The following is a 72,089-nucleotide window of genomic DNA, read 5'->3' as shown; positions in this document are numbered from 1 at the left end:
ATTATATACAGTCTCTTGACAATCTGATGAAATTATTCATGGAAGCCAAGTAACAGACTGAGTCTGCATTTAGTGTTGAATGCAGAAATGGCCTCTTATTTTACATAGGTAAGCTTCAAACACAAGTTTAGGATTTGTTTCAGATTTCAGAAAATCAAATCTCTGTTGCCAAAATCATAAAAATGTTGTAATTTAATGCTGTAAAATTTAACTCTCAAAACATTGTCATCAACACTTCTTTTTCAACAATGTAGAATTTCAAAACAAAGGCCTTTATTAAAAGAAAATGAATGGTACAGGTGATTTCATTTGACACTCTAATAGACTAGAGAAAAAAGGGCTTGGAGCCCTGAGGGGAACACCCTTCCTAACCTGTCCCCATGACAGTTTTCCAAAGTTCTACAGTCTGACTTAGCCCAGTTCTGTCACAGTAAGCCAGTCACCTGTAGTATAAAAGTTTGTTCTGGAGTTAATAGGTTTGTGGTGGCAGCTTAAAACAACCAGTCCTGTAGATTAATTTTGCACTAAATATTGTAGCCCTTTAAATTTACACCTTATAGTTACAAAGTTGAATGATTTTGTGAAAACCTTCCATGGTAATATAACAGATCATAATGCACATCCAGAGTTAGCCCAGTTCTGTCAAGAAGCCAGTCACCTGTAGTATAAATTTAAAGTTTGTTCTAGAGTTAATAGGTTTGTGGTGGCAGCTTAAAACAACCTGCATATTAATTTTGCACTAAATATTGTAGCCCTTTACAGCTTATAGTTACAAAGTTGATATTGTGTGAAAACCTTCCATATGGTAATATAACAGTTTGTTCTGACTTAATACGTTTGTGGTAGTAGCTTAAAACACCCTGCAAATTAATGTTGGACTAAATATTGCACTTTGGACAAATGTTTGTAGCCCTTTACAGCTAATTTGTATAAAGTTGATATTGTGTGAAAACCTTCCATGACACCTAACAGATCATAATGCACATCCTGAGTTAGCCCAGTTCTGTCACAGTAAGCCAGCCAGCTGTAGTATAAAAGTTTGTTCTGGAGTTAATAGGTTTGTGGTGGCAGCTTAAGTGGTTTCAGGTCGTGGGTTGTCCTGTTATCCAGGTGAAACATAAGATGTCTTAAGGTTACCAAGGAGTCAGGGTTGCTGGTTAAGGAATTTGGAAGAAGAAACAAAGTGCTTAAGGGTGGTGAATTGCCAATAAAAAGGGAACAGGTGGCAAAATTGCTACCTATAGTCATACAAATTGAATGTTGAATCTGATCATATGTATCTCATCTCACCTATCCCTCAGTCTAATTATCTGACTGTTGGGACACCACAGATGACCTGACAACTGCCCTTCTCAGTTTTCTGTTCTTCTTAACATTTCACTTAGTGTCGTGCCTGTCCATATACATGTACCTATCTTTTCCATTGCCCCTGAAGTGTACTTGGTAGTAAGTTCTAGTAAATGACAAATTTTTAGACATCTCAATACTGGATTAAAAACTGCTAACTTGTTCTTTTCTGAGATACTGTACGTAGTAGTTGGTACATCCACCAATTTATATATTAATGACTGAGTGTGTATTTTGTACATCATGCATCAGGTCTGATTAATCAAATGGAGGCACAAAGAAACTGACAAATAAACAACCAAAACGAAATACTGATTTAGATCTTCTTTATCCCTGATTTATAGGTGCGATTTCTGGACGGTTTGTCGCGGTTCGTTGCCATGGGAACCCTGATCCTGTCGAACAACGACCTGACCTGGGAGGAGCTCGGCAAGATCCGCCAGCTCCACATCCTGGAACTCTATCTCCATGGCAACCAACAGATGGAGAAGGACACCTACTGTAAGTATGACCTCTCAAGGTCATCTGGAAACTATCTGAGTTATAAATTGTATATTAGTTTGATCAATAATATCTTGTACACACGGCCAGTGTTGTACATCCTGGAACTCTATCTCCATGGCAACCAACAGCTGGAGAAGGACACATACTGTAAGTATGATTTCTCAAGGTCGTTTGGGAACTTTATCAATACATGTATCAGTTCTAAATTGATTATTATTTTGATTGATTGATTATAGCAACTTGTACACACTATCAGTTTTGTACATCCTGGAACTCTATCTCTATGGCAACCAACAGCTGGAGAAGGACACCTACTGTAAGTATGATTGCTCAAGGTCATCTGTGAATGAAAATTGATTATTAGTTTCATTGATCAGTAAGTTGTTATCAGTGCTGTACATCATGGAACTCTATCTCCATGGCAACAACCAGCTGGAGAAGGACACATACTGTAAGTATGACCTCTCAAGGTCATCTGTGAACTGAAATTGATTGTTAGTTTCATTGATCAGTTCTGTTATAATACTAGTAGTAACTTGTTATCAGTTTTGTACATCCTGGAACTCTATCTCCATGGCAACAACCAGCTGGAGAAGGACACCTACTGCAAGTATACAACCTTTCAAGGTCATTTTGGCATAGCAAAAATGTTGTGTTTACTGTTCCAGTCCTGAAAAAATTAGGGTCGGTAGGTAGGGATTATCATTCTGTTTTCTTTCTTTTTTCTTTTCAATTAGATTATGATCTCTAGTGATCCAAGTCTTATACAATACAATTTGTTTGAGGACTTGCATGAGGACACTTATATTTTCAATGTCAATGTTGGAAAACCGATTGTACAATGTTTCATCACTCAGGTGTCAGATCAAGGACAAGATAGAGAATGTCCCTTGCAGGGGTCCACCTCAAAATAAAGGCTAGGGTTGGCAGTTTTTTCTAGGATCGGTCGCAAAATAGGAAACACAATTTTCCTAGACCTTGGAAACTACTGTTATCTGTTCTTGATCATTATTGTTTTGATTGATCAATAGTAGCTTGTTTGTCGCCATCAATCCCCAATTGTAGTTTGCTGAAATTTCCAAATTACATGAAAAATTGAACCACTTAACCACTTAAATTTTCAGTCAAAATCAAGAAAGTCAGCTGAACTTTTCGAATTGACTATGACATTCTGATTGAAATATTTTAGCCACCAGTCTTGTTCTAGTGGGCAACTTCTATGTACACAATTATTTCTGTGGAAGCCACTGAGACAGAACAAGTGCTGTCAAGTACAGGGTAGTTATGTACACACTGTGAAGTTTAGTGCTTTTAGTCAAACACTTAACCTGCAATCTAAGATAACAGCTGAGCTAGAAATAGACCCAAAGTTTCTACTGTTGTCTTAGCTGATTTACACACTACACTTGTCTGATAAAACAGTTGTGAACAAGGACTGACAGTACAGATAATATCCTAAAAGGTTGAAGTGAAATGCTCACAATTTTTCAATTCTTTGTATAGAAAAATGGCAGTCAAACCTGTCTATAGTGACTGTTGGCTCATTTTTCGTGAAATATAGTATGTAGTGGGAAAGTGAAGAAAGCAATGATGAGGTTCGATTTGTCTCATATCAAGTCGTGAAGAGGCTGCAACAGCATTTTTCACATTTAAATGAGATCGGGCCTGTCCCAATTTCTAGTTAAGTCTTAACAGTTATTAAGATTGATGAGAAGGCTCCTATACTTGGTAAAACCAGACATGACTGGGTCAGGGTAAATACTGCTGTATTTGTTCACCTGACAAAGATACATTGACTTCCTAGTAGCTCAATGGGCTCAGCCCAGTAACTGTGAAAAATCTTTACTTCTAAGGGAGATTGTGATTTGTTTGCACCAATGTTGATCTCTAAAATTTTGCTAATTGTAATAATTCTTACCTTCATGTTTGTGGTTAGGTTTGTGTATGGGCAAGGGTATCTGTGGTTGATCAGCATAACAGATAAAAAGAATACTAAATTAAATATGTTTTGATGACTGCTTTGTTGGTAGTTATTCATGTGGTCAATTGGTACATGACTATTGACAAACCTGACCACCTGGCCAAAATTGTGGCCACTGTTTTGGTGATAATTTTCCCATTGACATACAGTCAACAATTCTACCTATAGTGACCACCTGTCCACATAGTCCAGATTTTATCAGTCCCTTGAGTGGTCCTCAGTTTTGACTATTATCTGTTCTGATATCTTTTGTGCAATGCCGATGTGTGTTTATGGGTGTTATTGTATGTTTGTTGGTTAGTTTGCCCAGGAGATAACTGGACCCAGCCTGGGCAGAACGATATTTGCCCACCTGACAAAGGCCCATCGATTAGCCTGGCTGGGTTGTTGGTTCTGTGATTTGTAACTGTGTCTGTCGCTGACTCGTGCGCGGCTGTTAAGCTGTGGTGTTGTCCCAGCCCCACTCTGTACATAGTAACCTGCGGTAATTGTTGTGTAATTTGTACTCGTAAAGAAAGGAGCATTCAACACGGAGGCCTATTTTGGGGAGGGACGTTGTGGGTAGTGCTTGAAGAGCTTTGTTCTTCTCCCTAATAGTTTTATGTCTTTTTGCTTGCAAAATACAAGAATTGTGAAGTACATGTAACATAGTAACATACAAGTCACATGATGTTATATTGTAAACCTTTTTGGTATATTCTTGAAATGTATTATTAAATTCTCCTTTTCAGGATGGAAAAAAAACACAAAGTTTAACATGTTTAAACCTGTGATTTAGTATCAATGATTGAAAAGCTGCTATATTGTACCTTTAAGTTAGTTTCTTGATACAAGGAAATTAAATCAATTATTTGAAATATGGTACCATTAGCTGGTGTGTTATGCTTCACTAGTTTTATAAACTGTTTTTCCCTTTGTTCCCAGACCGTATCCATGTAATCGACTGCCTGCCTCATGTGTGGATGCTAGATGGGAGACTCGTCACATGTAAGTCAAACTTGCTTAATGCACCTTCATGTACCAGAAAACTTAATGTAGTGTTTGGTATAATGATGAGAATAATTTGAAATAAATTGAACTCAAAATATTTATCTGTATGAAAAAAAGCTCCCAAGAATGCCTATGGTTGTCAACGTTTTGCATGATTCAGACATGAAATAAACTCATTGTTCCTCCTAATTCATATATATGTACATAATAAGGGCATTGGCATATGATCCATGTTCTGAGAAAGAGCAACTGTACACAGCAATTTCAGGGAAAAGAACAACAGTTACTGTATGTTATATATCTGCGGCACCTGTCCTTGGTGCTGATTGTGTATGCTTCCTTGTTCTGGTGATGCTTCACTACATTTACATGCATGAAGTGATTTCAGGAGATAAGTACATTCAGTGTTGTGTATATCTTTTGTTGCAACAAGGATGGCAACTGGTAGCACTTATCTTATATGAAACATGTGTGGCTTGTGTCATAATTTGGTCTTACCCTGATACTCATATCATAAGATGTAAGTTGATATCTGATCAGTGAAACCTAAGTGTAATACGACCCTCCTTGATCTGGTTTCCCCCAGCTGCTGAGAGACTGCAGGTGACTCAGTTCTTCCAGGACTCTGCCCTGACAGATCATCCTGTGGTGAGGAACACTTTCTCTTCTTTAAATTTCTTCTATTAATGTGTCATTTGAACTTCATCCAAAAGGTTCATTGTATACACACAGTATATGAGTGTGTATATGTGTGTGTTTGTGTGTGTGTGTGTGTGTGTGTGTGTGTGTGTGTGTGTGTGTGTGTGTGTGTGTGTGTGTGTGTGTGTGTGTGTGTGTGTGTGTGTGTGTGTGTGTGTGTGTCTGTGCTTTTAATAGTGGCCTCAGTGTCTAAACAATATAATGCTGAATGAGACTAAGATAAGCCTATCTTAAAATATCTTTGTATTGTATGTTGTTTGTTGCAGAGACATAAGCTGTCCACAGGCTTTACCCCCACTGTTTTTAAGTCACTGGAGCTGTATGGGATATTTGGGGAAAAGGTATTAATGTTTTACCTATTCTTTTCAAGTTTGAACTTGTGTGTATTTTCAGTTATGCAATTTATATTGATTTCGTTGAAAGCACAGCTCAATTGACGGTCATGATTTAAGAATTTGCTTGTTTTCTCTTCACCAGACGACACATCTAAGGTCCAGATTTCCACTCACAGACACTATGAACATAGGTAAGGCTACAGTAGCTACTGTACTATGATTCAGATTGTTTGCACTCCAAAATATGAAATTATCTAAATCTAAAAGTTGTTCTTCTTAAAAAGTGATGCATCTTTTCCACTCAGAATCTACCTATGATTTAGGCATTGTCAGTGAATTGTAAATAGTGTGTATTAATTCCTTGAATCTTTTTTTAACTACCCTATGATAAATGTGATCATTGTACATGTCTGTTTCTGTACCTGTATATAGTTGGTGTAGGAGCCCTGGAAGGGAGCTGAAGGGCATCCCAATACATGTAAACTGAAATGGAACATATATAACAGTTCTGAACACATTGTAACAGGGCTAGCCCTTTATAATAGCCTCCGGGTAGTTGGACAGTCCAGGCTGTGTATCTGTTTAATATACAGTTTCACTGTTTGATAAATCAAATCAAACTATACAGGGTGTCAAAATACATGTTGGTAACTGTGAGTTTACATCACTATTCCCCAGATTTAGACAAGCGCAGACTGAAGTACCTGGCCTTCAATGTACAGGAGGATCTGCTGTTAGAGAGAGAATACTCCAGAAGGTAGGCTTAGAAAATCAATGTTCTCCTTCCTTTAGTATTCATTTGTTGCCAAAATAACACTCAGCAATAATTAAGTTTGTGTATACAAAATGTACATGTATATCCTCAAATGAATGGTACACTAAAACTGTGTACTATTGATATTACATGGAAGTAAGCTATGATCCACTATTTGTAGTTTTACTCAGTGTAAATTCTTTAAAAAAAGAGTGTGGCGTATTTCCCATATGTTAACATTGAACCTGTATGTTTATTATAATATAAATGTTGAGCCTGTATAAGACTTCAACTGACTCTTTACAAAATTTATCCAGTTGACTGTTCATTATTTTTTGATTACCTTATATTCTACCTGTATCTCTAACCTTCATCAAATTGAATGTAGTGGAAGAATAGCTTTCTTTTACCTTAAACAGAACTAACTTAAAGACACATTTTCACCTTTTTACAGAACTTTGGACGTCCCGATTTGTCCGACGTTCCTGGAGGATTTGATTGACATGCGTCAACATGACAGGGAGAGATGCAACATGCTGCTCTTATTGTTTGTGGTAAGTTTTGTGCTTTAGTAAATTTTTTTTTTTAACGGTGTCGCTCAATGCAAGGCCATTTTTGGCCACTTCTAGGCATAGAGCTACAGGTACAGAACTGTAACAGCAACTCTTCTCCCCGATTTAGAAACATCATGATTGAGACCAGCCCAATTTCTCACAAGTAGTGAGGACTAACTGACCCAATAGGAGAAGCAGGGGTTATGAGGCTGGTCGGGAAAATTCCCTACCCCTTTTAGACCTTAATGGTTTGTTCCACTTCCGCTCACGTGGGTTCTTTAACGTGCTTGAGGTGTGTCTCTCCTCAAATACGGGACCTTCATTTTAACGTCCCATCCGATAAGACGCCCCTAACCGAAGCTAGGTAGTAGTACTCATTTTCACCTGAGTGAACTGAGGAAAGTCATGTAAAGTACCTTGGTTACTAAAAGTTTAAAATGTAGAAAGTGATCTGTTTGTAGTGGTTATCTGTGTAAAATGTGCCAGGTGAGTTATTCCCTGCTTATATAATGAGGCCGTGTTTATAGAAGTTATTTGAAACATGTTGACAAGAGCCATGAGGGTAAGTTTTTTACAACCACATAGTACATACAAGATACAAAGTCAGACATGTAGGGTCTACAGCAGTAAAAAAACATCTACAGCAGTAAAAAAACAGAGTTGCTATATACAACTGTCCTTTGGAGTAACACACCAGCTAGTGTACAAGTCATTGATGTAGTGTGATTTTGTGATTATCTGACAGTGTGTAAAATGCACCACGCATTACTTTAGGCAGTATTTATGAAAGTTATGAAACACATTGACAGACTAGTAGCCATGAACTTCAAGGTAAAATCTTCTTATGGCCACATACATACAAGCTTAAGGTACAAAACAATAGTGAGTCATACAGAGCTAGTAAGGAAACAACTTGTCCCTGTACATGGGATGTTCTGCATTGTTACATGTATCTGTACTTCCTGACACAGTGGTCTTCAGGATCAACTACAAACACATGTCCATCCTCTGTCACAGCCACCCCGTGGGGCCAGTTCAGTTTGTCCCCATCACTGCTAATGGTGGACACCCAGGTGCCGTCTGGCCGGAACACCTGAAGCTTCCTGCCATGTTCTACACCACTTACACCAGAGACATCTCCAAAGTTTGCCAGAACTATGTTCCCCCTGCTGTCAGCTGACACCCCTGCAGGACCAAACATGTCCTGTGGCAGTCTGCCCCACTGACCAAACTTGTGTTTGTAGTTCAGATTCCTGTCAAACACCTGAACACGGTGGTTGTTTTTATCTGCCACAATGACGTTGTCTTCTTTATCCACACAGACAAAGTATGGCTGATCAAACTGCCCCTCCCCCTTCCCCTGCCCTCCCACCTGTTTCACCAGTGTCCCATCTGCCTCAAACAGGAAGATGCTGTGTTTGCCCTTATCAGCTACAACAACCCTCCCATCCCTCTGTACTGCCAGCCCATAGGGGCCTGTGCAATATTCACCCAGAGGGAATTTGTGCAGCAGTTTTCCTGATGTGGAAAATATCTTCACTTCCTTCCCAGATCTCATCGCTATGGTGCCATCAGTTTGAACAGCTAGTGATCCAGGGCCAGGATTTACTGCAAATGAGTGACAAAACTTTCCACTCAGATCAAACACCTGAACACGCTGGTTATAAGTATCAGCCACATACAGCCTGTCCCCACTGACTGCTACATCTATAGGAGTGTCAAACTGCCCCTGCTGGCTGCCTTTCTGCCCCAACCTCAGGACATGATTGTTACTTCCCACATCTACATTGAGAGAGCAAAGATCCTTCATACCCCCTATACAGACCCCCAGTGTGTGTTTGCCTGACTGCTGAGGTCTCCACTCTGCACCCCAGACCCTGCTAACTCTGCTGGTTTGTCCCTTCCCTGCAGCTAGTGGGGGACTAGTGTGTGCCCTTGTTTGTATGAGGGTGGTTTTACCCTGGGGGGAGGTCACTTCTATCTGTGGTGCAACTTTCCCACCTGTTAGATCTGCATTGTTGGTTGTGACAGTGACAGGGCAGGACAGACTCTCTACTGCTGGCTCCTGTACATCAATAGTGAACCCAGCAAACACTGACAAGGAACCTCCAGAAACCTGGGATAGACTACGGGGATGGAAAGACACTTTTGTATGACCTACCAAACTGTTCTTACCTGTTTCCTCCAAGGCCAGCTTCTGGAACTTTTCTTCCATTTCTTTTCTCAAGATCAAGGATTGTGTGTCATCTTTACAGTCTAATATCTTCTCACATAATTTTACCCCTTCCTTGTTCTTTTCGAGTTCTGTCACCAATTTTTCTTTCTCCCGAGTCAGTTCCCCTCCCCTGTCTCGGTTGACTTTTTGTACCTTGGTGACCATCTCCTGCTCCTCCAGCTGGAGTTTGGAGATGAGCCTTTTGTAGTGCTGCTGGATTTCCTTCTCTACCTGCTCACAGTTCTCTGAAGTTGCTGTGAGTTCCCTGTCCAGGTTGTCCACTTGCTGGGTTATCGTAGAGATGACCTCTTCTAACGCAGCTTTGTACTTTTCTGCTGCTTTACTTACTTCTTCAGAGTCATGTAAGAGAAAATGTTTAAAATTATTGTCTTGAAGTTTTAAAATACATGTGACTTGTTATTAATATATAGTCACAGTTAAAAAACAAAACTGATCATGTTTATTGCAAAATTATATTTTAAAAATTTGTACAAATGTCAAGAAAGAAGAAAGTCACATGAGAAGCTCTTTTGTTGCACACTTTATGCCCTTATTGTACAGATCAATTAGTACGACTGTCACAGTTTTCATCTCACAGCAAAATCAGTTTTAACTGTTTCTCCTTATCATACATGTCCTCTATACTGAATTGTTACAAACTATTGAGACATACCTTCCCTCCTCTGCTCTTGTACAAATTGTTCAACTTCATCTGCTAGTTTTCCCTTCTTCAAACTCCTCAATATCTGCACAAGCAAGCTGAGGTTGTCTTTGCCAATCTTATTGTCAGCCTCGAGCATGTTGAAGATCTCGAGAGGTATGGCATGTTCCACTCTTGCCTGTCCAAGTATTCCAGGAGCTACCAAGGCCCGCAGACTTTTAACATCTTCCTCTGACAAGCTGTCAGCAATCCTGGCATACAGTGAAGTGAGGGCAGGGAGTTGCGCCATGGTTGCTGAAGTCCACACTAAGTCTGGTTAAACCAGGAGTCTGAGGGTACAGATTAAATTTGAAATGAATATTTTGTTACAGTAGCAAGACAATTATCATGGTATACATTTTGTTGCTACGTACAGAAAATCAGGATTGATTGTGACTGTAGAGAGTATGATTTTTGGTACGCTACAAACAATATCATGTATGATGGTTGTTATGAAATTCATAGTTGTTTGCCTTTGTTTATATAGTCTGCCTATTATATAGTAGTAGACTTAGACAACAGAGTTAACGTTCTGTGCATTCTGGAGTCAGTTATAGTGTTTGTTAGTTAGACTTACCAGGCTTTAAGTTTTTACCGACTTATAAGGTCTATGAAATGTTTTTTTTTTTATAATTTACACCCCAGGGTTGGGTGAAAGGCTCCATTGTATATTCTCCCTAGCTATCTGCAAAACTCCTCTCCCCCAGTAACTGTTGTTTCCTTGCAGATAGAATGGTTCTGCACCACAAGTCAATGATAATAGTATATTGTGAACTGTGCAAATACTGGGAGCACAGTCCCTTTGTACGGTCAGGCAACTCTGACTTGGGCAGGTCTTACTGAAGGTACAACAAAATGTAGTAGATGTTGCTGTCTATGTGACACTGGAGTATAGCCAATTGACTACCAAGACTCTGTTAGTTCAGAAGCGTATATGGAGGGACAGTAATGGTGTCACCAACTAGTGGATGAACTGAACTGTATATTGGTTATGGGGTTAGGCAGCAGGGAGAAGGTTAACAATGTCATTAATATATTTTCAGGAAACTGTACAGTGATTTTAAGTCTCATATCTTGACAGATTAAATGCTGATGGACTAATATGCCCCACCATTATGGGTTATGTAACTTAAAAGGTATTATCATAATGTACTTGACAAGAATTCAAACACACTTGAACTGAATGAACTTAAAGTTTGGCCTGTTTACAAAAGATAGCACTTGAAACAACTTTGTTACTTTAACTCAAGCTTGTCTATAGGTGTCTGTGCCTCTTTCATAGAATGTTAAGTCTCACACCTTAGTCACAACTCTCCATTGTCTGATTTATAAATTAGCCCTGTTTGTTGACATTGTGGCTCACTCAGATCTAATGGTAGTATTTGGGGCTATCACAGGATGCCCAGGCCTTTTCTTTTTGCTTCATTGATTTTTCCTGCAAAGATCCGAGAACTAAGAAATCAAATTGATGTGGCCTAAGAATGATCTTACAGTAACAAGGAAGGAAGAAATTCCACAAAGCTCACCTGTTTGTTGTAAAGTTGGGTGTGGAACTTGGATCTCCAGTGTTCTGCGCAGGTGCGTGGCCAGACCAAGCATGTCGAGAAATATGTAAATATTTACCAAAAAGCTGCATCCCTAACGTAGGTCACAGTGGGCACAGTCACATGCCAGACATTAGCAGCTATTGCTGGGGTCTAACTACTGTTGCGTAAGTTTTCCTTTATTTCAATGCTCCAGTCCTAAACTTTGTCTATCTTACAGTTATCATCATGGTACATGTACAAAATAATGTTACAGTAGTTTCCACACCCCTTTTACAAAGCTCCCCCCCACACCACCTGGTAGAATGGTTGCACCCTTGCTAATAATATATGCTGTATGTGGTTTGTTCTCAGTTTGAGTCTGTAAACATTTTGTACCCTGACTGCAAAGCACAGTGTGCAGTTTATTTTTTGAGGATTGGGCAAAAAGTTCTAAAACTTATCTCAGCCCTCTCCTCACACATAAAAGGAAACAATAAAACAAAGTAATAATAATAATAAGAAGAAGAAATGACAAAGGTACATGTGTACATAATGAGCTGGTATACAAATCAAAATCAATCAACTAAATCAAACAAATATCCTGTCTGCAAAATAAAGTTGAAAACCACGTCAAATATTTTACAGTTATTAATGGTTAAAGCAACATTCAGACAGAACTGAGTTAAACGCATTAGACAACAAAATGTACACCAGACACAAGAAAAACTGCAGTCATGTTTATTATAGAATGATGCAAAATGAACTGTGTTATATTGAACAGCAATACAGCAATAGACTCTAGTGTACCAATTTTAATTAAAAATCTTATAATATCAATGGCTTCACAGAAGACTTTCATATGCAAACTACATTGTTTACAAAACAGATCAGCTTGCAGAGAATACAAGTAGTTTTTCTCGTTTGCTTAAATAGTAGGGTGTAGGCTTCTAACAACATCCCAAGTAGTCTAGTAGTATAATATAGAGAGCAAAAAGATTTAAAAATCTTTTTATAAACACTGATGATTTTTCATCCCTATGTAGTCACCCTAAACCTGTAGCTTATAATCATCCATTGATAGTGACTGCTATATAATATTCCATCAAATATGCGACTAATTAATAAGTAGACCTAATAATTACCAGACAAGTATGTCAAGTTTTAAATGAATCATAAGAGTGTTGGAAAAGATATCACACCACTATTTTCTCTGTTAAGCATGCCAGCCTCTTACCGCAGCACATGTGTGAGCTATCCAGACAGTTCCTGGTGCACACATAATGTCTACTGCAGATACAGGCAACATTTCCAGCTTAATGTCTCAAATAGCAAATTATTGTGGTGAGCTGATTCAATAATGTGTGTCAATAAACTTTGTCGCACATTAAATAATTGTATATATAGGGTACAAGGCATTCCATCTGCTGCTATATATCAAACATACTAAGAGGCTAATCTACTTTACAAGAGAGTCTAGACTAAGTATACACCATGAAAGTTACTGTATTATGTAATTATATCATCATCATACGTGTAGTCCTTTAATCCATCATATATATTACAATACATATATCAGATACCGTAATATTAGTCAGATATGAGTGACTTCACTTCTTTCTCTGGGCATGGTCAGTTTAACTAAGTCCTTAACATTGTATAGCTTTTGTGCCTTGTTTAGTGGTGACCTACATGTATAGTAAATTATAGTTATACATAGAGGTCAATGACTGCATATCTTCATCATGTATGAGTTTGGGTTGTCAGATGTGCTGCTGTATATACATGATTGTACATTACTGTATCATGAGCAGTTTGCAGGGTTATCAAAGTTTGCAGGGTTATCAAATTCTTCCTGTCTTGCAGCTCCTATCTCAGTATAAAATTATAAGCTACTAGTAGTACAAATGTAATAAGAAACAACCTGATCTTGTAAATGAGATGTTCTGCACTGTTACATGTATCTGTACTTCCTGATACAGTGGTCACCAGTATCAGATACAAACACATGTCCATCCTCTGTCACAGCCACCCCGTGGGGAAGGTTCAGTTTGTCCCCATCACTGCTAATGGTGGACACCCAGGTGCCGTCTGGGCGGAACACCTGAAGCTTCCTGCCATGTTCTATACCACCTACATCAGAGTTGTCTCCTCTATTTGCCAGAACTATGTTCCCCCTGCTGTCAGCTGACACCCCATGAGGACCAAACATGTCCTGTGGCTGACTGCCATACTGACCAAACTTGTGTTTGTAGTTCAGATTCCTGTCAAACGCCTGAACACGGTGGTTGAGTTTATCTGCCACAATGATGTTGTCTTCTTTATGCACACAGACAAAACATGGCTCATTAAACTGCCCCTCCCCCTCCCCCTGCCCTCCCACCTGTTTCACCAGTGTCCCATCTGCCTCAAACAGGAAGATGCTGTGTTTGTCTGGATCAGCTACAACAACCCTCCCATCCCTCTGTACTGTCAGCCCATAGGGGTATGCGCAATATTCACCCAGAGGAAATTTGTGCAGCAGTTTTCCTGATGGGGAAAATTTCTTCACTTCCTTCCCAGATTTAACCACTATGGTGCCATCAGTCTGAACTGCAAGTCCTTCAGGATCGTCAGTAGGAAATGAGTGACAAAACTTACCAATCAGATCAAACACCTGAACACGCTGGTTCCAAGTATCAGCCACATACAGCCTGTCCCCCCTGACTGCTACATCTATAGGCCTGTCAAACTGCCCCTGCTGGCTACCTCTCTGCCCAAAGCTGAGTATGGGGTTGTTGCTGCAGACATCTACAGTGAGAGAACAAAGGTCCTTCTTACCCCCCATACAGACCCCCAGTGTGTGTTTGCCTGACTGCTGAGGTCTCCACTCTGCACCCCAGACCCTGCTAACTCTGCTGGTTTGTCCCTTCCCTGCAGCTAGTGGGGGACTAGTGTGTGCTGTTGTTTGTATGAGGGTGGTTTTACCCTGGGGGGAGGTCACTTCTATCTGTGGTGCAACTTTCCCACCTGTTAGATCTGCATTGTTGGTTGTGACTGTGACACTGACAGAGCAGGGCAGACTCTCTACTGCTGGCTCCTGTACATTTATCTCAATAGTGAAGCCTGTAGACACTGACAAGGAACCTCCAGAAACCTGGTACAGACTAGAGGGTTTAAAGGTCACTTCTGCATGACCTATGAAACTCCTGTTGCCTGTTTGCCTTGAAGCAAAATGCTTTAGTCTTTCTTCCATTTGTTGTCTTAAGGACAAGAGTTCTGTCTTGTTGTCACGATCTAAGATATTTTGACAGAAGGCAAGTCCTTCATTGGTGTCTTCCAGTTCCTTCTCCATTTCTTTCTTCTCATGAATCAGTTCTTCCTTCCTGTCTTTGTTAGTCTTCTGTATCTTGATGATCATCCTCTGCTCTTCTTGTTTGAGTTTGGACCTCAGCTTTTTGTAGTGCTGCTGGACCTCCTTCTCTACCTGCTCACAGTTCTCTGCTGTAGCTGTGAGTTCCTTGTCAAGGTTTGCTACTTTCTGGTTTATCTTAGAGACAACTTCTTCTGTTTTCTTCATCAAGCCTTCTACTGAAGCCCTGTACTTTGGAGCTACCTTCTCCACTTCTCTTGGATCGTGTTTTTGCCCTGGCCTGTGTTCGTCTACAGTGCAGTCTCTACAGACCAGGGTTGCACAGGGCTCGCAGTAGAAGGTTGTTCGCTGGCCTGGGTGTCTTGGGCAGTAGATCTGTCGGGCGTACTGTGACCTCATGGCGGGATTCTCAAGGTCACCCAAGGTGATGATGGCATGACCTTGGAGCGCTGGTGTGTTCCTGTGCACGCCGACACAGTTGTTACACAGCATCAGAGTACAGTCCCCACACACGGCCAAAGCCCGAGCGCCAGACTTGCACATCTGACACTGAACGTGAGACAGCTTGCTTAGCTTCAGCCTCCTGAAGTCCAGCATTTTGTTGACGTAGAAGTTGCTTGGAAGTTTGTCCACACCTCCTAACTGTACTGGGCACGGGAGCTTGACATTGGCGCGGCACAGAGGGCACTGGAAGCCTCTCCCTCCACTGATGTTGGCGAAACCTTCCACACACCTCTTACACAAAGTGTGAAAACAGGGCAGGAGTTTTGGGTCCTCGTACAAGTCCAGACAAAGTGCGCAAGTCAGAAACTCGTCGTCAAAGTCATCAGCAATGCTGCTTGCTGCTGCCATGATTAAACAACTCTTTTACTGCCCACAGCAAGAGTTACTGTAGAATTTACTAAAATCCGTCCCAAATACAGAAGGTGGCTGCAAATGTGACTAAAGTTCTCCCACAGCCCTGTGTGACTTATGAACTTTAGTCCTGGTGAGATAATTTACTCGTAGGTGATTGGGCCACATTATTAGACAGTAAACATTGTACATCATGAGTTGTGAAGTGCAAATACCAAGAAGTGTCCCATTAAACAAACATATAGGGCTGAAGCCCGTTCAGTCGTTGACCCGTTACTAGTCAATTTAAAAGCTCAGCCTTCTTAGATGAACTTTAGCTCCTGGGTAGCTACTTTACTTGCAGGTGATTGGACCATGATATTAGTTGGTAAACATTTGGTCTACCTCACTTGAGCAAATACCTGAAGACTGAACAAACACTTGACTTAAGGCTGTGGAGTTGTTGACAATAGGTAGCCATAGATTACAAAGTTTGAATTTAAGAAATTAAGTTAAGTCACATTCATGAAATCTTTCTTCAGTTTGGTAAGTCACTGTCATGTGAGTACAAAGACTTTTTTTACACGACAAAGTGGTTTATTCAGCCGATGTTTCGGTGACCGTCTGTCACCTTCCTCAGGACAATTCTGACTGGTTCACATTGCACTGCAGCACAGGCGTCAGTTAGCCTTCTGTGCAGGCCTCTAATTGCAAGCCGATGGGCATTTTGATATTGGGTTTTGTAGAACTGTTAACAGGCTCCTTTGGTAGGCCATCCTACAACCAACCAGCAATCAAAGGACAGACCTGTGAGTGGATCAAACCTCACAGGCCAGTCTTACGCAACTTGTACATGTACAAGACTGGTGTGTAATGTTTTACAGTTACATGAAGCAAGCAAACAATGAAACAATAAACATATAGGGCAATTCTGACTGGTTATACTTGGCACTGCCACTAGTGTGAAGTATGTGGTCCCAAATGTGAACTTCTATCAAACATTTTTTCGTTCCTTGCTTTCCCCCTGCAGGCTTCTTTAGAGTTCTCCATCCCAGCTTATCTGATGAAGGAGACACTAGAGGTGGCCAAACTGGACTACTTGGGGTGAGTCCTTGGAACTTTCTAGCTCTCTACAACCAACCAACAAACAACGTAGAAAGAATATCTCTCATCTTGCAAGAGAAGTAGTCTAGGATCAATATCCTTGTTTCAGGCTTATCCTTGTTAATGGCTTGTTCATTTAGGGGTTCCTGACAAGTTTGAAGGAGTCAGGAATTGTTGTGATTAAAAAATTTTGCTACGTATAACGTGAGCAAGATCGGTTGATTGATTGGTTTATCATTGATTGATTGATTGATTGGTTGATTGATTGATTGATTGACTAATAAATGGATAATGTTTCTTCTCATGTAAAATGTATAAGTTACAGTTTGAAATTGACTGAATGATTGATTGATTGATTGATTGATTGATGGATGGATTGATTGACTAATAATTGAATAATTTTCCTTCTCATGTGAGATGTATAAAGTACAGTTTGTAAATTGATTGATTGATTGATTGATTGATTGATTGATTGATTGATTGATTGATTGATTGATTGTTGATTTTTCTGTTCCCAGAGTCCTTGAGACGATGAGTATGTTCCTCCTGCCTCGAGACGTCCGATGTCGGGTGGTGTCCATCCTCCTTAGCGCAGTCAAGATGGACAGGGACAGCAAGGAGGTGGGGAATCAGTTCCTTAAAGTGTTTTCATCCTGAATCTTGAGCACATTAAAGTTAAAACTGACTCATGATATAACACAATCATAGAGAAATGCATATACACATGTAGAAATGCTGCATGCTTACTGGCTCTCACTGTCCTATACCAAAATGCTTGTAGAGAACATTGTACATGCAAAGCATGCAAAGTATGTGAAATCCATCAAAAACCTCAAGAAAACCAATTTAAAAACTTGCATCAACAAACTGAAAAAAAAAGGATATTTGCCCACTATACCTTCCAGCCAAATTTCAGTTCGTTTGGTCCAAACATAAAGAAGCTGTGTCTATTGCAGTTCTAAGTATTCCAGTGCCTGTAGATGAATGATATGTTATGTTCCTCTGGTTGAAAGATTGTCGAAAAATGGACTGTACCATTATGTCTCCACAGGAAGGTGGTTTATATGACAAGCTATACCTGTGCCTGTACTACACTGTGTCTGAGCTGATCTATGTTCTCTATGTGCCTACAGGAGGGTGGTTTGTATGACAAGCTGTACCTGTGCCTGTACTACAGTACCCTGTGTCAGAGCTATGTTCTCTATGTCCCTACAGGAGGGTGGTTTGTATGATAAGCTGTACCTATGCCTGTACTATACTGTGTCTGAGCTGATCAGAAGAGGACAGCTGGATGGGGTAAGACAGCGCGGAGGGTCAGCGCTGACCAATGACAGCAGACACAGCCGGAGGAAAGGCACACTGTGAGTTCAGTAATCAATCATTCAATCAATCAATCAATTGTGTGACAGTCATCATATTTGCAGGTGATTGGACCATGAAATTAATCGGTAAGTCATTTGAAAAAGGAACATTTTTTTTACTTAGTGGTCGCCTAACATCCCAAGAAACATTCGTAATTCTGTTTTCTTTTTCTAGAGCACACTACTGGTAACTCAACAGCTTATTTATTATCACATGAAAAAATTGTATAACAGTACCACAATAATTTAACTACAAGTATACTGTCTTGTAACATTTCCACTCTTAGATGTTAGATACATGTAGTAGTATAATGTAAGATGCTGATGTCTTGTTCTTATCCATTCCTTTCAGGTACAAGGAGTACCGATGTCTCCTGGCTTCAGAAGTGGTCCAGCTGTTCTGTATCGTCCCTGCTTTCTACGAGTTCATAGACAAGGACCCAGGTACATGTCAATGTGTCTTATATTAGGCTTCTTGAATATTTTTAGTGAGTGTGTGTGTGTCCGTGTTTGTGTCTATGTTTCCGCTCAGCCTTTAAGTCAGGTTGTAATGGATATGGTCTGTCCCAGAGGGAGATTTGATCTGACTAGTATATCACTTGCTGTTTTCACATGTGTTACATTACATGACCTCATTGACAGTTGGTGTTTTTCCCTTGCATGATAAAGAAAGGGGATTTCTAATGGGTTCTGTTGCATCAGCTGTTGTCTACTAGAGGCAAATGGAGTCCTTTTTTTATGACAGATTTGTCAACCCCTCCTAAAAAGTCATGACTTAAAAACATCATGGTATCAGGGAGGCCTAAGGTTTCTGAATTCTTGTTCCAACATGTTCCATCCATCTGCAGGAGTGCGTACGATGCTGTGCATTGCGACTGCGGATGACGACATCTGCACCCGGATCGCGGAGATCATCGAGAAGATTCGGTCGGACCAGGTGGGTTGGCGTGAGTCCCTCCAGATACAGGTACGCGTCCGTCCTTCCGTTCATCCATCCATCCGTCCGCCCGTCTGTCTGTCACACAATGGCCTGCTGCACGCCGATGCATGATCACGAGATGATGGCAACACTCGCATGGCTGGGAATCTGGGAGTTCTTACTTAATAAACAACGGTCACTTTCAATTTTGGAATCTTGTATTTTCAGTCACTGACAAAAAATACCAGGTAGTAGATGCTACTTAAAAGATCTGTATATTTTCAGGAACATAAAAATGAAAATTAGGTTCCAAGCCTCAAAAATTCAACTTACTGGAGACATATAAACTTCACAACATAATGTTGTGATGATAGTATGTAATAGAAATATCATACCTATGGAATTTTGTCAGAGATTCAATCTTATAGTAGCTTTCCAAACTTGAAAGTGACTTTTGGTGGTGGCAACACTTGCATGGCACAGACTTCAATATAGCTACAAATAGATAATCATTGATTACAAACATGCATCTTGGTGGGGACTAAGGCATTATGTTATCACATTTTCACAAGATGGTGGTGGGGACACTTGCATGGCTTGGAATCCACATCAACCACTGATAAACAGCTGTTACTAAACATTGGTCACTTTCAATACTGGAAATGTTTTCTCATTTAAAGAGCTTTATATCTAAGCTTATGAGTTACCCTATACACTGGAAAAATGATAAAATTGGCCAAAACATGATACTGTTTCATGATTATCTTTATTTCTGTCGTAAAGTGCTGGTGAATGTTTTTTAATCCTTGAGATTCAATTTTTCTAAACTTGGAAGTGACCTATGTTAGCACAATAAATGATGACACATGGTGAAGGTTATGGTGATTAACTCTAAAGCATGCAAACCTGAAAAGTGCTGTCAGAAAGTCGGCTATCCATATCATAGCAACCAGCAATGTTCTATTGCATAGAATGGCATTAACCACTGCATTAAGCTAAATGAATGGCAACTACATTCAGAAAAAAGACTGTCTGTCTGTTGTACAGCTAAATATACTTATTATAATGCATTAATGACCTTTATTGTACGCTTATGTTCTTACAAGCTAAGTACAGGTCATGGTGATGAAGCAGTTCTTTGTACAGTTACAGTGATATAATGGTCTGCATTGTATCTTACTACATATTTATAATTACTAATACTTGTATGTACATGCTCTACCTCTTGCCTAATACTCTACACCTCTATTAACATCTATCATTTGTCTGATTTCTTTTTTTCAAAGGGAGATGTGAGGAAAATGTTTGAGGAGACGTCAGAATATATCCTGCACAGAATACAGACCAACAGTAGGAACATAGATGTCATAAATGGTAAGTTTAGTACCACATTATTCTGCTTTATTCTTTTATGCTTTGAGCTAGTTTGATCTAGTATGTTTTCTAAACACTGTATTAACCAGGTTTACATTTCTTTGCCACCTGCAGCAAAAATTCCACCCAAAAGTCAGGAACACTACATTCTAAATGTGAGTATTCCTTCTGCCGTCCTGTGCTGTCTTACATGACATTGTACATTTGTGTGTAATGCATGCAGTCATATAGGTTTTTATATGATGAAGTTTCTTGTGCCTCCTATTTTGTCCTCCAAACCCAGCTGAAAACTAAGCATTATCGAGTGTGCATTACTCATGGCAGACAATGTTGCAGTTTTAGATTTTAGACATGTGAAATACTTTGTCTGAATGTTTCTGTGTTGATTTCTTGCAGACCCAGAGAGCTTTACCGAAAAGACCACAGTCTTCACCCATCTATGCAAGTACACAACTGTTCAAGGGGTAAGCCAGGATATTCCTAATAGTATCTTTTTCTTGCTGACCAAGTCTTGATCTAAACAGACCAGCTATCTACCAATCAAGTTCACTATAGTTTGTTGTTTCAGTTCAGTTTCAGTTTATTTATTTTACCAGCAGTTACACTCAGGTACATAACAACCTGTTTTTAAGGCAATGCTGGGTAAACAAAGCATGAATAACAGACTATACAATATTACAAAATCACATACAATACAGAATGACAATTAACAACAAAAAACTCACAAAGTTTCACACAGTTTTACAGTTGTGCATTGTTAAAAAGCACATGCAAATCTCCACTACATCAAACCTGCACTGAATCTTACAGTATCTACTTGTTATAACCAATGATGAAATAGTTTTCTGTGAGGTAAACAACAAATACATTTAATACATGTTGTCTATTTGCTGTCAAACCAGGAGGAGAATAGAGACTCCCACCCGACAGAAGCCACGTGTGATGTCCAGCCGGTCTCCCCGGTCACTGTCTGGTGCTAAACCGGTCATCCACATCGGGGACCAGGTGCTGCTGGGACCACAGGTGGGCTGTTTGTTTGTTTGTTTGTTTGTTTATGAAGTGGTATTAGGTGTTGCTGCCAATAGTTGTCTTTTTGCTGTTTTTTTTGCTGGTCTTTTATGGCATAATTTTGGCCATAATAGTAGGTAAGTGAACGTTTTTTTTGTGTGAGAGAAAATTTCCAAACAGTTATTTTATTCTGCCTTTAATTAACTACTTTTTGGCTTCTGTATGCTTAAAGATCACCAGCCTATACTATAATTCCTTTTATTCCCTAACATTATGCTTTTGTCCAGTTTTGAACCTATTCCAAAAAGACCTTTGGAGTAAAGAAGCAGCACCAAGGATAGCACCCATTGACACAAAACTTGGTGAAAATATATTTGTCATGCTTCCACCAACAGCTTGTAGTAGTTTCGCCCTATATCACAGCCTGCATAATTGCTTTCCCTGAAGTCTCCAGCCATTTTGTCTGTGAATATGGAATCAGTACCAAGGACATCACCAATTATTTGTCACGGTTCCATCAGCAGCTTGCAGTGACTCCATGAATTGTTCCACGTGGCTCTAGGTCTAGATTATGAAAGTTTGCTAGAATATGGTCTGTTTGAGACAGACAGTGATTGCCTGATGTTTGATTTATTTATTTGTTTTTCACCAGAACACTGCTCGAGTGATTGCCCTGCCAGAACAGGACATTGCTCTGGTGCAGATGGACGCCATCCCTGGTAAGTTCCTTCTCTCTTCCCACAAAAAAAAAAAAACACAAAGGTCCATTCATAACTTTTTGACGTATTATTTCAATACACCAAGCACAAAAATTTTATTTGTTGCATCTCTGAGTTATCAAAAGAAGATAATTCTGGACTGGAAGATCAAGGTGAAAACAGAGTCTGTTGGAAAATTCTGTACCTTGGTTCACACTGTTACAGGGAGTGAAGATAGTCAGATCCAAGTTTTGCTCCTAGCCCCCATTTTTTCATTTTGCCCTCTTCTGCCTTGTAGATATTTTGAAGTTATCATTTATCTCAAAATGTGGAAAAATCAATTGAATGTAACATTAGCATTAAGCTTGCAAATAAACAAATTATACAGATAACAAGTCACTAACAAATTTTCTTCCATTTTGTTAGCTGCAAACGGGTCGATCGTGATCCAACTGGATGACCTTGAACAGCACTACTGTTACATCGACACTCACGACCTTGTGTGGGATCACATGACCAGTGTGTGGAAACCTGTGGGGACAAAGGGAGACAGGTGTGTTTGTGTGTTTATTTGTTTGTTGTGTTTTTAGTTGATGTCTTGTTGAGAGGATCACTTTTTGCTATAGGTACTGTTCTTCTCAACCGTAGACCTCAGATAAAAGACTGTCCTTGTACAATCATCTGTTTTGACTAAAACAAGACGTAAAAAGGGACTAAACTTCTTTGGAAAGAGAAACAGAATATAGAGAAGTTAATGCAACAATATGGAGAAGGTAATGATGAAAAACAAATCCTGGTAATCTGACAGATGCTTAGTTGATGAAGGTTAGACATTCAGGTAATGAGTAAGACATTTCTTGTTGTACCAGTCACTGACAAAATGTGGATGCTACTTGAAATGTCTGACAGGTTTCAAAACCTATCCAGTTGCTTGAGTAACAGTTTTCTTGTGTATCTAGAGTTTGAATTGTGCATAACCAACAGATACATTAACTTAGTAAAGGTAATTTTTGTTTCTCACTGGTAATTTTCTGTTGTCTCTCCAGGATAACCATCCATAATGTTGACGCTGACCCCAGCAAGACTGTGAAGGTACCCCCTCTGGGTAACACCCCCTCGCCTGTTGGAGGGGGGTCCCCCCTGCACGCCTCCCTCACTAACCTGTCCATGGGGTCTCCCGCCAGCCCGCAGGGTTCAGACAGCTCAGGCAGGGAGTCAACCACATCGCTCAAGGTAAGGGGAGGACTTTTTTTTAATCCTCATGTACAATATATCAATCTTGTACAATGTATTCATCTTTTTTGTCTTTCAAAGATACTAATTGTCTGCTAAATTTCTTTCTTTCCTATATATTTCTTATAGAGATTGCACAACAAGACTATACAATACTGGCACTAGGCAGCAACTAGCAAGCAACTAGTCTTCGATTTCTATATCAAAAGGAAAGAAAAAAAGAAAAAGACAGAAATCTTGACACAACAAAAGTTAGGCCTTATGCCTTCAACAAATCATGTCAAGAAATTAGAACAAAAACCACACACCCTATGTGCAGTGAATGACTTAGATAATACTGTATGATGATATTTTATACACTGTATGATGATTCCCTTGTGTTTTTCCATCAAGTCCATAAGACAAAGAACTAAAGGCTTAGAATCTAAGAGAAACCTTTCCTGAGACCTTTACACTGAGGTCTCTCTATGCCTGCCTGCCTACCTGCCTAAATGCTTAGGCCAGAACTGGCCCCTTGCATAAGGAGAAAATTTCAAAGCATGTCTTAACCCCACTTCCCCAGACTCCCACCATGCCCCGGGCGATGTCTTTAATCCTGAGAGAGAAACTTGACCTGAAGTTGGAGGTCAGTGAGGAGGTCTTAAAGACGACAGTGTTCATGAGGTCCCTGTCTCAAGATGACATGGCAAAGGTAAGACTCTTTTCTTAGAAATATAACCCCAATATGGGTGAGAATTTGCAGAAATGTGTCAATACAAAGTATAATCTATTATGCAGCAAGATTAAACTGTAATTTCCAACACAAGAAATTGGACTCACCCAAATTTTCGACTGTACAACTCCAGCTGTATTAAGTCAACATAGTACAGAACTAAACATTGTTCTGCTTTTGCTAAATTCATGACTTCTACCAAGTTAACACAGATGAACTTTCAAGATAAAAGTATAATCTAAGCTTCATGTAATACATAGAAACCCAGCATCATGATAGTCTGTTGATCACATGCACTTGACAACTTTAGTGTTGACATGTGGTGATAGCTAACAAATGTTATCACTGTTAAACCCTAGTTTTGGAACAAAGTGTTCTTGAAAATTTATCTGTGTTGGTACAAGTCTCATCATCACCATTGTGAAGCAAAAGCAGAACAAAGTTTCAGCTCTGTACTTAATGTTGACTCAGGTTGACTTGGCTAAGATATTACTAACACAAGTACTGCATGCTCTTCATTCCTTGATCTTGCATCATCTGTAACAGTATACAACTACATAGTTTACATATTTACTTGTGATATTCCATATCATTGATTGATTGATCAATTGATTGATTGATTGATCGATTTGCCCCCCAGAGTGACGGCAGTGACCCCGCCATTGTCCCGTCGGTGGCTGAGAGTGCAGAGAATGTGGAGGCAGTTCTGTATGACTGCATCAAGAACGCCGTGGAGACACTGCCTAGGGTCTCACGCACAGAAACTCCTGATGGGGGACAGGTGAGACAAACATGTGCACCTTCATTGTGTAAAGTAGATATGATACTGTAGTAAAGGCAATGGTTCAGAAAATAATTTCATTTTGCTGCTGTATTGCTGTAGAATGTGCAACGGCAATCAGTCTTTCTTCAATGTGTTCCACTGTGCCTTGCATCATGCAAGTTCACTTAGTAATTGTCTAGGCCACGTTCTGCCTTGATATACATGTAGATACATGCAACTTAAAGGTAGGAGGTTACCCAAAAAATATACATTGTATTAGTCATGCCTCAAGTCGCACAGTTGTCAACCAAGGATGAGGTGTTCAAAATTTTTTTTTTTCCCAGAACTGTATGGGATACTTAAGATTAGTCGGTATGCATACCATCACTGCTCTATACTGTCTACACCACGAAGACGGCCTCATTACCCAGTAAGGGTACCTAATGGCCTGGATTCAGGTGAATATATAATTACATGTACCAGTTCTAATACCACTGCACACAAGTCTTGAAATTGTGTAATTACAGTACTGCACAAGTCAACTTTATTCTGTTTCTCCTGACTTGCAGCAGGAGTCGTCTGACCAGAGAAGTGTTACCATGGTGATACCAGAAGAGCCGGAGGAGGGGGAGGAGGGAAACCAGGGGGGTGAGGATGACAAGGGGGGTCTGGAGGCAGCTAAGGAGGTACAGACATCCGAGGGGGGCCTGGAGAAACAGAGGGGGGTGCTGGAACAGCAGAGGGGGGTGACGCACAAGCAGAGGGGGTGGAGGAAGAAGCAGCTGAAGGAGATGGGAAGACACCTGAGGAGAAGGAGACGACAGGTGGAGTAGTGATTGTTTATTTGTTAAAATAAAAAAAAGTAGCTCAGCTTCGCAACCACAGATGAGTTGCACCAAACGTTACAGTTTGATGTTGTTTGATTTTTTTTAAAAACCCATTAGATTAGATATCAGCATCTAATCTATTCTTCCTGGATTCATAAAATTACAAATTCACAAAAGACATAATTACAAATTAAGAAGATAACATAAAACATTCATGAAAATTTAACGAGCATAAAACTATGGCCAGTTAACATACAACTACCATACAGAGCATAAAACAGTGTTGCCATATTTACTGGTTGACGTGATGGTTAAGACACAAAACATTTTGCATCTCAGGTGAGTCAGGTGGAGATGGAGATGAGGAGGAGCAGGAGGCAGGGGATGGAGGAGAGCAGCAGCCAATCAGAGCAGAGAATAATCATGTGGAACAGGAGGAGAAGAAACAGGAGGGAGAAGGGGTCGACACAGGAGAACATACAGGGTGAGAGTCAGTGCTGTAAGAAAAACAAGGCTTAGCCTAATCTGCTTAGCGTTGAAAATAGAGATTCTTCAGGTAAATGTAGCTGCTGAAAGTTTTACTCCATAGACAAATATTCCCGTCTATCGAATTCAAAATGGATACTGGCTAATGTTAAGTCCCAAGTTCATATCTACCTTACAGATCGACATAAGTCTCTACATCAACAATTTCACTTTGAAGTTTCATGACTTGCCACAAAGGAAGTAATCATCATGGTGGTATTTGAATGATATTTGAAATTGGAAAAGTAAATAAGGTTTTTTTATTGCTTTTACAGTGAAGAGACGCCAGCACAAGAATCAACGAGTGAGAAAGCGGCGAGCGAGAAAGCCCCATCCACAGACACCAGCACCGTGATCCAGAGCCCCCCTCCCCCTCCCACGCGGGAGAACACCAGCGACAGTCTGGAGGAGAAGCCGCCTGTTCCCCTCTCCATCAACATCACGTCTCGCTCTGAGCTGGAGAGGAAATCGCTGGATCTGCATATCGATCTGGACGCTTTGGGGCAGGGGTCGAAGCTTACAGGGCTCGAGAGACCGAAAACTGCACACGCCTTCAGACTCAAGAGTGCCAAGTAAGTCTTACCAATAAATGAACAAATGTACTCTAATGGTAGTGGTATTCATGAAACCAAAAGTACAATAACTTTTGTAAGGTCAACTGTTCAAACTACAAAGAGAAATACAAATTTAACTTAAAACCTTAAAATTCTACTTACTGAACAATAAGGAATAGTCTGTATCATCTTGTTACATTTGGATGCCTAATTGTGGGTTTCTATACATTTTCTAGTTAGCAATAAATTTAAAGTTATTGTATTTTCTGAACTAGATGTTTGCATCTCATTGACTGTCAGTCCTTACTGTACACTATGTCTTACACTGACTTATTCAACCTTATTTATAAGTGCTGTGACAGTTATATTGTGAATTCTTCCCCAGAAGCAGCGCTGTGAGAGTAGCTCGCCCAATGACGGCGTTTCCCGGCCCGATGTCCCGTTCCCTTGACGACGACCGACCGTGGAGCGCGTCCTCGTACCAGCGGCAGCGCACGGAGGCCTGGAAGAGCATGACAGATGTGGGCACTTCCACACGACCCGAGCCAATACTGGGTGGGTACTTCCTCTGTATTACAGTAGATTCTGAATATCTGTATAGCCCATTTGTCTGCGCATTTTATACAGTTACCCGGCCTATATGACATGACAAAGCATCCTAAAAGGAAGGGGCATATAGCATGTATCTTATTGTCAGTTTCTTTCATATAATTTCTCTAGTGAGGGGTACGGTAAATACCTTTGATGCAAAAAGTTGCAGGATAGTTAAGTTGGGACACCATGTGTTACGGCCAAATGAACTGTTTTTTCTCACCCTTAAATAAGCTCTTTGTTGTATTTGTGTATCTTGCCCTAAGAAGCAACTGCAACAGTTTTTGGAGAGTTAAGCATGTTTGCATCTTTTTCTGTTAGTTGTGTATTATACGACACCTGAGATAGAGCCATTACCTTTTGTTTCTGAGGTCTTTGTAACAATTTGTTCTCTATTCAACAGAGGCCCCACCCCCTCAGCGCCCCTCTTCCCCCATTGCCACCTCCAAACCCCCCCGCCACAACCCCCCCTACTACAAGACGGCTGAGAGCTGGCTGGCAGGGGGGCGGGACCTGTACCAGGAGAAGCGGAGGCCGAAGTCCTCCCACGTGCCGGGGTACCTGGAGGGGCTGTCCCCACGGCCAGCATCCGCTGCTGCTGCTCTCACTTTCAGGTGATGAGCACTGGCTTGATTTTTTTATTTATCTTTTATCTATTCTTTATTTCAGGCTCCAAAGGCCCATATCATTGCATAAATCTAAAAGCAGAAAGACATATATCATGTAAATGCATCAATACAGGTAAAAGTCAGTGAGATACAGTACAGTAGATTCATTACAGTTTGTAGACCAACACAGTGCTGCCAGTAGTTACTGCAGGTGAATTGTCATGTGAATTGCAAGCTTTGTGATACCATATGCACATAATATAGGTCACACCAGTTTATTACTGCAGAGTTCTGAAGTATGACAAACTTTATTTTTCAGACGTGGAAAGTCACCTCCCCCAAAGTCTGCTCCTCCATCCAGGGACTCTCAGAATGGTAAGACCTCTTGTTGTTTTACACCTGTACATGTACATACTGGTACTGTAGTAACTTTGACTTAACTGTGATATTCTTATTGCGAATCTCTCTCTCTATCCGGTTGAACATCTGTTGCTCCCCGTGTTCTCAAGGGTTAAAAGTGCTTGCAATGCATGCTGATGCTGAGGCAAATATTTACTAGTACTAGGTCAGTCAGCTTTCTACCTGCACAAGTAAATTAAGGCTCAAACAAACACACAAACTCTTGTTTCCTGTCCTTCAGGCCGTTTGAGTCGAGGTTCGGACATGTCAGACATCCCCACGCTGCCAGACTATCCCACCCAGGCCCGCCTGCACCACAGCAGCAACGTCCGGCAGCTGGGGACGCCGCCTTTCATCCGCAGGGGCTCATCACCCGCAGACATGACCTACAGATGACCTTTGGCTGACCTTCAAGTGACCTTCAGATGACCTACAGATGACCTTCAGCTGACCTTCAAATGACCTTCAAATGACCTACAGATGACCTTCAGCTGACATTCAAAAGACTTTTGACTATAGGTGTTGTTCAGCAGATATATAGATGACCTTAAAATGACCTTCAGCTGACCTACAAATGACATTCAAATGACCATGAGATGACCCATAGGTGACCTTGAGATGACCTATAGGTGACCTTCAGATGACCCATAGTTGACCTTCAGATGACCTACAAACAACCCTCAGATGGTAGCTAAATGTTAATCTCAAAGCAGATGTTAGGAGGAATTATTTGACTTTGAAATGTAATATGAAATGTAGTTTGTGTGACCCAAAGCTGACTGTGCTGCAAAGCATGTAGTAAAGAGATGTTAGTTTAGACCTGGGATAGAACTTTTATAACTTTGTTGTCAGAAAAGTGGTGCTGTCACTGATTTTTCACAAGTGAGAATCATTTGTCTAAAACAAACTGGCAGATTATATATCATTTCATAACATTATAAAGGTTTGAACTTATCATAAGATGATTCAGAAGCACAATTATTGAAAATGTATATTTTGAACATGTATATTTAGGTTGAAGTCCTAAAGTTACTGTTGAGGACGTAAAGAAGTGTACATTTATATATTTCCTAATGTTATTATTTGTGTGCAAAGTTTGTATGGAAGCATCCAAGATGCACTGTGTGTGTGTGTTATGTTGTGTAGTGACTTGTTTTGAAACATCAATGTACATGTGGGGTTTATATACATTATAATATACATATGCTCTTTCCAGAACTGTGCCTGTGTAAGAAACAGAGGCAAGCAGTAGAAACAGATAAAAACCCTTCTGGTCCCGGGCCGGGGTTCGAACCCACGGCCCCCGGGCAGCCAGCTTACAATCCGACGCTCCTACGTATACTGAATCAGCTAAAAGGTCTAGACCCATCGGCCGGGTCAGTTGGTAGCGCCTATAAACCCCCAACTGTTACACGTATGCTAATCTCCAAGCAGATCTTTCGGTGGCCACAAGACAGTATCCATTTGCCAGACAGTACATGTACCTTTAGTGGCAAATTGATACTGTCTGGCCAGTTTGATACAACCTTGCGGCTACTGAACGATTCGAGATTATGCCTGAGTATAGTTCTGGATAAAGCACGGTTCTGGATATGAGATTATGTAATGTTTTAGTGATGTGTCAATTTATGTTTTGTGCCAAAGAGATTAACACATGCCCAAGGCTGCTTTAGATTTTTTTTTATTTTAGAACACTGTGGACCAGCTAGTAAACTCTAGCATTATTGTATGATTTCTGAACTATGCACATGTCACATTTTGTTGGTTACACTGATTATAAAAGTGAATAACTACATGTAATGAAGTTAATAAAGTATTGTATTTTTCTGGTATATTGTGTGCTTTTCTTATGGTATGATTATTTTAAAGGAACTGAACCAACTACATAGACAAAAGAACAATCACAGAAAATCTTGCACTGACACTCTCTTTGCTAGAAAATGTTCACTGAGAATTATGCAATACTTCTTCAAGTCATACATTAGATGAAGGCAAAATCTGCTATATCTTTAATTTTTAACACATAGCAGTTTTCATAGTGTTGTTGAGCAACCTATTGCTGTTCACAATGCCAGTACCTTCAAAAACAAGTTAAAGTCAATAGATCTATTCACAAGAAAATATTTTTCATTATCTATAGTCTCAAACATTTTAAATGATAGTCATTTATACTGACAGCATTACTTTTTATTGCCTTTTCTACCATGCATAGAAAGTTACTGTCACAAGTTTCAACTCTAGACCTCAACAGGCTACTAGTACTTGCCTACAACAGCCTTAAGTACATACAACGCATTAAAACCCCGTACATACGATCGTGAATAGAAAGTCAGTGCTTATAGGATCCCCCAATCGGGGCCCCTTTTTAAGGGCCCCGCTACACAATATGTAATGTTTAACATTCAACGGTCGGGGCTTATTAAGTCCCAACTCTACTCTCCAACTGGTCGTTCTTGCCGTTATTTTCTTCGCCCTCGCCGCCAAAATCGGCAAAAACAGGCGCAGGCGACATTCATGTGGGTAGAACCGTGAGTTAGACCGTTGTTTGCGGGTGTACGGGCTGGGATCGCGGTGGATGGAAGGCTGGCTGGCGACATCGCCCTGACAGAGGCCTCGTGCCTACACTATACTGCCATCTTCTCTCCCACAATGCCGCTTGCGTCATGGACTAGTCCATTTCAAATTGGGGTGGATTTATAGTGCATATAGATATAATAGTTACAAAAATTAGTACGTTACCACAAAATTATGATATATTATATGTGATTATTAAATTTTTATCAATGTACAGGATTTATTTATATAGTTTGTCCACATTTTGGATATTAAGAGGGATTGGTAAAAACAAATACCCCTACTGGGTGGTACCATTCTGTAATCATGGCGGACGACGAAGAAATTGACATCGAAGGAGACGACGACGCGCCTTTGTAAGTGAATTTTCTGACCTTCTAGACTTTCGATCGTCGTTTGAAAGATACACAGACTTTCTGTAAATGTCTGGGAGTGCCCTGGTATCTTTGCTGGTTCGATTTGACGGTCGGTTTAAGAGAAAAACGCAAACAGATGCGCCGAGTTGAGGGACTGTTTACGGAAATTGAAGGGGGCGGGAACTTGAAAAGTCTAGTGCTCATTTCAACAACAACAACATATTTCACGGACACAAAGGGAGGCTCATTTGCAAGAGAGGTAGTTTCGGAACAATGCCGAGTCTGTTCTTGATCTGAGTCTTGTTCTAGGGTTTCATGGTTCGGCAAATTTCTGTGTTTATATGTACTAGAGAGAAACTGGCTGCTCGGGTTTTGCCTGCTTCCGGGTTTGGTAACGTACTAGCTAGATCGCTAAACTTATACGCACAGACTCGGCTATTCTTTTCCCACTAGTGGGCTCTACGTGTTGTTTGCTGGTAGACTGACGGCCCTGTGTGGCCCTGTCTTGTTTCCTACTCTCATGGAAACCTGTTGTTGCCCTCTCTCTTGTTTTATACGTCGTCTTTGGCACTTTTGAAAGGCCACAACTTAACGATTTATATAAAATACAGCTATAAAGGAGGGCCTGCAAGGGGGGATAGTGATTACGAATTACGCAAAATTTTCGCCGCCTACTACGAATTACGTTACAGTCTCAGAGCTGATTACGACTTTACGATTTGCGGGTAATGTCCAATTACGAATTACGTTGATTTTTGCGGAGGCTACCTACGAATTACGAAGTCTAAAACGGCCTGATTACGCCTTACGAAAAAGGACATGCAGGCCCTCATAAAGTTACAACATGTTTGCTACGAAACGACGCACTTTAGGCCACAACAAGTTGATTTAGTGGTTCCCGGAAATAACGCTGAACTATTACATTGACATTAAAACAGAGGCCGAGAAGCAGTTATCATATGCAATTATTAGAATTGGTTATAATGTAACAGTGAGGGGTTTATTGGTGCTAGCAACCGAACCGCCCAAGACCTTTTCGGCCGAGCGGTTAGAGAGTTGGACTGGTGCCCAGGAGGTGGTGGGTTCGAACCCTGGCCCGTGACCAGTGGGTTTTTATCTGTTTCTACTGGCTCCTCCAGCTGTTTCTTACAATAAGATACTAGCATTGCCATTACTTGCAACAACCAAGGAGGTTAAACTTACTTGCAACAACAATCACATTTGTTTTCTACTTAGTTGTTCATGTTTATTGTTTCCCCCAGGTTGTTTGACCACAAAGATGACGCCCTGGCCATACCCGACCTGCCTGGATATGAACCCAACTGGATGTTCGACCAGGGGCAGGTGAGATGTGATGTGATATGATATAGCCTCTACCAGGCTTCGGGAGGCGGCTAGAAAGAGTAGAAATTGGCCATCAACATGCCAGGGGAGTTGCTAGAGAGTACAGTTTGCCGCACCTGGCATGTTTTCTCTCTATTTGGCCAATATGTACATGTACTCCGTACTCTTTCCAGCCGCCTCCCGAAGCCTGGTCGAGGCTAATGATATCACTGAATTTTATGTGCCATTTTTTTTTTACCCCAGGCTTCTTTATCACTATGAAAATCAGTCCAGTAGAAACTAGGCTTCTCTGTCACTATGGCAGTTAGTCATTACAACCTTCAGCGTTGTTACCATCGGAACGTCAGAAGAATATACTGCGCCTGTGCAAAACCCTGATTTTTCACGGCCTTTGTTTGATGTTTGGTCAAAGTTGCATCAGAATTTTTGAAAATTTTTGAATGCTTGAAACATGCTTGACATAATGAGATAAAACCTTATCACTACTATACAGTACTAGTGGTACTGTAGTACTACAGAGTAAGAAAATGTTTTTTATGTTTCAGAGCTGGACGTTTGATGAGGACATGGATGAACAGAGTCGGTCGGCCATCGAGAAAATGCTGCAGGAGGAACAGTATCCTTCTCAGACTACTTAAGACTGTCAGTTTCACTTTCTTAGGCTACTTAAGACTTTCACTTACTTCTCAGGCTACTTAAGACATTCACTTTCTTGTCAGTAAAATTCAACTTAACATCTTTCCTAATTTTTTAAATGAATCAAATTAGATTTTCTTTAACCAAAGCGCAGACTCTACATACATGGAAGATCCCATTCTTCCTACCCGGGGGAGGCCAGCAGCAGTAAGTATATACATGTCCTCAATGTTTACAATAAAATCTGATATATTAAGTGACAGAAAAAGATATTCTTACACGTACTTATCTTTTTTTGATGATGAGTTTTGATCAGTGATACCAAGCCAGCGCCCTGTGAAACTCTAAGTTTGTGACTGGAGTTGTACACATTTACATTCAATCTAGATCCTATTCAAGATTTTAGGTGATTATTCTAAACCTTTCTTAGCCTTTCTTAGCCTTTCTTCACCATAATTTTTTTCTTGCAGGTCGAGGTAAGACACAGAAGTCCAAGACACGTGCGGCGCTCCACCTGCCGTCTCACGGTCAGCCTTGGACAGAGGAGGAGAAGAAACTGTTTGAGACAGGACTGGTGAGTACAGTAGACAGGAACACAAGTTACTTAACAAGAGTTTGAAGATCTCACATCTCCATGAAATATATCTCCATGAGCAAGAAGACCCAGGTTCAATCCCCAGGGTTGGACCCAGACATGTCCGGACATGCACCCAGACGTTGTGCCCTTGGGAAAGGCACTTAACACCTATTTCCCCCCTCAGTTAGAGGGTTCCTGGGCCCTACTAGGGTTTGGGTTGGCGTTAGGAAGAGCATCCAGCTATAAAAATCTTGCCTCAAAAAAAAAAAAAGACTTGTACCTGGTGCAAGCACGTCTAACCCCCGGTTGGGGAAAAATGACATTAAATTCGGTTTAAAAAAAAAAAGTGTCACACATGTATGTCTTTTGTAATGGAACTGGTAGTTCATAATTTATGCATACTCGCCTGAATATTCACTTGAATGCAGGTCAGTCTGTACCCTTTCCCAGGGTATTGAGACCGTCCATGTAGACAGTTCAGTATGAAAAGTTGTAGCCGTAACAGTCCGGGTGGTTTTTCCATTCTACAGCCAGTTTGGTCTTGAAGACATTGACTGAACTACAGTTTAGAGTAGACTAGGGTCACTCTTGTTGGAATGAAAGGGTACATAATGTATTGGAACTGACATGTAAAAATCAGTATGTAGACAGAGGTTGCACTTGTCTTCAGACTCGTCCTCAGTGGCTGGTGAAAGATGTGGATGCCATCTGAAACATCTGACAGTAAGAGAATCTGTCCTTATATAGACATTTCCACCTCTCTTGCAGGAGATCTATGGTCGAAGCTGGACCTCTATCTCCCAGTTTGTGCAGACCAGGACCCCGCTTCAGGTCAAGAACTACGCAAGACACTTCTTTAAGACTAAGGTAAGTCCTTCCTTAGACTTCTTAAAGATTTGTTGTCTACTTAAGTGTGGATGATTGTAATATGTGCAAGTGTGTATAACTCATGAGATACATGCTTATAAACCTGCATTTCTCCTCTGGTCTCCCAGTCACTGACGAAAGCTAGTGGATACTAGCTGAAACGTCTGACGTTTTCAAAATCATATCCAGTTGCTTTAGTAAGTTACTGATTTTTGGCGTATAAGATACATGTATGGGAAAAATAAAGTAATGTGGCTGAAGCGGTTGATTGCTTATTTCTTGATCATAACTTGAAAGTCTGACCGCTTCCAAAATCATATCATAACTAGAGGTCGGAGATCTCATGTCTTCGTCAGAGGTACATCGTTCTAGAGAAATTAACATGCGTATTCTTCACTCTTTTTAATAATAATCAATTTGGTCTAAAGAACAAAAGAATCTCTGTACTATTTTTATGGTACAGAACACCCTGAAACGGTTTGCCGCAGATTATACAGATGCGTCGTCACCCGTGTTACCGCCCCCCCTCCACGTTATTTGAGTTTGGACTGTTACTGGAAAAAAAAAACGTTCAAGAAATTCTTACTGTGTTGAAAGTGTCACGACAGCGCCGCAAAATATAATAAGAGAAGATGTTATAAAGGAAAGAATCAGAACAGGGTGACTACTGCTGTTTTGTTAATTTGTCTTTATGACAAATAGAAGACTTGTTTCTTGTGTTCTTTGTGTCCTAACATTTGTACTTCTACAGTTAGTATATTCCAAATCTAGGCATCTAGATTTATTGCGCGCTTGCCTTAAATTTAAGGTAATTAGATTTAAGGTCTCCAGTGGACGTCATCCATAGCAATTACTTGGTGTGGCCGTAGAAAATAACCTGACATATGTCCAACCTATCCTCCCCCTGCTGAAGTTATAGTACAATCCCTCAATGTAGCGTCATTTGATCCCATCCCATTATGGGGTTCCCCGGCTATATCCAGCTGTCGGCTGTCTCCAAGCAGATGTAGGTGGGGATTTCTAAACACAAAAGGTCCTATTACGGGGACATAACGACCTCCACGACTCTCATCTTTGAACTCAATCTTGGAGACCACGACAGTAATATGCCTATCAAATTTCATTAACTTCCATCCACACATACAAAAGTTATCCTGCTCACAAGAAAAATTAACAAAATGCCCCCTGTAGTCACAACGAAACCCCCCACGAAGCTCAGTAACGAACTTAACCTTGGTCCCGACAATAGTAAGCACAACACCAAGAATTATAATCAACATTTTACAAATACTTGAGTTATCTTGCTAACAAGCCACAAACACAAAAGGTGCACTAACGTGACGCACGGACCCCCCACGAAGCCGAAACTTGTACTTGACTTTGGCCTCAACAGCGGTAATATGCCTGCCAAAAATCATGGACGTCAAATCATGCCTTCCAGAGTTATATCGCAAAATCCGCAGTTCCCCACACTCCGGCGAGACAATTTCATAGTCCTTCTGACGAAGACAATAACTGTTTTTTGGTGTATCTTGATGGTGATGTTCAGTTGAAAAATGTGAATATCTGTGAGTCCCATTTTCTTTCTGTGTTAGGAACTTAGGAATTACAGCTTAAACTTTCTACAGAATAAACTCTACTAACACAGATGAACTTTCAAGTTGTGTGTAAGTCATGATTTTGTTTTGAATGGAGTAACTGTTCTTTTCTAATTTGTTTCCTTCTTCCCTGTTTTTGTATAGGAAAAAGAAGAAGAGCCTACAGTAACTGAAGATGACAGAAACAAACCTTCCTTCAGCGATGAGACAAAAATCTGTGCCTCTGCTTCCTCTGTCTCTCCGGGGACACCAAAAAGAAAAAGAGCCCAGGAGACAAAATCTGTCACACCTCAGAAATCAGAACAGACTCCCAAGAAAGCGAAAGTTGTAAGGAAGATGGAGGAAGTCTTGGGAGAAAGTGATTCAGTAGAGCAACAGGAGGAGAAAGTATTTGAGCTGAGTAAAACTACAGCCATTCCTGACAAGTATGGACACATGCAGGTGAGTAGAATGAGTGCTTTGTTAGACACAATGGCTTCAAATGTAAAGGCACAGTCTTGCCCATCTGGAGCAGTATATTATATAACATACACATACATGTATGGAACTAGGGCATCTTGCATCATTTCTTGACGGTCAATGGAAGTAATAAACATCAATTCAGTAGAGTTGAATGGGGCCAACCAGCTATTTGAAATTTTACTAAATGTATAAATGAATAAAAGGAATTATCCAAGCACAATGAAATGATTTTTTGCAACACACCTTTCTACATGTATACAGAAAATAGTGAATAATTATCAAGTCTTTCATTTCTTCTTTCTCTTGGAAGAAATGACAGGGTTTTAGTTGTGTATATGTGTCAGTGTTTCTTTGATTCCCAATACAAAGCCATACAACCCTCTGCTGATTTTGCCTGGGACTGAAGCAGATAGCATTGCATAGCAGAGTGGGTAAGGGGGTGAAGTCTGCCATCTCTGATTGCCCTGTGTGTGTGTGGGTAAGGGGGTGAAGTCTGCCATCTCTGATTGCCTTGTGTGTGTGGGTAAGGGGGTGAAGTCTGCCATCTGATTGCCTTGTGTGTGTGGGTAAGGGGGTGAAGTCTGCCATCTCTGACTGCCCTGTGTGTGTGGGTAAGGGGGTGAAGTCTGCCATCTCTGATTGCCTTGTTGTTTGTTCCACAGGTGGTCCAGAAGGTGGAGGAGGGGGAGGATGAGGAGGTGGATGTTGAGGGGGAGGAGTCTGGAGAGGAGGCAGTGATGGAGCTCAGGAGTACATGTACGTATCAGTGGGGACACCTGGTGTAGCACATCAGTACTGCAGGTGTAACTGTTACTAGCTTATTAAGTGTATATAGTTGCAGATCGTAGTTAGGGGAGGAGGCAGTGATGGAGCTCAGGAGTACATGTAGGTATCAGTGGGGCCACCTGGTGTAGCACATCAGTACTGCAGGTGTAACTTACTTGTATACAAGCTACATATAGGGTTGATTAGGTGATGTACATGTACCTATATGTATCTACAGTTGTGCATCTATCTGAAGCTTTCTGGTCTGCACCTATATCTACGTCTGGTCTATCTTACATGTACGTGTATCTATCAGATCTATCAGTGAGTACAATTACTTGTAAGCTTGCTGTGAACACACCTGCTCTATCTTTCATGCTTTAAAGAGGTATGATTGGTTTCTAATCAAGAAAGAGGGCTGTACTTTTAGTTCATGAAGAAAAGCCAAGTCTCACTTTTACCAGTAAACCACCATGTTCCTAACACACTGTCAGCAACTGTTCTGTACTTTGTAAGTTGGTAGCTTAGAAGTGACAAGTTTCATCTAAAGGAAGTTGTTGCTGAGGGCTAGAGGGCTTCTTATACAGAATCAGAATCTCCAACCACTGGGCCATATATTAGGGCTATTAGGAATCTTAACAGAATATTCTAAGATCTGTTTTCTATGTGTGCCAGTACAGGTGGCCTGAACCCAGCCCAACCTACAGTTGCTACAAGTGATGACACTTCCATGGGGGAACCCACACTGGAGCAAACAGACACAGAGGAGCATCATTCCTTAAGCAACATCTTACACGAAGACAGTGAGATCTCAAAACAGGAGAATTCAGAAGAAGAGAATCAGTATCCCATCGAGGAACACTTTCACCCTGCGGAAAGTGAAAGTGATGCCGAGTTTCCATGGCAACCAGATGACACCCAAAACCGGGTGATCGTGGAGAGAATTGAGGGGAGCGTTGCGCTTGGCTCTGTTAGAGTAGACAAGGACGTTAGGGCTGGTCCAACTCACGAACAAACCCTGTACCAGCCACATCCAGACATGTTCCAGGTACAAAACCCTCTCATAGAGTTTGAAAAGCCAACAGAAAGGGACGAAGAATTTCAGAAAACATCTGAAAGTAAAACTGAAGACACAGAAACACAGGCAGAGGCACAGGCGAACACTGGTCAGATACAAACATACGGAGATGACTTGAAGCTGATGGAAAACGTTGAAAGACTGTCAGAAACTGTTTCTTCAGGTGAAGTAGACTTAAAGTCAACCATCCAAGACATTGTGGACCAAGGTAAGACTTATAAGACACAGGAGGCAAATCAGGAACACAAATTAGAAACAGCTGATTGTGGAAATATACAATTGTCGCAACAAAGTACTTCAAGTGCGGAAGAATTTTCCACAGAAAGACTTGAACGTTTGGACACACTGTCTGTTTCTGTATCTGTTGACAACACAAATGCACTAACGGACTCCAGCAATGTTGCTGATAGTCACAACACCTTAGACATTCCTGAAGACAAGACCAAAACTGACTTAAACTTTGTAGGAGCTGAAAAATGGAACTGTGAAGAGGCCGCGTCATCACACACTGACAATCTTACTTATTATAGTGACAGTGAAAGTGGCAAGGAGACCGGGGAGCTTCTTAGATGTGGTACAGCATCTCAAGTACACTCAGAAGACGAGACATCTGAGACAGGGCAGGCGGAAGAAGCTTTCTTCACCTTTAAGAAGCCAACAGAAGAAGTTGTTCTGGACAGGAGTGTTGTAACAGAGGAGGAGAAGGAGGTGCATAAGGAGTTTTTTGACGGAAGACAGACGAAGACGCCGGAGAGATACCTGAAGATCAGGAACCATCTTCTAGACTGCTGGTAAGAAGTTTATTTTAACACTTGTTCCTTTTAGAAGCTTGAAGTTAACAAGAGTTCCAAGACCGGAAGTTTTGCTGCAGTACCAAGGTCATCCACCAGGAGGCCCATATTTGACCTTGACCTTTGTCTTCCTAAGACTTACCAACATTACCAAATATCATCATAATCCATAAAGGCGTTATGAAGTTATGTTGACTACAAATGTGCAGAAACACAGACAGACAGACAGACGCGCCAAAAACAATACCTCCATTTTTCATGGAGGTAATAATTATTATTAGCAAAGGAGAAATGGGTTCTGGACATCTACAGCTGGTGGGCTGTTAGGAGAGATATCTAAAGATAAGGAACAACCTTCTAGACTGCTGGGAAAGATATTAAGATGTCTTTCAAAGGATAGAATTGTCTTGAAGAAGTCTTGAGGAGTCAGAAACTCAGGACTTAAGCAGTAAGATTATTGGTTATATAACTGAAAACTTAAAATGCAACAAAATTATTGGCCAATTTGTAGTGTCTGAAACAAAAATCTGAGCTAAAACCTGGCCATTAGATATTTTTTGATGTGGAGAGTTGAGAGTTTTACAGGTAACGTTAAAACTATTTTGTTAGAATCTTTCAATCACTTTGGTTCATATCCTCCCCAGGGATCGGTGCAAGCCAGACTACCTGAGGAAGACGGTTGCCAGGGCGGGGCTGAGGAACTGTGGCGACGTCAACTGTATCGGCCGTATCCACGGTTACCTGGAGAGGATCGGCGCCATCAACTTCGGATGCGGTGAGTTTTTGTTACTCTTCTCCTAAGAAGTATCGTAAAGGATTGCTTTTTTCTGTTTGTAGATGGTGAATATATTTTTAAGACACAGATACTATATGTATTGCTGCCATATATGTAAAATTTAATGCTCTAATGTCCTTTCATAAGGTTGGAGATTATGTTGTGTAGTCAGTATGATTTGTTCACATCTTTAAATTGATATACTGTGTTGGAGGAAATTGGATTTGGAAATGTGTCTCGATCCAGTATAGCATACAGAAAAATTTATATTCAAGGACCAGCTAACATACAGTATATACATAGGTTTGGCACACTCTTACTCAGGTTGACTTTAGGTTCTGTTGTTAGGGCACTTGAGGCTGTTGCTACTAGGATACCTCAAAACTGATGCTAGGATAATCATCAGGACTGTAGCTAGGATATCTCAGATTCTGTTGCTAGGATATCTCAGGTTCTGTTGCTAGGATACTTCAAATTGTTCTGTTGCTAGAATACTTCATGTTCTGTTGCTAGGATACTCAAACTCGTCAAAGCTGTTGCTAGGATACCTCAGGTTCTGTTGCTTATCTGTGCTACAAAGTGAGACATACAGTTTCAGGGATATTCTATATATACATGTACTAGTACATGTTCTCTGACTCTGAGGTCTGTTTTCATATAGAGCGTAATTTTGACTTCATGATCTGTATCTGTATCTGTATAGCCGGTATAACCGTCCTTCAGCGTAACACACCAGCTTCGCAGGCACGCGGCGCGGCGGCAGCTAGCTATGATGGCTATGAAGGAAATATATTGCTGAAGCCTGCACAAAACAAACATACAGTAATGTCAATTTTGCTAGAATTGCTGCCATGCATCAGTACTGAAACCACAGCTGGTGCACCCACTCTTCTCTTCAGGATGTTTTCCCAAGGGACTGATTTGTTCTGTCAGGCCATCTATTGATACATCATGATTTAATGGCTGTGACAGTACAGGTGTTCTTTCAAAGTAGAGATGGTGTATTGCTTTTGTTCAGGTGAATAAGATGTGGTATATTTTGGAGCGGAACTTGAAATATTTTGGGCTGTTTTCTGCAATTTGAATTATCAAAATGTTTTTCTGAAAGTGCAATGTAGAAAAATCTTCTGCAAAATAGTTCTAGACTGTTTTTTTTCCCTATTATAACCTATTACATGTACCTCTCCTGGCTATTACGCTAACAATAGCATTTCACTTTAATGGTCTTAATTAATTATTGGACCCATTTCAACCTAAAAGGACAAAATTACTAGGATTATTGTCCTGCAAATTGCAATTCGTTTTGCAGTTTCAATTTTTTTCCACCGGTGTTATTTTGAATCCCCAGGATTCAAGCCATTATTTCATTCAAGCCCAGTGGAGATTTCCCTTCTAAATGTCAGCAGCTAATCACAAAGCTGTGTTCAGTCTGGCCTAATGGCCTGGAGAGTTTAGTCAAGCAGCATTTATTTTCACCTGCAATCTAGAAAAACATTTTGATAAATTGCAGGACTGGTAAACACGGAGACTGGTAAGTGCTTAAGCCATTAGTGCATCACTCAGTCAAAAACACTCACATGTCACACCAATTTATTTTTTGGTTCTCAGATATTTTATGGAATCTAAATTTTAGCCTAAGTGGCAAGATGCAAACAAACAGAGAGTTAAAACTTGAAACTGAAAAAAATCTCTCAAGGACTTTCTCTTCAGTCTCAGTGATTTCTGAGTGTTTTCCTGTTCATTTTCCTGAGTTCTACTTCAAGAACCAACCATTTAACTTGGCACAGCCTAGACATTTTCTGGATGCATTGAGCCTGTCAACAGCACATAAAAGCGTACATAGTAATATCAATATGCATTAAAAAATGTGAGAGAGAAAAAATTGATTTTATTTACTATCAAGGTACAGACTTTCCTCCTCAGACTCAGTTTGACTGAGTGTTTTCCTGTTCATTTTCTGTTCTGCTTCTTTAAATCCACATATTTCGATGCCAAAAAACTACCAGTTAACTTGGAACAGCCCAGACAGTGTTGTCTGAATGTGCTAAGCCTGTCAGCAGCACATAAAAGTGTACATAGTAGTATAAGAAGAAATATGCATGTAAAAACAGAAAGAACAGGTTATATTCACTCAATGTTTTCCCCTCAGACTAAGTTAATGTTTTCCTGAGTTTTGCTTCTATAAATCCCCAAACCAACCAGTTAACTTGGCATGGCCCAGACGTGTTGTCTGGATGTGGTAAGCCTGTCAGCAGCACATAAAAGCTTCCATACTGATATCAGTGAAAGAAAAAAGAAATTGGTTATTATATTTACTTATGATCAACATACTCAGTTTGAGTTCTGCTTCAGAATGTCAGAATCCCCAAAACAACTATTTAACTTGGCCCAGCCCATACATGTATGTTGTCTGGGTGTGCTTAACCCGTCAGCAGCACATAAAAATACATAGTATTGTCAAATTGAATACACATTTAATAACAGAGAAAATTGTTTACATTCACTCAAGGTACAGACTTTCCCTTCAGACTCAGTTTGAGTGTTTTCTTGTTCATTTTCTGTTCTACTTCTTTAAATCCACATATTTCGATGCCAAGAAACAACCAGTTAACTTGGCCCAGCCCATATGTTGTCTGGATGTGCTAAACCCGTCAGCAGCACATAAAAGCGTCCGTCTGTGGTGAGTAGGGCAGGTTGTCCCGCGGGGGACGGTGCGTTTATTGGATTATTGGACCAGCCCTGATGTAAACGGGGAGGCACAAAGGACAGACGAGCTGCGGGCCTCGCAGAGGTGAACAACCAACGGGACACGCTCTGCATACGGACAGGATTTCTGGGAACTGCAACAAAACCCTGAAGCACAATTCTGTGATGTTTTAAGACAGACAGAGAGAGGGAGAGTTCTGTGAAATCTTCAAGGTGCTTGACCAGGTGAAGATGCAGGTTTGAGGTACCTGCAAGGATTTCTTCTACATCTCAAAGGAAGGAGGAAAGAGATGATGCTCTGATAGCTATCCTGTCAGCCAAGCAGCATCTTCTTAATTACACGTGATATTGAGAATCCTGCAAAGTCTACAAGGTACTGAAGCTTGGGAAGAAGATATAGTCTTGAGGTTCGTGCAGGGATTTCAATTTTGTCTTGGAGGCAAGAGGAAGGCAGCAATTCTCTCACACAGTGATTCATGTATTTACCACTGGGAATTCTGTATCACCTACAACAAGATGCGTGCATGTGGCCATCTCAGGATTACATCTTAACTGATTGCTTCAAAGGTATTCGTTTTCATTGTCTTGGATTTGAAGGAAGAGAAAAAAGGATGGAGCTTTGTCCTTGAAGGTACAACACCTTTCACACACCTTTATTTCCACCTGGATACCTGGATATGTTAATAGCACACCTTGACTGTACACAATGCATACATAGCTCAGATATTCTGCAAGCTGTCATGTGCTAAATACAGAATGTGGCAGCTATAATTATAGTATTCAAAAGCTATTGTAGATTCATTGAATGCTGGAGGGATTTTTCACCACATGCAAATGGAGGATCCGTGTTGGGAGCAGCGCTAACATAATTACACGGACACGGGTTTGTTGATAAATGGTGTCGGCTTACGGAATGGTGTCAAATTACAGTATGCAGTATTGGGTTACATATGCATGTATTACAGCCTAGCAACCAGTAAATAATATTATAGAAATAATACAGTTAGCAACGGACAGGGTTTAAAATAGATGCATAATTATAGATATATGCTATGTTGGTTAATATTTATTATACTGTAGTCTTGCTATAAGATACCCTCGAAAGGATTAACTCTAAAATCTTACATGTAAGCTTAGCTGGATTAGCTTATCAGAAAGCTTAGAGGCAAACTGATCTTATTCAAGGAGCTTAGCTGATAATTTTCCTGTTGTAGCAAATATACAGTTAATGCTTACTGTATTAGTACCTTCAAGTTAGTTTAAGCCGTTGATGACTTAATATCTGGCTGTGTATCAGCTTGTAAGAATAGATCAGAACCAACAACAGTTCTCAATATTCTAGGAGCCAGTTTTAGATTTTGTCTGATCCATCCAAGCTGACTGTTATAGAAAGGCTTGAAGAGATTAAGCTGTTTATATTGTAGGAGTTTCAGTTTTAATTTTGTCTGACATGATTTTTCTGACTTCTCCAAGCTGACGATTATACAAGGGCTTGAAGAGAAGGCTGTTATTATCCAAGCTGGTTGCAGAGATCCGAACACTGAAGAGAATCTTGTTGTTATTCTCCAATCTTGCTGCAGAGAGCCACACTCAGTCTGCCCTCTGTACCATCAAGGTCATCTTATTTCTGGAAGCATCCTTGAGGAAATAGCAACGTCCGTAAGCGTTGCCAAGGCAACCGCGTCAATCAAGGACAGAGCGTGGGTTAGTCGTGACAAGTGGTGTGATGTTGATTGGCTGGTCGGATTCTCGGAAATTGCCATTTACGGAATTCGCGGCTGCTTCATTGTATGCAGAAACAATTGACCCACTAGGAGACTAGCAACTGAGACTGTAGATTGGTTATACATAGACTATCGCTTCACTTTGTCCTCAGTTGAACTCTCAAAGCTTCAGAGCATTTAAAACTGCAATATTGATTGGCTGCCTGGATTTCTCGGAATGCCATTTACGGAATTCGCGGCTGCAGCATTGTATTCAGGAACAACTGATTTGCTTGGAGACTAGGAGACTAGACTGTATACGGGTAGTATACAAACGATTATAATACTTCACCTTGTCCTCAGCTGAACTCTCAAAGCTTCCACCGAGCATTTAAAACTGATTGACTGCCTGGATTTCTCGGAGTGCCATTTACGAAATTCGTGGCTGCAACATTGTATGCAGGAACAATATTGACCCACTAGGAGACTAGCAACTGAGGCTATAACTTCACTATGTCCTTAGCTGAACTCTCAAAGCTTCAGAGCATTTAGAACTGCTTCAGGCAGTGAAACGCAGAGTGTGTTTCTTGGATTTGCCTGTACAGCAGTTTACATCAATCCAGAGTGGAGCTTTTTTGCATCATCATTGCTCTATCTTGGACTCAGCTAGCTGAAAACATTCAAGTATCAAGCAAGCGTTAGACTGTGGAATTTCTTAAATTTGCCATCATAGCACTACTCTTGGATTTGCGATCACAGCATTTTATCAACAAAGGGTGGTCGGAAAACCGTAACCCAAGTCGTTGCTTCATCTTGGACTTAAAGCTTCCCTGAAAGGTGAGAACGTTTAAGATTCTACACGTCGGGTTGTGGAACGCCATACCTTGGATTTGACATCAGAGCATTAGATTATACGTACGTCAATCCAGACTGGAGCATTTTCAGCAACAACCTGCATCGGAATCATGGCATAACAGACCTGTATTGCGAACTGCTCTTCAGTTAGAATTTCCTGGATTCGAGCCAAGAAGTGGATCTCTATCTCTGAAGAGAACCCTCGACACATTTTGAACTTCCGTCACCCACTGTACTTGTGAAAGAAAACATCAGGACTCCCTTTTTAGTAACTGCCAGTGACAGAGTCTCTTTCTGGTGACATTTAGGATATGAGCCAACAAGTGGAGGCTTCTACAGTATCTGAAGTGAACCCTCGACACATTTCGTTCTTCCGTCACCCACTGTACTAGTACTTGTGCTCCCACAAGTGAAACATCACAAGTGAAACATCACGACTTCCTTAGTTTTAGTCTGTCAGTGACAGAATCGCTTCTTGGTGACATTTAGGATACGAGCCAACAAGTGGAGGCTTCTACGGTATCTGAAGTGAACCCTCGACACATTTTATACTTCCGTCACCCACTGTACTTGTGACAGGAAACATCAAGACTTCCTTTTTTAGTAGCTGTGGTTAACAGAATCGCTTCCCGGTGACATTTAGGAGAAATTCTGCTTCCTGGAGGCTAATATAGGAACAACAGGCGACACTATAATTCCGGACAGACACTCTAATTCCGGACTACCTCTCACTTTTCAAGTATAGTTTGTCCTGGACAATTGACATTCCACATGGTGATGTAGAAGATGACAACAACTATGTAGATAACAGTGATAGTTCCCTAGGGATCATGTTATTTCTGCAGATTTCTGCAGAAATCTGCAGAATTCTGCGCAGAATTCTGCACCCGCGCAGATTTCTGCACAGAATCTGCGCTGGGTGCAGAAATCTGCGCAGAATTCTGCGCAGAAATCTGCTTTTTTAAAGATTTCGTACAATACTGTCCTACAACTTGTATCATTATGGTGATAGGTGGTAGATATGACTTACTTGACTTACTATACTCTCCTACAAATGCTACTATCAGGTTACATGTATTTTGGGCATAACTTGTCAGAAATGCATTGGCTTTTGCTCAGTGCCCTGCAATTTGGAATGGGGATAGCTTTGCACTGTATGCTGTTCTACAAATGTATTCCTTTATTAATTTTTGTTTCTTGAAAAAATTGTGATCTTCAAAATTATTTATGAAGTAAAACAATGCTCCAAAATGTAATGATGAGCTACACATTACAGACTAGGACATACAATGTAACAGACGTTTCATTTGAGCTATACAGGCAAGCATAAGACCAGATCCTGTAACCAGGTAGCCTGAGTGTCAGTCTTTTTATCTTTCGTCTACTCCCAATTATATGCTACCCATAGAGTGTGGGGAGCAGACGAAAGCTACAGTATTAGTTGAATAAACCATAAGGGAAATTCCATTGGCACATGGGCGAAGATTTCTGCAGAAATCTGCAGAATTCTGCGCAGAAATCTAAATTTTTACAAAGATTTCATACAATACTTACTAAATTGTCCCACAAAATGTATCATTATGGAGATTCACTCCGCTAAATACTACTATCAGCTTATTTTGGGTAAAAATGTCGGAAATGCATATATTTTTGCTTTTGTTCCACTTTATGACAGCCCAATATTCCAATATCCTGCAATTTGGCATGGGGATAGCTTTGCATAAATATTATGCTAATTGCAAATGGTTTTATATAGCTTATTTTGGGTTAAAATAGTAAAAAATCTACATTATTGGCTTCTGTGCCTCTATGTTACAATGTACACTCGAATGACCTGAAATTTGGAAAGAGGATAGTGTACCTTGGTGAAAGGTGTGAAGAAGTGGGTTCTCACTTTTTTAGATGCCGGCCTTATTTAGGTTATTTTGGGTAAAATAGCCAAAAATGTATATAACTCAGAGGCCTACATGTATGTGCCACAATATTATGGCCCAATGACCTGCAAATTGGAGATTCAGTTTACTTTCAAGTTGGTACCAATGTGGTTGTTCATTTGCAATTTTTCCCCTCGGGTGCAGGTTCTCAAAGGCTATCATTTTCCTTGTTTTTGTTACAAATAGCCAAAAATCTATATGCCTCAGTCTATGAATTATTTTGTCTGGAAATACATGGACTGATAAAGCTTGGGAAATACTACATTGTACATTTGCTTGTAAATGTTGGCCTTTTAGTAATCTGATTTACAGATCTATAGTCAGTTTAACAGGAACTTGATACACCCGTCCAATGATTTTTGGATTTGGCAGAGTCAACCAGACAGACCACATGTTGAGTACCCAGAGTAGGCCAGGCTGAATCCCTGGACAGCTAGTCTGACCTCATGACTAAAACAACACATACTACCAGGCTGATTCCAGGGGATAGCGTGTAAACTGCAATTTTCCATCATTCCTCATGGGTTAGCTCACAGTTTGGACTACTAGTCTGAAGTTTCAGCCTCAGACAGCCAGAATCCTAAGTACTGGCTGGGTCAGCTCTCAAACACACGTAGACACACGTTGAATGTTTGTGTCGAAAAAGCAATCTTGCTTTTAATTACTGACATGTTTATCTACTTAATTTCTCCATAATTACATATTCTGTAACAACTGTGCAATTCTTCTATATGTGCTTTTTTGCTTGCAAGTTGGTAAAAATTTTAGTAGTCAAAATTTGTGGACCTTTACAAGTTCATACAAACTTATTTTGAAGTGGAGAGATGATCAGACAGGCATGCTGAATGAACATGTAGTCTCCATGGTCAGACATGTTCACTGTATGTACGTTGTGCCCATGACCAACAGACATGCACACCCACGAGTCCCCTACCCTCAAACTGTGCTTTTCTCACCGGTAGGTACATGCACATGTGTATACTCCAAAGGAAAAGACACTTTTTCACAGATCATGCCAAAGCCTGTAGGGGCTAGTATGTAGGGGCTGAGAGAGGACCAGGACTCCTGGGCCAAGGAAGGATAAACTTACTGTAACAGGAAAGCATGTACATGTATGAGGGCCTGCATGGGGGTGTAGTGATTACGAATTACGCAAATTTTCGTTAAAGTTTCAGAGCTGATTACGACTTTACGCTTTGCTGGTAATGTACTATTATGAATTACATTTTTGGGGAGGCTGCCTACAGATTATGGAGACTAAAAAGGGTTGATTACGCCTTACAATAAAGGGCATGCAGGCCCTCATGTGTATGTCATCTCTTGGACCATCCATCTAAGGAAAAACGATTAGTCCTGCCAGTATCAGTGTCACCTTCCTCCAATCCTGTTCATAACATTGAATACTCATTGCGCATCAAAGCTTTCTGGAACTGCACATAACAAAAATACATGTAATGTGAAGAGTGAAAACTTTGCACAAGGTGGCTGGCTACTAGCTTAATAATAATAGCTAGCAAAGCTTCTGTAACATCCAAACTGTGATGTACACAATTGTGACCTGAAGGTCTGACCTCTGGCTCCCCTTGTCTTAGTGAGGGGTGACCACGAGGTCAACCTCAGCAACTCAGGCAGAGGAGGCAAGGCAGATGTGTTTTCAGGGATAAGGTTACATCTTGTTTGATCCCATATTTGGGTCTTTGAGAATCCAGTTCAAATCATCCTTACTAATTTATGATGTCAAACCTGGAACCGAAATGTACCAAGTCTTACAAGTTACAAATCTACTTTGACAAAAGGACAACAAAGTTAACCAAACTATTTATTTGAGATCCATATAACAAGAGAAGTCAGCACCAAAACCAGAGAAGTGCATGGAAACTACTGCTCTCAGTGAGATTAAAGATATTGCTCTCAGTGAAAAGAGTTTGGTCCCAATCATAATCATTTAGAAGTGGCAAGTGTTCAAAACTGTTGAGTTCAAAAGGTCTGAGTCAAGCCCAGGTACTGTAATTGCCATGGGAGTTGATGAAGCCTGGACATGAGCACCACACAACTCTAAATCAGATGGCCTGGGACATGTGCACTGAAATTTGGGGTTAAGATGTCCTAAAAAGAAAAGCTGACAGAGATTCATGAACTTAAGATTCACAGAAAGAGACGCACAAGGCAAAGAAACAGACTACATGGAGTGTACTCTGATGATAAAAACAAGTGTCCATAGGCAGCCGTGAAGTTGTATATTTTGCAGATTAAGAACAATATAGTGTTAATGTAAACAGTGTGTGATCACACCGAAAAACCGTCTATCCACAATACTCTGCCAGCTGGAGGTATACCTCCTTCACGAAGTAACAAACTGTGAGATGTGGCAATTTTTGGGCCTTCAACTTTTTACCCCACCCATTACATTGTAGATTCTTATGACTCAAGCAGGCAGACATTCTAGCAAAGGGGACAGGCTTGAAATGCTTGCATTATACTAGATAGTATAATGATATACTGTTGTCAACTTCATTCCACTCCCCCCCCCACACACAGACACACCTGGGGCGACTGTGCATACATGTATTTGGCAGAACAAGTAGGAGAGTAGCCTATCCCTATGTAACCCAAGCTGGGGGGGGGGCTCCCTACATAGTCCGCCACCGGCCGGCAAAAGCGATTTAATCAGGCTAGTAGGAGAGATAATGTCTTTTTTCATGACAGAAACGTAGTCCTTGATAGCAGGCAAAAACATTAATATCCTTTCTCGCAATGTCAATTGTAGTTGCAGTGACTGTTAAATGCATCTGGGACCAGACATCATTTAGAACCTTGAGTAGGTTGGAACATTGTGCACAGAAAGCTTATAGAAAATTTTCTTGAGATTACTTTAGAAGGGGTCTTAGAAGTACATGTAGTCGTAGACTTTCTGCACTGTGACTACTGACACCTTCATAACAGCAAACAATTCTTGCATAAAAAATTCCAACATTTAGTTTTGCTACGTATCTTCCCCTGCAGAACAGATTCTTATGAAACTGGCACAGTGTATAAAGGTCAGGACATAAAACATGAAAAAAGATACTCCTGACCCCTGGGTGACCAGTCAATGGAATGTCAAATTTCCCTTGTGGTTCAATGCAACTGATACAGCTGGTTACAAGCCTGGGAATGGACAAAGCTAAAAAAGGCTGGTTACAGGACCTGGTCTTATACTTGCCAGCATACATGTAGCTCAAACAAGACATCCTAGTCTGGGATGTGTGTAGCATATCATCATATTGTGGAGAATTTTTAACTCAATATTTTTAAAGAAATCTCTTACCAAATGGAAATATATGGGGTACCCTAACATTAGTAACAACTGGCAAAGAAATGATTTTGATAATCAACCTACAGGTAAAATCAAATTCATTTTCTCATCCATGTACTGTAGATGTGTATACTGTAACCTGATTGAACCTGATTAATTTTCAGCCCCCCTAAACAGGCTCCAGACAAAAGGTTGGGTTACAACTTACACAGGCAGAAAGTTGTTCTCCTGAGACTAGTCTCCTCTATAGGCTAGATAAATAAGCTATGGAAAACATGTGGTAGTGATTACAGTTTGGTGGTCAGGAGGGGCTCTCTGGGCCCTTACTGTGAAGGCTTAGATTAAGAGCCCAGAATTTGTTTGGATAAGTGTGGAGGTGGGGCAAATCAAATTGTTAAACAAACCCAGTAGCAACCCCAGGCTACCTTGCTGACAAGTTATTCCAAGGGTAAGTTGTCCACTGTTTGAACACAAAAATACTGGGTTTCAAAGTAATATTACTGCTAAGATCATGTCCAAGCTCTTCCAAGGCTATAAAGTGACAAATCAGTTGTAGATACATTGTATTTTTAAAAACAGTTTTCTATAAGGTAAATATTAGAAGTTGCTAGGCCTAAATCAAAAGGTAAGTAGCAAAGTATGGTGCAAAGCTATCTCAATGCCAATGGAATTGGGTTGTGATGAAGTGGAACAAAAGCCAATAATATGCATTTCCAACAATTTTTACCCAAAATAAGCTAGTACATTGTAGTAACATCTGTAGGGACAAATGATACATTTTGTGGGACAATTTCTAAGTATTGTATGAAATCTTTGTAAAAATTTAGATTTCTGCGCAGAAATCTGTGCAGAATTCTGCAGAATTCTGCAGAAATCTTCGCCCTGTGTGTCAATGGAATTTCCCTTATGGTTCATTCAACTGATACTGCTGGTTACTAGCCAGAGCCATTTGCCTTTGTAGCTTCCATCTGCTCCCCACACTCTATGGGTAGCATATAATGGGGAGTAGACGAAAGCTAAAAAGGCTGACACTTAGGCTAGCTGGTTACAGGATCTGGTCTTATGCTTGCCTGTATACACAATGTTGCTCAAACGAGCTCAAACAAGCTGTCTGTTACATTGTATGTCCTAGTCTGTAATGTGTAGCTCATCATTACTTTTTGGAGAATTGTTTTACTTCATAAATCATTTTGAAGATCACAATTTTTTTCAAGAAATGAAAGGAAAAGAACAGCATACAGTGCAAAGCTATCCCCATGCCAAATGGCAGGGCACTGGGCAAAAGCCAATGCATTTCCGACAAGTTATGCCCAAAATACACATAACCTGATAGTAGCATTTGTAGGGGAGTAAATCTACCACCTTATCACCATAATGATACAAGTTGTAGGACAGTATTGTACGAAATCTTTAAAAAAGCAGATTTCTGCGCAGAATTCTGCGCAGATTTCTGCACCCAGCGCAGATTTCTGTGCAGAAATCTGCGCGGGGTGCAGAATTCTGCGCAGAATTCTGCAGAAATCTGCAGAAATAACATGATCCCTAGGGAACTATCACTGTTATCTACATAGTTGTTGTCATCTTCTACATCACCATGTGGAATGTCAATTGTCCAGGACAAACTATACTTGAAAAGTGAGAGGTAGTCCGGAATTAGAGTGTCTGTCCGGAATTATAGTGTCGCCTGTTGAACAAGATTATCAAATATCCGTTTCCTCTGTGTACATCAGTCACTGCTGAGGTTATAGAGGATAAACAAAGGCATCTCTCTCTTGGCTTAGACTTGTACAAGTTCTACTGGAAAATGTTACTGTTGTTGGGAAGGGATCGGTACTAAGCTGTGGTCGACTGTTTATAGTACTTATGTTTGACAAAGAAGGGAAATTTTCCCAAGGATAGCTTCAGTTTAAACTACAGCTGGATTAAGACACAATTTCCCTGTTTTTCAAGGGATCTTTGTAGACATTTTCAAGGATAAGAAACAAGACTTGACTCTGCTTATAAGTGTAATTGACTGTACTTTATACTTGTTGGAAAGAAAAGGGTATTTCTCTGACTAAGAAAAGCTTTAGTGTAAGCTAGAACTGGATCGAGACACATTTTAATTCTTCACCACATACATTGTGGACATTGTCAAGACTAAGCAAGACTTCTAGATTGTGTAGTAATTTTTATCATTGTACTTGAAAAGAAAAGGAGATTTTTGAGAGAATAGCCTCAGTGTAAGTGTACATTGTTAGGACTAAGAAACAATTCTGGAAAGCACAATCCACTGAACAGGAACAGGAAAGTAGGATTATTTTCCCAGAGAAGAACTTTTGCGCAGACATTGTTGAAATTCAAGTGTAGGACAGTCAGTTTAAGCTAGAGCTTCCTTAGCCTACTGTGTGGAGAAGACTAAGAATTCTGGAAGGTGTGATATACTGGAAAAGCAAAGTTGGGAAGGACTTTGTGCAAGCGTTCTGCGCAGACGTTGTTGAAGTTTAATAGCGGAACAGTCAGGAATGTGATGGGTCACTGTGCAACCATTCTGGTTCCCATGGCAACAGAGGAGGCCAACAGGGGAGAGTTTCCCGTCGCCAAGGTCGGGGTGAAACGGAACCCTCAAGGTCAGGACCAGCAGCTGGCCCTGCAGGCAGCACGGCTGGAGTCCATGGTGAGTTTTCTGTTTGTTTGTTTGTTTGTTTATTTATTAGGAATAGCAATGATTGACTGTTAGGTCAGATCTCAAGATTGTATGTGTCTTTCAATTCTAAAAATATTGTATTTTTAATAAATATGTAACTTGTTATTTGATTGAAACTGGGGTATCTGTATCGGTATAGCGGTAACAAACCAGCTATGGTATATAGATTATTGTGGTAACAATGGTCTCACTCATATGTATGTTAAAAAAAAATGATGTTTGTTTATATTTGATGACAGCAATTATTATACCTATTAGGTGACCTTTCAGTTCCAAAAATCTTGTGCTTGAAAGATCTATTCATTGAAAAATAAGTGAGAATAGTATTTTGGTGGATGTGGTGGACTTTATAAGAAGTGTAAAATGTTTCCTGTCTGTACAGAGGCCGAGAAGACAAAAGCTGGTTCGGACAGCTTACGGAGACTGGAGGGACGGCCCAGAGACGGAGGGACTCACCATAGAGGTACGGACATCTCTCAGCTTCTCACTACATGGAAACAATGCAAGAGTTTATCCTCAATTACATTTCATTTCAAATCATTTCTGTTGCATCAAATTTGTCACAATCATTTTATGCACACCACTTTATCTACTGTTAAGGATTTAGGACTGTTTTTTTTAATGTACCCAGTGTACCACTGTTATAAACATGACATTGTAAATAAATATTTTATTTTACTACTCAGCTTAATGTCGATGATTTAAGAAGGTTTTTTTAATGACAGTGACGGCTTTAGGGTAACCTGAGGAATTATAACATTTGACGTTATACAATTATCATGTAATGTTATACAAAATCACGCCTTTTCAGTGTCAAATGATGTGACATTTCACTACGCTAAGGCTTCTAGTAAGTTTTAACCAATGTTAAGGGCCAGTTTTACTCTGTGCCTTATTTCTGACTTGCATGTTTCCCCTCCAGCACGTGACCTCAGATGAACTGGAGAAACCAGATGGAGAGGTGCCCCAGATCAGGTCAGAGGGCAAATATCTTCCCATCATCTTAGATTGAAAAGTTACTACCCAGTACTGTTAGGTAAAGATTTAATGCCTTACGTTGTATGTACCAGTCTAAGTACTGAATGAAATAACAAGCCTTTTTTTCCAGTAACTTATTTATTCTCTTTCCCCCCTGTTTTAGACCCAGCAGGCCCAGAGGACCCAGGGCTAACTTGAACAGGTGTGTTCTCTTTTGTTCTTTTCAGTATGCTAATGCTGTCCTTAGTGCTGAACTGCCATCCCTTGCTGTTATAACCTTTCATTTTTGCCATTTAACAACACCTATGATTGAGTAGACAGCAAATTAAATACAAGACTTAGCAAACAGTTCTTGTATATGATGTATTTTAGACAGTGTACTTTTTGTCTTTGTTGTTATTGTTATAACAGCCTGTGTCTCTTCCCCACAGTTTCTCCTACGACCCGTTTAAGCTGGTCCCGTGTAAGAGGTTCAGTGAGGAATCTCCGGTGAGTTTCTGCCATAATAACTTTTCTTAGGATTAGCAACATTCTAATAGAGTAAGGATTGCTTTGTATGCTGTATAAAATTTTTACTTGGTTTACTAATACAGACTGAGATACATGTATGTTTCCCTGTTCCCTCCAGGCTCCATTCTCTGTGAAGATCCATGCCACAGCCCTGGTCACTATTGACATGGTAAGTCTATAGTAAAGTGTGAAGTGGCCATGTCTCTGGATCAAGAGGTTGGGAGTTCTAATCCCGGCTGTTGTTGCTCACCTGACATGGTCACATGCACGCTACTGCAGAGGGTTGCGGTCCTTTCGATGGGACCTTAAACTGTGTTCAACCGTTCACTGTGCTTGTCAAAAAGACCTAGGTGAATTTCTCTGGTACAGTGAACCTGTAAATACATGTAGTGTCTGTCTTCTCTGTCATGACCAGTAGAAGAATAGCTCTTTAGTGATCCACTGTGTTTTGTACTTGTTAAAAAGAGGTTGGGGAATTTCCCTGTCACATTGAATGTACTACATAATGTCTGTCTTCTCTGTCACAACCAGTGGAAGAGTACATTGTAGCTCTTCAGTGAGCTAAAACTGGATTGAGATCACGTTTTTTCTCCAATGATAATTATATGAAAGGAGAAAAAAGTCATGTATCAATATTCCCTTTTTTCCCCAGCATGCCCACATCTCCACAGCTGAAGTGATTGGTTTGTTGGGAGGAGTGTTTCACAGGGACCCGGGAGCTCTGGAGGTAGGGGGGAGGTTTTATAATTCAGAATGTTAAGAGTTGTCCTTAGTGTTGAACTGCCATCCCTTAGTGTTATATCCTTTATTTTATCCTTTAAGCACAAGTGAACAAAGTATTGGAGACTGTAGTTGTGTGGGGGTTTGTTGTTACATTTCAGCTTGTTAGAGCTGTCCTTAGTGCTGAAATGCCATCCCTTTCCTTTATGTTCTTCTGGTACAAGTGAATAAAGTATTAATCACTGTAGTTGTACAAGGAAGGGGGTCTCTTTAGGTGTGTGGGTTTGTTGTAACATTTCAGCATATTAGAACTGTCCCTAGTGCTGAAATGCCATTCCCGACTGTTATAAGCTTTCCTTTCAGTCATTTAACTACAGTACTGGAATGATTAAGTAGAGAGAAAATTTTTCAAATATTTTGCTTGTGCATGGCATATGTTTAGGTGTCTTTTGTATCCATGGTTAATGCCTGAATAATGGTGATCCCATGTATTTTAGGTGGCCTCTGCAGAGCCCTGTAACAGCCTGAGTACAGGCATGCAGTGTGAGATGGACCCAGGTATGATTTCACATTTCTTATTCTAAACTTTGCTTATAAAGCCATCTATTGATGTATTTTAGATGACAAAAACTTGTATAGGCACTGTGTTGTATGAGGCTTTTATACATATGTATTAAGCATTTTGCTTTTTGCCCAATCCTCTTTAAACAAATGTGAATGAAAAATCATTTAAAAACTTCTTGATAACATCTACGGGTAGCTCTTTTTGATGAAACGTGAAACATAGAGGTGTGTGTGTGATCTTGTTCCCAGTGTCTCAGACGCAGGCGAGCGAGTCTCTGTCCCAGGCTGGGTACTCCGTGGTTGGCTGGTACCACTCCCACCCGACCTTTGCCCCCAACCCTTCTGTCAGGGACATCGAGACACAGACCAAGTTCCAGGTACTGTTGATAGTACAATCATGTAGTAATAAATGTTGTAGAGTTTCAGCTTTGTTCCCACACAAGAAAGGGAACTCGCCTGTCTGTCTTTCAGTAAAGAAATGGAAACTGAAATGGTATGGCTGTGTGTCAGGGACATCGAGACACAGACCAAGTTCCAGGTACTGTTATATTTACTGTAATAATGTAACAGTTGTATCTGTATTGGTATAACCACCCTTCAGCAAAACACACCAGCTTCATAGGCACGCGGCGCGGCGGAAGCTGGCTACATTTCCCCAAATGTCCTGTTACACCAAACCTTTAACATTAAACATCTGGCACATTTAATTGCAGGAGTTGTTTAAAGCTTTCTAGTGATGATGCCCCAACTGTTCTTAGTGGCAACGAGTTCCACTCTACGAATAGTTCTTGGAGTTTTTTCCTTAGTATTCAAATGTTGAAGTTTCTTTCAAGACAACATACTTAGAGAACATCCAACTTCCTAATATCTTAAATGTTGATCATCAGTTTAGTTTAAGATTCGGTTACTTCTTAAGACTGCTATCCCAAACCGCATAATGTAATATTGCAGCAGTGACATGTAGCTGCAGCAGTATCAGTCAAAACCAGTCATTGGTGCCCTGAATAAGTTGACAAATATTCACCGAAATGTTGGATGTAAAAACTCACTAAATATGATATTCACTTCCTGAAACTGTGTGAACCAAGGTACAGACCGTTTTCATTAGGGTCTTTCATGATTTGAATTTGTAACATCAAAATATGTCTAACTTCTCATATATTGTTGCATAACAAGAAATTGTAATATACATATTTGCATTTTTGTAGTAAAGTGATTAGAAGCAAATTTTTAATTACCAAGAGTTGACAATTTGAACTGTTTTTCCTCCCCCTGTCTAGGAATGGTTTGCCCAGGGAGGGTCCCCCTTTATTGGCATTATAGTGAACCCCTATAGCAGCTCTCGGATCTCTCCCCTGTCCAGAGTCACGTGTCTCACCATCAGCTCAGAGTGGGAACACATCCGCAAATACAGTAAGTACCATCTGCAAAAAAAAACGCAAAAACCATCCGCAAATACAGTAAGTCTGTCACCATAGTAACTGGTGCTGTAGCAAACACCCTGTGTTGTTGGGTTACATAATGTAGCAGAACAGTTGGAAAGACCACTCACCATATATTATACCGGGTATATGAGTGTTTTTGAGTAGGAATAAACCATCCGCAAATACAGTAAGTACCATCCGCAAATACAGTAAGTCTGTCACCATAGTAACTGGTGCTGTAGCAAACACCCTGTGGTGTTGGGTTACATGATATAGCAGAACAGAGTTGGAGAGACCACTCACCATATATATGGATGTGTTTGAGTAAGAATAAACCGTACAGTAGATTGTTGGGCTTGACCATTGTAGGTTAACATTCAGCATTAATTGCAAATGTTACATTTTTAGTTTTTCCTGTTTCTGTTTCAGATGTCCCGTTCCAGTTTGACTTTGTAGTGGACAGTGCAGCCGTCAGACCACAGGAGGTGATCGACAAGGCCAGGAGACTGGCAGAACTGCACGGGAACTCTCCTCAGTAAGTTTGTTATAACACACACACACAGACAGACAGACAGACATACACACACACACACACACACACACAGACAGACAGACAGACACAAACACACACACACACACACACAGACAGACAGACAGACAACACACACACACACACACACACACACACAGACAGACAGACAGACACAAACACACACACAAGCACCATCCCCCCACACACTCACAGACACTGGCAGAACTTCATGGGAGCTCTTCACAGTCAGTCAACATCAAATTATAAAACACACCCTCACAAACATGCATATTCACACACAAACACTTCTTACAATCACTACAGCAGGGGGCTAGTCCACTGGTAGTGGTGTGTGTTTAACATCCATACTCAGCTGCATCCTGCAAGTGCTAAGCAGAAAATATGATAAAGCAGCATGTACCATGACACAAGTCTTTGGTATGTCCTCTCAAAAAACCAACACGAAAGTCTTGACTTATTAGGCTGTAGGCACCAATGGCTACAAGGTAGGGAGTCAAACAAAGTTTAGCAGTTAACTTTTACTTCTTTCATGGACATTTATTCTTTTATTTCTAGGGAGTAAAGCTGCTGAACAGATATGCAGGGCACACGGACACCACTTACATGGATAAGGTATGTACATTTGTGTTCCGTGGCACCTCTCAGTGAGGGAGAGGAGGACAAGAAATGGGGGGTTCAAATCCCAAACCTGTTGTTGCTCTCCCAATGTGCCTTTAAGCCTTGGTCCGCTGTTCATTGTACTGGACAATATAATGGTTGAAAAAGGCCATTGTTATGATAATAATGTACAATGAACCTGTACATACTGTACTGTCTCAACTTGTCAAAGTGTAGCTCTTCTGTCTTACTAGTAGCTAAACTGGATAGAGATCATTCAATAGATAGACATTCAGGCAATGAGATGAAGGCAACAGATACTCATTGACAAGCAACTGGATAGATTTTGAAATGGTCAGACGTTTTAGATAACATTCACTACCTTAGATCTGCAAGTTACTTTAAGAGATCACTTTCCCTCTCTGTTCCTTACAGATGCTGTACTCCCTGAGCGGCCACCTGTGTCGAGGGAACGCAGACAGCGAGGAGGAAGGAAACAGTGAAAGTCTCTCGCTCCTTACCGACATCCGAGACATCTTCGCCAACTCCTGGACATCCTCACTAGGTACAACTCCCAGGTCCTCCATGGCTAGCTTGTAACCATGGCTACATGTATTTCTGACAAATATTTATAACCAAAAACACACAACAAGAAGTCAGCTTAACTCTGGGGAGCTTTGAGACGCACTCTGTCTCTTCAGACACGACATCAGACACTTTTGGATTCCTTCTTTTATTACACTTAAGATAAATTTCATCTGAAAGATAACAAACTTGTTTGGATACCGATACAGGTGTGAGCCTGTACATATACGTAGTATATATCTGTACGAAATTTGTTTACTAGAAAGTTACATGTAGGTACTCAGCTCTTCATAACTGTTTGTTTGTTTATTTATTCCTGCCCAAATCTGGGCAAGTTGTGGAAGAATAATCCATCCTCAGGTGTTAAATGTACCTTGTTTGAAGCTGGTGTGTTACGCCAAAAGGCGGTTATACCGGCTAAAAAGGCATAGAAGCTGGTGTGTTACGCCGAAGGGCGGATATACTGGCTACACAGATACAGAAGCTGGTGTGTTACGCTGAAAGGCGGTTATACCGGCTATACAGATACAGAAGCTGGTGTGTTATGCCGAAGGGCGGTTATACCGGCTATACAGATACAGAAGCTGGTGTGTTATGCCGAAGGGCGGTTATACCGGCTATACAGATACAGAAGCTGGTGTGTTTCGCCAAAAGGCGGTTATACCGGCTATATAGATACAGATTGTTCTACATATTCATGTTTTATGAAATCTACTGTGACTTTGATATTACAAAGTCTGACAAGTCAAGTTGATATTCAACTGTGCCATTGTACATAGAAAATAGTGTACTTTGTAAACATAATTGGATATATTAATTTATCTGAACCGATGTATGTTCAACTTGTTTGTACTTGTTTGTTGTATTTTGTTGTAGTAGACAGAAGTATTGTATGTATTTATTTTGTTTTAATGTTGGTTGTATGGATTGTAAACTATTTGGTATCAAAGAAACTGTTTTTGTTTTGTTTTTCACTTTGTGGCCAAAGTAATGAGACAACTTGTGTAAAACAGTTTTAGTCTTGACAAGTTTGGATTTGCGGGTAGGGGGAAAGGAAAATAATTCCAGCTGTCGGATTCAGAATAAGAATTTTGAGAGAAAAACTTCTCGTAAGTCTGGTTATGTATAGTTAGATGTCGAAGTATTTTCTGTATATATTGTACATGTATTTGAATCTCTCTCTATATATATAACTGTTATATATTGTTGTTTCAACTGTACTGAAATGTAACGCACATATGTGTATGTACACTTCTCTTTCTATGGTTAGAACATTATAGCGATATATCTGTATTGCACATATCTGATTGCACATGGTTTTAAAGCGCCCCCGATGGGCAAAAATATAATTGCAGGAAAACCTGACATGTTTCGCAATATTTGTCTGTTCGTTACATAATTTTGAGAAGTTAAATCAGCTGTATTAAAAGCAGAGAAAAGCAGGCATTGTGTGTGGTTGTGCGTATACTATTTGTTGCTTATTCAATGCACAAGATTTAAGTTATGAATGCATCAAAGAATACTTTTCCTGAGGTCTTGTTTCATATCATTAAAATGATAAAAGTATAGTAATATGTACTCTCCAAGCAGAGGTTTGGGTTTGGGGTTATTTTTGGCGTGTTTTTAGGCCATTTTATCGGTGTTTCTCTTTTGCAAAAGAGAAACCCCAATAAAAAAAGTCTAAAAACACGCCCAAAATAACCCCAAACCTCTGCTTGGAGAGTAAGTAATATGTAATGAGCCATGCAATGGACTAATGTGTGAATAACGTTCCAACAGCGGTTTAACACCCGTCTTCGTAAAGCGCCGCCCAGTGGCGGGCGAAGGTACTGCAGTCACTGGCCTACACCTCCCACCGTGACAATCCGACTGCACCTGACCGTGACACGGTCTCAATTTAGCGCCGCCCAGTGGCGAGTTAAGGTACTGCAGCCTCGCCCTGCTACAGGCTACTATGTCGTGAAAGAAGCCCGCATAAGTGCAGTTTGGCGTTTAGCAGGGCAGGATAAGCCCTTAAAAGTCTTTGAAACCGAGACATTTTAGGGAAAACATAGCTATAATAGTCCTCCATCTTGAATTTGCTCCCGATGTCTCGTGATCGTGGTGCAAGTCACCAAATTAGTAAGGATCGTATGTATTCTGCGTAATGGATCGTATGTATTCCGTAAAATTCGTATGTTTCTAGTAATTGATCGTATGCATTCCGTAAACTTCGTATGTTTCTAGTAAGGATTTTATATATTCCGTAAACTTCGTATGTTTCCTAGTAAGGATCGTATGAATTTCGTAAAATTCTGATAAATTCTTTGGCACCCGTTTCCACTGGCACATGCCTTGAGCAGCGAGAATCTGTGTCAGACATGTCTGTAGTATACTCTTCAGTTTCTCAAGTTATTGGAAGGCTTTGTGAACTCTTTTATAGCTGCTAGCTATATAGATCAGTTTCTCCTGGGCTGGGGGTGCCTTCAGTACGGTCACGGATAGATGCCGCCTGATTGTGTGTGGTGGCTGCAGTACCTTTACCCGCCACTGGGCGGCGCTAAATTAAGACCGTGTCACGGCCAAGGTGCGCCATCGTAGGGGATGGTGGTTGGCAGTCTGTAGTTGAAATACCGTCTTGCGCCGCCAGTCGGCGCTTCAGTTAGCATCGTGTTACGTCGGGTCAAACGTCAGAGTTTCGCCAGGTGTGTTCACAGGTATGTTAGCTCCATGTCTCCATGTTGTTACGGACGGAATTTCTGCATTTAGCTGCCTTTCTGTGAAAGCAAGGAGGCTCAGGTATGTAGGTATGAATCGTTTTGTTCCCTTATATGTAGAAAATGGATAGTTGAAGGTTCTGCGATGCTGATATTTATATGAAACGTCGACGTAACTTTCACGTATTCATGAAGCAGACGGTATAATTTGTTTACATTTTGAAAATACTGTGTTTTTGTCGCTTTTACTTTCGAGGAGTAGCGGAACAATATAATTTTTCGGCCATACTGTAAAATCGTACAAAGCAGCTGCAAAATGAGCAAATATATGCCGCAAACTTTAAAAAGGAAAACGATACTTATGTCACAGAATGCCAAATTCCATTCCAAAGGAAAAGAAGAAATGTAAAGGAATGAAAATGAAGAGTCTATTATTCACCATGCAAATGAAATATTACATTGTGTGTTTAATCATTTGTTCAACCTTCGTGGCCACGTAGATTTCAGAATGAAGGCAACTTTTTTTATTCGCACGATCGCATCAGTTTTGGGGTTCCCAGTTGATGTCATCCATATAATCAAATCTACATGGCCTAACTTAATTATCTAATTGAGAAAATGCAAATTATGGTGATTCCGTATCAGGTGGTAAGACCACGCTGCTGCTCAGAGCAAGATGGCGAGTCACGGTGCTTGGACAGGGAAGAACTCGCTGGTTAAAATTCGTCTTTTAAGACGAGCTACGTCCGTTTGAGGAGGTGAGTCGCATTTAACATTAATAATAGCATGCATATTGTCCTCTATGTTCTCGTATTTGGGCCGAACTCGCTGCAATTCGTTGGGGTCGTGTGGCGCAACGGCAGAGCGTTCGGCTCAGAACCACGAGGTCCTGGGTTCGAACCCTGCCATGTTACCGATATTGTGCCCTTGGGAAATGCACTTTGCACGCCTTTCTTGCATGGAGACCTTCGCGAACCCCATCTCGTATTAAGGAAGAGAAACAAGGCAGCAGTATCTTCATCTAGGTGGCTGCCTCACAATGAAAGGAGAAAAAAGAAGAGATAGAATGAAGCTAAAAGTAAAACGCAGAATGGCGTAAGTTAGTTGCGCCGGTGACGATTCCCTGTGTTTAAACCTGCACTTAGTCAAAAGCTGCCGTTCGGGAACGCTATATTCAAGTCCGTTTTAAACTACCATGATGACTACATTAAATACGCTCGTTTCCTCCTCTGTTTTCTGAATTTTTTTACTGATTTATGTATGCATTATGTAAGCCATCTTTTCCCATAATGTTCTGTCAATATAAGATGTGCTTGAATGCTGTTGAACTGACGTTTGAAATAATGCGACATTCGGTGTGTTGCTGGTGACTGTTCTGAGGTATTTTATGTGAGATGTACTTGTGATTTTTCCATGGTCTTGATATTATATGTTATCCTAATAATATGTTGACTTTTGATTGAATGTTGACTGTAATTTTGCTCTGCTCTTTACCCACTCGGAATTTGCTCTTGCCCCCGACCCAAAGCAGGTTTTAAAACTCAAACAAATGATGTGAGTATTGCAATGCATGATGCTCTGTGAGTAATTGTTATACTAGTATTTGGCCTGTGATCTTTCTGAATGTGCATTTCTTTTACAACCTAGGCTTGAGATGCTGCTAATGTATAGCTGACATTGTGGGACCTGTCTCCTGTGTGTGCTGTGGGACCTGTCATCTATCCTGTGTACCTGTCCACACTCTAGAACTAATATTCCAGGTGGATCTACATTTTAAAATTTTTTCCAATTCTTGATTTACATACCAGCATTACAGACATACAATATAGAATTATAATGTTGCCTGAATGGCATTGGTATTGGCATTTAACATGATAAACCTTGTTAAGCAAGAAATGATACCTGATATTGTGGTAGCCTGGCCTAGCCGGTACCTAGTTTTCCATAAACCCTGTTGTTACTTTTTCTTAATCCTCAGAAAATGTATGTGACTTGATGAAATAAAGATCTTGTTGATATACAGGCTTCAATGTACTATATACTATATAAATGTAGTAAAATACATCATTCCCTCGCGTTTCCATGGGTGTACGGTTGTGTCAAACAAGCTGCAATACTTAATACATGCTGCTATACTTAATACATGGAATTGATGGTGAGTTCAGCACCAAGGACAACTCCACACTTAGACCGCACAACACAGTATCTATGGGCGAACACAAAGTAGTGCTGCACAATACTAGAGAAAGGTGCAGAGATTGTTCTGTGCATGGCATCGAGATGGAACCTGTGGTAAATGTTAGAGGAATACGTCGTTTTTGAGACTGTAAAAGTTAAGTATGGTGCGTGTTCAGTCGGCGTAGGTTTGCGCATGGATACTTGTCCCGCCGCTGTGCGTCGGCTGCAGCTCCATGACCTTTGCAGTGGAGACTGGGAACGAAAATGGCGACTGCCATGGAAAAAGACGAGTTCTTGCGAGGTAAGGCAACAAATTAGCTCCTTGAATGTACATGTTTGTACTTCCAACAAACCTGTAGCAACAGACCACGTTATAATTCGTTTGTAGAAGTTTGCGTTTTAATTTGTAAGGGTCGGACTACAAACCCCTCGGGCTCAACTCCCCCGTAGCGGTAATTTAGATAGGCGGGCGAAGGGCTCTTGGCTGCCGAAGGAAAACGGCTAACGGCCCGATACTAGTTTGGCATCCAATGTATGAATATACATGTTTGTACTTCCAACAAACCTGTAGCAACAGACCACGTTATAATTCGTCATTTTAACTGTTATATTCTGCAGAAATTTGCGTTTTGTGGAACGATATGTCAGACCACGTTATAATTCGTCATTTTGTGGAACGATATGATGTCGCACCACGGGAGTTTCCATCTCCTTCGTCGCACACAAATTATTGTGGGACATTTTGTATTTGAGTGTATTTAATATCAGGATTGCATTTGTTGTTGTTGTCTTGGCCTTTTTTGCTGGTATGTAAGAACAACAACACTGTTTATATTGTTCTAATCTAGGCAAATTTGTGTGTTCTTCATATAGCAATTTGAAGAATGTTCAAACTTTTTGGCCTTTCCAACTTTGAAAGTCAAGTCAAGTCAAAGTTTATTGCACAATGATTGCCACGTGTACAATGTATGGCAAATAATAAAGTTACTAGTTAGTATGAGTCTATATATATGGTCAGCAGTTACTGTGTCTGACAGAGTGTTATAACTACTGGCTACAAAATGCCTATGCAGATCCAATAAGTAAGTTTTCTTCATATATAACATACTTTTCTATATTCACCTGTACCTGGTTGCTTGTTGCGTTGTACTGATTATCCCGTATCATGCATAGAATGGTGCATCCTGATGTTCCTGTCCTGACTGGGAGAAACCTGTGATGACGGGCGACTTCTTGAAGACACAGCAGTGAAGAGTTTGTACAGGTGAGACAATACTTCCAATGTTACATTTTTTTCTCAGCTATGTTAAAACTCAGAGGCATAACACATGTACTACCAGTCGTCTAAAAAAATTTCCCAAGTTTCTACAGCCATTCCAGCAAATGGAGGTTCCATTGATTTTATTGTTATGGTCAGTTAAAGTTTTGTCTTGAGATGCCCTTAGAACCATATACTGATGATTCTTTCATACGGTTAGGTGTGTCCTGATGTTCCAGTCCTGCCTGGGAGAAACCTGTGATGACAGAAGACTTTGGTCCAATGCAGACCAGATGACCTGAAGACACTGAGGGAAATGTCAGATGAAGATTTGAAGAATGCAGTTTTCCTTGGAGACACCGAGGGAGCCGAATAGTTTTCCCAAGTAAGCACAACTGTTAATAATGTCCACTTTCTTGAGAAATGTAAACACGGAATCAATCAATCAAGTGAATGAACAGTTAGTTAACAGTTCAGCTTGAATATTCTATGGCATGAAAATTTTATGACTTACGAACGAATGTCACAATGTACATGCCGCAAAGATGTCTGTTGCCATGCCAGAAGGTGGATGGCAGATAACTATGAAGAGAGGAGACAAGACAAGGCTCTGATTTAATGTTTTGTTTCTTACTTTGATGCAGTGATGCTGGCTGTATATATGTGATATATGATATTTGTGCAATGATTGAGTCAAAATTTTAAAATGTAGGAACCTTTTTTTTTTTAAGGTTTCTACAGCCATTCCATTGATTTTATTGTTATGGTCAGTTAAAGTTTTGTCTTGAGATGCCCTTAGAACCATATACTGATGATTCTTTCATACGGTTAGGTGTGTCCTGATGTTCCAGTCCTGCCTGGGAGAAACCTGTGATGATGGGTGACTTCTGTCCAAACCAGACGTAATGAGAGTGCAGCAAACCAGTTGACTTGAAGACACAGTGAAGAGTTTGTACAGGTGAGACAATGCTTTCAAGCTTACATGTTACTTTTTTATCAGGCATAAAACATGCATGTACTACATGTAGCAGTAACATGTTTAAAAAAAAAACACCTTGTTTCTAGAGCCATTGAAGCAAATGGATGTCCCATGGGTTTATTGTTATGGTCATTCAGTGTTGCCTGGAGATGTCTTTCATACCATATCCTAATGATCCTTTCATCTGGTTAGGTGTGTCCTGATGTTCCAGTCCTGCCTGGGAGAAACCTGTGATGATGGGTGACTTCTGTCCAAACGAGATGCTCAACAAACCAGTTTACTTGAAGACACAGTGAAGAGTTTGTACAGGTGAGACAATGCTTTGAAACTTACATGTTACATTTTTTCTCAGCTGTGTTAAAACTCAGAGGCATATAGTTAACACACATGTCATTCGCTTAAAAGATGACAGTAAAACTGTTGGCTTCAATTTATAAAACATCGGGTTATTAAATGGGAGCACAATTTGCACATGGCCACAGCAAAAAAATCATATTCGTGCGACAAGGAAAGCCCCAGAATGGCCATTCGCTAAAAAGACGCTGCCGTTAAAAGTAATTTCACACGTAAAAACTAAAAGATACTGTAGATAGACTGTTTAGAGAGGTTGAGTTGACATGTTATGTAAAGGCTTTCTACTTGAACTGTACAAGCCTGCATTCATGTTACAGTACTTCGGGCAGATAGTTTTCAGTGTTAGTTTGAAAATTTGGGCAAGTTTTGAAATAGCTCATACCGTTAAATCTTGTCTGAAAAAACTTATGGCAAGGATGTTAAGTTGCCAGTTGCCCCTAAAAGACTTTCCTGGTTAAAGTCAGTTCACAGGTAAAAACTAAAAGATACTGTAGATAGATAGAGGCTCAGGTTTTAAAATAGCTGAAACCGTTAAATCTACCGAAAGAACTTACGATGGAATAATGGGGTATAGTTTTGTTCTGGTGCTTCTGAGCTTTGATTCAAAGGCCAAAAGCTGTTTTCTATGCACTGACTTTTGTTTCTCTGTCTTAAAGATGACGTTGTGGATGATCCGGAGACTGGACTGTAGCAGGATGAAGAACCAGACTTTAGTCAGCAGACCTCAAACTGTGTAAAAGAAGATGGGGAGGTGTGAGTATGTTTTCTTTATTAACACAAGACAACACTCCATATGCACACACTTGCACTCGCACTCGCATTTCTCTTTTTTCGTGAGGAGCCATTTAACCGTTAATTGTAGCCAGCGACTTCAATTCTACGACAAGCAACACTGAAAAATTCTTCATATTGTGTAGTTGAATGCCAAATTGTCCCTTTAGACTTTTGTACTTAAATTCTCCCCCCCAAAAAACTTTGTATCTCAGCCGGCCGCATCAATTCAAATTTCCATGTTGTTCCCTCTTCGTATTGTACGAATGCCAAATCGCCCCAAAAATTGTCGCTTGAGACCTTTGTTTAAACTTAAATTCTACTGCAAAAAAACCTGCCAAATCGCCCCCAAAATTGTCACTTTAGACCTTTGTTTAAACTTAAATTCTACTGCAAAAAAACCTGCCAAATTGCCCCAAAATTGTCGCTTTAGACCTTTCTTTACACTTCAATTCTCCTGCACAAAAAACTGCCAAATTGCCCTAAAACTGTTGCTTTAGACCTTTCTTTAAACTTCAATTCTCCTGCACAAAAAACTGCCAAATTGCCCTGAAACTGTCGCTTTAGACCTTTCTTTGCACCTCCATTCTCCCGCAAAAAAAAGCTGCCAAATTGCCCCAAAATTGTCGCTTTAGACCTTTCTCTTTAAACTTCCATTCTCCCGCAAAAAAACTGCCAAATTGCCCCCCAAAAAACTTTGTATCTTAGGCCACATCCACGCTCATTCCTTGTTAAGTCTATTTTCCCCGCCAAAAAAAAAGTAATTGGCATCCTCACCTGGTTAATTAATTGGATTAAGTTTTCCCGCCAAAAAACTTAGTATATGGCTCACTCTAACCTTGAACTTGTGCCCCCCTCCCCACTCTTCCTGCCCACCTCCCACTCTGCTACACAAACCGGCTCTCCTGGTCAGTCAATTGCACTGGTATACTGATGTGTCGAAGCATCAATGTCTCCGGAAAGACATCCCACGGGGAGTACACTTAGTGCATTGACCGACCAGGAGAGCGAGAGATTATTTTAAAGTCTACGTGGTGGAAAACTGCACTCGATAAACCAACAAAGTGTTTGTGTAGCAGAGTGTGGTGACTACATGTGCGAAGGAGTCCAGAGAACAGTGTAACTAACATACTCTGAGTTGTGGAAGAAGTGTGGGAGGTGGGCAGGAAGAGTGGGGAGGGGGGCACAAGTTCAAGGTTAGAGTGAGCCATATACTAAGTTTTTTGGCGGGAAAACTTAATCCAATTAATTAACCAGGTGAGGATGGCAATTTGGCATTTTTTTTTGGCGGGAGAATTAAAGTGTGTAGAAAGGTCTCAAACGACAACTTTGGGGGGCAATTTGGCAGTTTTTTTGCTGGAGAATTGAAGTGTGAAGAAGGTGTAAAGTGACAAGTTTGGTCGCAATTTGGCAGATTTTTGCGGGATAGTTGAAGTGTGAACAAATTCTAAAGCGGCAATTTGGCATTCATACAATACGAAGAGGGTAACAAAATGGAAATTTGAATTGATGCGGCCAGCTGAGATTCAAACTTAAATTTTTGGCGAGAATTTAAGTACAAAAGTCAAAAGGGACAATTTGGCTACAATTAACAGTTAAATGGCTCCTCACGAAAAAAAGAGAAATGCGAGTGCAAGTGTGTGCATGTGGAGTGTTGTCTCGTGTTAATAAAGAAAACATACTCACACCTCCCCATCTTCTTCTTTTACACAGGATGAGATCTGCTGACTAAAGTCTGGTCCTTCATCCTGCTACGGTCCGGTCTCCGGATCATCCACAACATCATCTTTAAGACAGAAACAAAAGTCAGTGCATAGAAAACAGCTTTTGGCCTTTGAATCAAAGCTCAGAAGCACAGGAACAAAACTAGACCCCATCATTCCCATTTTTTTGGTGGGAAAATGGACTAAAAAAAAAGGAATTAGTGTGGAATTAATTCAGCCTGGCAAGATACTAACTTATTCGACAAGAGAATTTAAGTGAAAAGGTCCTGAAAGCGAAAATTTAGCTTTCATACGATACGAAGAGGATAACAAAGAGGAATTAGTGTGACCGGCTATTAGCATTTTTTTGCAGGACAATTAGAGTGACAACAAAAGCAATGATTTTTGAGCAATTTGGTATTTCCAATGTGGTGAAATAAAGTCTGTTTAGTGAAGAGGGACGATGTGAATAAAGGTGTTTAGCATTTAAAGGACAACTTCACTTATGGGGCTTTTTAATGCAAAATCCTGTCTGCAAAAGCTGATTTATTACTTTCTACCAGTCCCGCACACTATGGTGTGGTATTTGACTCAAATCAGTGATCGAAATACTTTTTTTCAGTGCTCTGCAACATTGCAGAAGAGTCAAAATTTTGTTCTGCAATATGAAAATACTTTCTGCAAATACACAAGCCTCCATACTACAACCTTCTCAAACCATTAATGTCTTTTTTACATCATATAGCTTTGTAAATCTATAGCATTACTGGAATTCTTTTAAGTTTCATCTATCACTCTTTTAATTTCAGACTTTATAGATCCTTCTCCACAAAAAAATTTATCATTTACTGGTATCTTCACGGGTCTTTTACCGCTGTCTCCCACTACAAGCTACTACAACTAAAATCATACCTTACCTGTAAATGTACTAGTAATCACACCCACATATCATCCTTCCACACAACATGTACTAATAAAAGACACACCAAAAAAACAGTACTTAACTCTTAAGCAACTCGATATGATTTTGGTGCTACCTGAAACGGTCAGACTACTACCTTTCGTCAGCGACACTAAGAGAATTGCAGGTTTACAATGATCATGTTTGGTGCATGGAGGCGGTATAGGAACACCAATAATCACCTGATTGTCTCACCTAATCACTCAATTGACTTCTGCTGCCACCGCCATCAAATTCAATGTAGACACCTCCCCATCTTCTTTCACACAGCTCTGCAATTAAATGTTTGGTTCTTCCTTCCGCTCAGTCCGGACCACACGGACAAAAGGCATGCAGACCCTCAGAGTAGAGTGAACTGGGCAAAAGAGAGACATGCGAGTGTAAGTGTGTGCGCCTGAAGGCATGTGGAGTGTTGTCTCGTGTTAATAAAGAAACTATACTCACACCTCCCCATCTTCTTTCACACAGCTCTGTCCATAAAAGTGTGGTTCTTCCTTCCGCTCAGACCAGGCTTCAGGTCCACATCTTGAAAATGGGAGAAACAAAAGTCAGTGTATATAGAAAACAGCAATTGGCCTAGCAAGAAATTATGTCACACATCATACTAAGTATAAACCACATTCAACTTTAGTCCTAACATCAAAACCCTGATTTTACTCAAAAGAAATTCAATTGAAGTTCAAAGGTTAGGTGTAACAAGTCGATCAGTGTAATGTAGCCAGCTGCCGCCGCGCCGCGTGCCTGCAAAGCTGGTGTGTTACGTGGAAGATGGTTATACCAGCTATACAGATACAGAAGCTGTTGTGTTACGCCGAAGGGCGGTTATACCGGCTATACAGATACAGAAGCTGGTGTGTTACGCCGAAGACGGTTATACCGGCTATACAGATACAGAAGCTGGTGTGTTACGCCGAAGGGCAGTTATACCGGCTATACAGATACAGAAGCTGGTGTGTTACGCGGAAGGGCGGTTATACAGGCTATACAGATACAGAAGCTGGTGTGTTATGCCGAAGGGCGGTTATACGGGCTATACAGATACAGAAAATCAAATCAGTGCAACCAGTGACTTCATACATTAACAGATATAATTTGGCAATGAAATATAAAATACAGTAAAATACCAATGTGACAAGCTCTGATTCAAAAGCAAGGAAAAACCAGGAACAAAACCGAAAATTAGACTATATGTACTTTCACTTGTGCACAGATTTAATTTTGGGTGCTCAGAAGTAAATAACATATGCACCTAGCTAATGGTGCTTTGGGAAGTCTTGCATTCGCGACTTTTTTTGGCGGGAACGTTGAGAGGGTTTAATTATGCACACGTGCGGTACGTTCCAAAAGGTGTTCACTGGGCCAAACTGTGGAAATTTTCAACAAAAAACGTGTTTGTAACAGTTTTAGCAGCGTAATTTGCTCTTAGGTTTTTTCAAAAGTTCCCCAAAACCACGATGGTCATGAAAACAACCTCCTTATTAAAATATTCAAGTACAAAATGGCCCACAATATGTGTGCGACATATCATTCCACAAAACGCAAATTTCTACGGAATATAACGTTTAAAATAACGAATTATAACGTGGTCTGTTGCTACAGGTTTGTTGGAAGTACAAACATGTACATTCATTGAGCTAATTTGTTGTCTTACCTCGCGCAAGAACGAGTCTTTTTCAGCACCACGCCACGCCGCCATGGTAGTCGCCATTTTCGTTTCCACTCAATTCCAGTCTCCAAACCTCGCCCGCCAGCGCAAGGAAACTTTGACGAATTTCCTCCCTCAAACATCCAA

The 72,089-nt window shown here is 40.5% G+C and overlaps 4 protein-coding genes and 1 long non-coding RNA gene across 5 annotated transcripts in view; 3 read left to right on the top strand and 2 right to left on the bottom strand.

The window, feature by feature from the left end:
• Window positions 1-5,509, top strand: part of LOC109469498 (protein phosphatase 1 regulatory subunit 7-like) — a 12,452-nt gene extending 6,943 nt beyond the window's left edge. Inside the window, exons 4-6 of the mRNA XM_019768020.1 lie at window positions 1,692-1,848; window positions 4,757-4,819; window positions 5,409-5,509. Of these exons, the coding sequence (XP_019623579.1) occupies window positions 1,692-1,848; window positions 4,757-4,819; window positions 5,409-5,509 (321 nt within the window). The remainder of the gene's footprint in view (window positions 1-1,691; window positions 1,849-4,756; window positions 4,820-5,408) is intronic.
• Window positions 5,510-5,786: 277 nt separating this feature from the next.
• Window positions 5,787-6,614, top strand: LOC109469517. The gene is made up of 3 exons (XR_002140198.1): window positions 5,787-5,862; window positions 5,999-6,047; window positions 6,535-6,614. It is a non-coding gene; the product is annotated as an uncharacterized LOC109469517 (long non-coding RNA).
• A 1,493-nt stretch (window positions 6,615-8,107) lies between these two features.
• LOC109469516 (E3 ubiquitin-protein ligase TRIM71-like) lies at window positions 8,108-9,645 on the bottom strand. The gene is made up of 2 exons (XM_019768038.1): window positions 8,764-9,645; window positions 8,108-8,640 (listed from the first exon to the last, which is right to left on the bottom strand). The coding sequence occupies exons 1-2, from the start codon at window positions 9,542-9,544 to the stop codon at window positions 8,108-8,110; spliced, it is 1,314 nt and encodes a 437-aa protein (XP_019623597.1). The 5' UTR covers window positions 9,545-9,645.
• A 3,906-nt stretch (window positions 9,646-13,551) lies between these two features.
• On the bottom strand, window positions 13,552-15,858 carry LOC109469515 (tripartite motif-containing protein 3-like). Its single transcript, XM_019768037.1, has one exon. It carries the CDS (start codon window positions 15,804-15,806, stop codon window positions 13,557-13,559), a length of 2,250 nt encoding a protein of 749 aa, XP_019623596.1. The 5' UTR covers window positions 15,807-15,858; the 3' UTR covers window positions 13,552-13,556.
• A 15,486-nt stretch (window positions 15,859-31,344) lies between these two features.
• On the top strand, window positions 31,345-59,857 carry LOC109469497 (histone H2A deubiquitinase MYSM1-like). The gene is made up of 23 exons (XM_019768019.1): window positions 31,345-31,394; window positions 32,657-32,738; window positions 33,284-33,354; window positions 33,529-33,581; window positions 33,845-33,948; window positions 34,720-34,818; window positions 36,561-36,857; window positions 37,541-37,634; window positions 38,324-38,761; window positions 39,044-39,512; window positions 40,157-40,287; window positions 53,330-53,436; window positions 53,849-53,929; window positions 54,389-54,441; window positions 54,608-54,646; window positions 54,876-54,933; window positions 55,073-55,123; window positions 55,607-55,681; window positions 56,172-56,232; window positions 56,488-56,615; window positions 57,519-57,651; window positions 58,775-58,827; window positions 59,248-59,857. The coding sequence occupies exons 1-23, from the start codon at window positions 31,345-31,347 to the stop codon at window positions 59,410-59,412; spliced, it is 2,892 nt and encodes a 963-aa protein (XP_019623578.1). The 3' UTR covers window positions 59,413-59,857.
• Window positions 59,858-72,089: the final 12,232 nt, after the last annotated feature.

This window comes from Branchiostoma belcheri, unplaced genomic scaffold (genome assembly GCF_001625305.1).
Source record: "Branchiostoma belcheri isolate BF01 breed outbred unplaced genomic scaffold, Haploidv18h27 scaffold205, whole genome shotgun sequence".
Taxonomy (NCBI): domain Eukaryota; kingdom Metazoa; phylum Chordata; class Leptocardii; order Amphioxiformes; family Branchiostomatidae; genus Branchiostoma; species Branchiostoma belcheri.
The sequence above is the reverse complement of the archived record's forward strand: the minus strand, read 5'-3'. Positions and strand labels throughout refer to the sequence as shown.

Coding starts and splice junctions, on each gene's coding strand:
- LOC109469516 (XM_019768038.1), bottom strand. CDS start 9,544: ATGGTCACCAAGGTACAAAAAGTCAACCGAGACAGGGGAGGGGAACTG. Junction 8,641..8,763: donor CTCATTTGCAGTAAATCCTG/GCCCTGGATCAC, acceptor AATATTGCACAG/GCCCCTATGGGCTGGCAGTA.
- LOC109469515 (XM_019768037.1), bottom strand. CDS start 15,806: ATGGCAGCAGCAAGCAGCATTGCTGATGACTTTGACGACGAGTTTCTG.
- LOC109469497 (XM_019768019.1), top strand. CDS start 31,345: ATGGCGGACGACGAAGAAATTGACATCGAAGGAGACGACGACGCGCCT. Junction 33,355..33,528: donor AAAATGCTGCAGGAGGAACA/GTATCCTTCTCA, acceptor ACCAAAGCGCAG/ACTCTACATACATGGAAGAT. Junction 39,513..40,156: donor AACCATCTTCTAGACTGCTG/GTAAGAAGTTTA, acceptor TATCCTCCCCAG/GGATCGGTGCAAGCCAGACT.